This window comes from Durio zibethinus, chromosome 4 (genome assembly GCF_047325235.1).
Source record: "Durio zibethinus cultivar Kanyao isolate XHJ-2024 chromosome 4, ASM4732523v1, whole genome shotgun sequence".
Lineage (NCBI taxonomy): Eukaryota > Viridiplantae > Streptophyta > Magnoliopsida > Malvales > Malvaceae > Durio > Durio zibethinus.
In genome coordinates this window covers 13,024,780-13,096,178 of record NC_143165.1, presented here as the reverse complement: position 1 = coordinate 13,096,178, position 71,399 = coordinate 13,024,780, and the positions used below count along the sequence as shown (strand labels likewise).

The 71,399-nt window shown below is 29.2% G+C and overlaps 6 protein-coding genes, 2 long non-coding RNA genes and 1 pseudogene across 21 annotated transcripts; 2 read left to right on the top strand and 7 right to left on the bottom strand.

Annotated features, from left to right (window-relative positions):
- Positions 1-1,416: 1,416 nt before the first annotated feature.
- Positions 1,417-2,548, bottom strand: LOC149519186 (uncharacterized). Its single transcript, XR_016341936.1, has 2 exons — positions 2,153-2,548; positions 1,417-1,818 (listed from the first exon to the last, which is right to left on the bottom strand). It is a non-coding gene; the product is annotated as an uncharacterized LOC149519186 (long non-coding RNA).
- Positions 2,549-27,415: 24,867 nt separating this feature from the next.
- On the top strand, positions 27,416-30,930 carry LDL2 (LSD1-like2). The gene is made up of 3 exons (XM_022879259.2): positions 27,416-27,560; positions 27,948-29,607; positions 29,745-30,930. The coding sequence occupies exons 2-3, from the start codon at positions 28,074-28,076 to the stop codon at positions 30,452-30,454; spliced, it is 2,244 nt and encodes a 747-aa protein (XP_022734994.1). The 5' UTR covers positions 27,416-27,560; positions 27,948-28,073; the 3' UTR covers positions 30,455-30,930.
- A 734-nt stretch (positions 30,931-31,664) lies between these two features.
- Positions 31,665-33,775, bottom strand: LOC111288648 (protein ULTRAPETALA 1-like). Its single transcript, XM_022879619.2, has 3 exons — positions 33,586-33,775; positions 32,396-32,720; positions 31,665-32,227 (listed from the first exon to the last, which is right to left on the bottom strand). The coding sequence occupies exons 1-3, from the start codon at positions 33,758-33,760 to the stop codon at positions 32,053-32,055; spliced, it is 675 nt and encodes a 224-aa protein (XP_022735354.2). The 5' UTR covers positions 33,761-33,775; the 3' UTR covers positions 31,665-32,052.
- A 7,102-nt stretch (positions 33,776-40,877) lies between these two features.
- Positions 40,878-44,625, bottom strand: LOC111288586 (putative disease resistance protein At1g61300). The gene is made up of 2 exons (XM_022879529.2): positions 44,332-44,625; positions 40,878-43,921 (listed from the first exon to the last, which is right to left on the bottom strand). The coding sequence occupies exon 2, from the start codon at positions 43,901-43,903 to the stop codon at positions 40,964-40,966; it is 2,940 nt and encodes a 979-aa protein (XP_022735264.1). The 5' UTR covers positions 43,904-43,921; positions 44,332-44,625; the 3' UTR covers positions 40,878-40,963.
- Positions 44,626-47,594: 2,969 nt separating this feature from the next.
- Positions 47,595-48,619, bottom strand: LOC111287887 (uncharacterized). Its single transcript, XM_022878573.2, has 2 exons — positions 48,387-48,619; positions 47,595-47,999 (listed from the first exon to the last, which is right to left on the bottom strand). The coding sequence occupies exons 1-2, from the start codon at positions 48,523-48,525 to the stop codon at positions 47,728-47,730; spliced, it is 411 nt and encodes a 136-aa protein (XP_022734308.2). The 5' UTR covers positions 48,526-48,619; the 3' UTR covers positions 47,595-47,727.
- A 728-nt stretch (positions 48,620-49,347) lies between these two features.
- LOC111287618 (monodehydroascorbate reductase, seedling isozyme pseudogene) lies at positions 49,348-52,670 on the bottom strand (annotated as a pseudogene). The gene is made up of 2 exons (XR_016341584.1): positions 51,966-52,670; positions 49,348-51,222 (listed from the first exon to the last, which is right to left on the bottom strand). The product of XR_016341584.1 is annotated as a monodehydroascorbate reductase, seedling isozyme pseudogene (transcript).
- A 146-nt stretch (positions 52,671-52,816) lies between these two features.
- On the bottom strand, positions 52,817-55,401 carry LOC149519185 (uncharacterized). Of its 2 annotated transcripts, XR_016341935.1 has the most exons (4): positions 55,378-55,401; positions 54,309-54,782; positions 53,214-53,951; positions 52,817-53,136 (listed from the first exon to the last, which is right to left on the bottom strand). It is a non-coding gene; the product is annotated as an uncharacterized LOC149519185 (long non-coding RNA). The 2 variants fall into 2 exon arrangements; XR_016341934.1 differs by having other exon boundaries at positions 52,817-53,951.
- Positions 55,402-55,923: 522 nt separating this feature from the next.
- Positions 55,924-60,793, top strand: LOC111288887 (ADP-ribosylation factor GTPase-activating protein AGD5-like). Of its 12 annotated transcripts, XM_089759696.1 has the most exons (10): positions 55,971-56,190; positions 57,200-57,262; positions 57,432-57,626; positions 58,085-58,139; positions 58,259-58,511; positions 58,940-59,167; positions 59,315-59,493; positions 59,703-59,905; positions 59,999-60,057; positions 60,330-60,793. In XM_089759696.1, the coding sequence occupies exons 8-10, from the start codon at positions 59,750-59,752 to the stop codon at positions 60,505-60,507; spliced, it is 393 nt and encodes a 130-aa protein (XP_089615822.1). In that variant the 5' UTR covers positions 55,971-56,190; positions 57,200-57,262; positions 57,432-57,626; positions 58,085-58,139; positions 58,259-58,511; positions 58,940-59,167; positions 59,315-59,493; positions 59,703-59,749; the 3' UTR covers positions 60,508-60,793. The 12 variants fall into 12 exon arrangements, with proteins under 12 accessions (XP_089615820.1, XP_089615821.1, XP_089615817.1 ...); XM_089759694.1 differs by lacking the exon at positions 57,200-57,262 and having other exon boundaries at positions 55,924-56,190; positions 58,259-58,457; positions 58,926-59,138; XM_089759695.1 differs by lacking the exon at positions 57,200-57,262 and having other exon boundaries at positions 55,924-56,190; positions 58,940-59,138.
- Positions 60,704-62,195, bottom strand: LOC111287173 (chlorophyll a-b binding protein 13, chloroplastic). Its single transcript, XM_022877480.2, has 3 exons — positions 61,751-62,195; positions 61,481-61,642; positions 60,704-61,390 (listed from the first exon to the last, which is right to left on the bottom strand). Exons 1-3 carry the CDS (start codon positions 61,868-61,870, stop codon positions 60,881-60,883), a joined length of 792 nt encoding a protein of 263 aa, XP_022733215.1. The 5' UTR covers positions 61,871-62,195; the 3' UTR covers positions 60,704-60,880.
- Positions 62,196-71,399: the final 9,204 nt, after the last annotated feature.

Below are 71,399 nucleotides of genomic sequence, written 5' to 3'. Positions count from 1 at the left end.
TTGCAATAGTTATATAATTTTATGGTTGTTTAAAGATAATAATTTATAAAATATTAGTAATATTTGTTTATTTTATAATAAAATATTAATAAATTATTTAATTAATAAATATATTTATTGATAGGTAAATTTATTTTTATGATATAAATTATGTTAAAAATATTTAAATTAGAAAATGAAATCAATCTATTAAATTCATAAATAAAAAAATTATATTATAGATAAAATATTAAAAGAATACAAATATACAAATTATTTTGAACTTGTTATAATGAATATTAGTTTGAAAATATAAAAATTTATAATATAAAATAATTACAATTTTAAGATGCAATATGATTTTAATTCACATATTAAATGAATAAAATTGACTATTGTTAATTTTATATATTATTTTACTTCGGTGGTAAAATTTTTTCATATTTTTATATAAGAATTAGATTATCTTCTAAGATAGTAATTTAATTACTATCGATAATCTAATATCACATCCACATAAAATCACCAAATGCTTACCAAATATAATAATTTAATTATCATATTGAATCATCATAATTTTTACAATGATCATCCTATACAAAACACTACCTAAAGATACGTGTCAATTTGATAATTCTATTTGTAAAATTTAAAAACGTCAAAGGTAATTTCTCATAATTAAATTTGAAAAAAATGTGATTTTAAATTTAATTATTGTACAAAATATAAGAAATTTGGGTTTGGGTTTCAACTCTTAATTGGATTTTTCCATATTTGGGCCAATTTTTATTGGGTCATTCCAGCCTCACTTAATAATGAAGCCCAACCCAACTTCACCATTCCCAATTCCCTACAATCCAATTTGCTAAAATTCAACGTTTTTTTTTTTTTTTAATTACACTTCTCCGGGTCTTCGCCTGAGCCAAAACCCTAACAGCACTTCCACTAACCACCTAAAATTCCCCAAATTGACAAAGTCAACTCGGCTCTCCCAAAAAGGTGAGTCACCACTCTTTCCTACCCTCCTCAACTCTCTCTTGCAATCCTTTTCGATTCCATTTTTTAGCTCAATTTTTTATGCAGCGTTCAAGGCTCTTAACTGTTTTGTTCATTTCTTTTTGTAATAATTGTTGTGTTATTTTTGTTGCACATGGTGAGAAAAGAAATGGGTTTTTGTTGTTAGAGTCGAATCTTTGCGAATTTTTCTGTTGAATAATGTCACTAATTTCAATTTAGTGGAAAGAAGATTGAATTTTTGGATAAAATACAGGTAGATTCTTGATGGGTTTTGCATGGAATTGTGAAAAGACCAAAAATTCCATTTAGTTTTTAGTTTGTTTTAGATGACATTCATTTAGTTCTTTGGAATTTGTTGGGACAAGCATTTGGGTTCATTTAGATGAAAAGCTATAGTTGTCTGTGACGGTCTACACCAACTTGCAAGATAATGTTTGCTTTGATCTATTGGACCTTAAGAACTGAGCTCTTTGAGAACTATCTTATGGCACATATTTACTAAACAAAGTTGTAGTAGTAGTCTTCAAAATACAAATCATGGCGACTGCAACTTCATGATCATGATCTGGTTATTGCTTTGGGGCAACTTTATTATTAGCTATGAAATTCCCATTGTAATTTCGCATATGGGAATAGATCCTCCATAGCTTTTCGACGACCTTCATGGTGTAGTTGCAGCAGTCCAGCAGTGCCTATAAGTGGGTATGCAAGGCGGTGGGGGATAGCCAACTATGGCAAGCAATCCACGCCCACGCATAGCCACAGGTTTCCTAGGATCAAGTGCTCCACCATGCACAAATGGGCTATTACTGGAAACGGAGCCTGCAAATTTAACAGCCATATGCCATGTCCATGTTCTTAAAATCATTCATATAAATAAATTCAATGTAATTAGTTAAAGCAAAGTGCTGAGAATTTAAAAAAAAAAATCACAAATTCGAGATACAAAAAAGTGATTGTAGATGAAATTGAAATCTTAAACTTACTAGATGCCATATGTTAAAGATAATTGAATTAATTAATTGAACTAATCTCGAATTTAACATGTTATAAGATTTAATTATATATATATGGTTCAAATAAAATCTGAAAATATCTCCAATTTTATTATGAGAAAAATATATATAAAGTTATCTTAAAGTTTAGTTGCTAGTACCTTTCTCAACCAGCTCTCGAGCCAAGGTGGAAGTGGGAACAAAGAGAGAGGAAGCTAAGAGAAAGCATACTAGGAGAAATAATGCTTTCATTTTGGATTATCACAAGGCAGGTTGAGTTGAAAACCTCCTCTCTCGACTGCTACTTATAGGCAAATTTCAAGCCTGTTGTGGAAAAAAAAAAAAGACTGATGGCATTATATTCAACGATTGTTTAATAATATTTCTAAATTATTGGGGCAAACTGAGGAAATTTCCAGGAAAATGACTGCATTAACGTTTGGGACCAATTTTTTCACACAAAAGAATCAATTTCTGGTACGTGATATGACTTTTGTAAGACTTTTGAATCACAACAATTAATATTTCGTAAATTGAGTGTGAGTCTTTAAATTTGTCTTTTTTATCAATATTTTTTGGCTTGAAAAAATTAAAAAGATTTTGGAGAGAGACTTAATGGAGTGAAGAAAATTCAAAATAGTTGTTTTTATTCTATATCATTTATCATTTATCTATATATAAAAGTGTGAACTCTAAAATTGTTAATAATAATCAATTAAATATTTTTATAAATTTTTAAATTAATAAATTTGTCCTTAAATATATAATTTTTATTAATTTATTTAAATTGAATTTAAATCAACTAGAATTAAAAATAGAATTTATGAGAAATTAAACTACTTAAAATTTTAAAATTTTAATTTTAAAAGTGTTAATAGTGATTGATTAAAATATTTTTAGTAATTTTTTTTATGAATTTTAATTTAAATCAAATTTTTTATCATTAGACTCTTTTTTGTATAACTAAACTAAAAAAATACTAAAGGTGATTGACTAAATCCTTAATAAAATTTTAATTTTAAAAATATTAAAAGTGATTGATTAAATTAGTAATTTTTATAAGTTTTAATTTAAATGATTTTATTTTTATTATTAAACTTTTTTTTTATAAGTAAAATAATTTTTCACATAAAATGAAAATACAAATAGAATAATATCAAAATTTAATATAGATAGGAATAAAAATAACTATATGAAGTTTGCCTTTTTAGTTGTTATAAAAATAATTGTATTGATTATTTGATCATTAATAACATAAATAAATATTTTTAGTCCATTGAAATAATTTTTTAATATATAATTCTTACACTTTAATATAACTTTTATAATTAATTTTTTTTATATTTTTTCCTTTAGAGTTTTATAATTGTTATTCTCATGAACAAAAAGAAACATCAAATCAAATATAAATCAATTGTACCTCATCCACCAACAATTAGTACTATGGGATTCGTTGAACGATTTAATTAGAGTTTTCATATGTAAAATTAAATAATTTAAGAGATGATAGAATTACCAGTAACTTAAGATTAGGTTCTGTCAAATTATCATAAAAATTATTCACATTGATTAAAACAATAATTGATTTAATTTTCTCTAAACTTTTATCTTAATATGCTTATATATGATTAATTTATATATGAAGATTATTTAATCTTTCTAAAATTTGTTAAATTGCTCACTTTTGTTGTCATCTTAGTGGTTGAACGACCTAACGTAATTATTTTAAATAAAAAATTATTAAGTGAAGTAAAATTAATTATTTTTGGTTAATTTTTTTAAATATGTCTATGCTAAACTTACATTTATTTAAGAAAATTTATTTGTTTATGTTGAAAATAAAACCATTATGAATTGTACAGGTATTACATAACAAGTTTGTTATTCTTAAAATTGAAATTTTCTTAATAAAACATGACAAGTACTAAGATTAAGAATTTATTTTATTTTATTTTTTTAAATGATGTGTTTTAATATTTTTATATAATAAAAATTTATGTAGAATAAAATTGTTTAAATAAAATAAAAATTAAGCTTTCAATTAATAGAATGTACAATTACATTCAATTGATGGAAATATAAATGAAAGATTATCCAAAGTAGAAAAATGAGACAAAAAATTGATCGGTTATGCATAATTTCATCTTTTTCATATGATAAAGAAGATTAGTACTATAGGATGTTCAATGACAAATATATAAATGTATTGGTTTCAAATTTCTTTAGAATTTACATGAAACTTTTTTATTTGGAAAAAATATTGTATACTCTTCATTTTCTCCTTTATGTCAATTGAAAAATATTCATTGTTATATAAAATTTTTTTTAAGGTTTTCATATTAGATAATATTTGTTCAAAAGAATTGAAATTCATCGAATTAATTATCACTATTATATTTAATATAAAAATATTATTATAAATTATAATTCAACTAAATTTAAGTGTGATTTAAAGGTATTAATCAATAAAATTCATTTGATAATTTTATATTTAATTGTGTATTTAATATTTCAATCATTTTGATTTTTGATTTTCATAATTTTGAGTTGGATTTTAGATTTAAAATTAGCGACCAATTTGATTGAGTCAAGTTTTATCATTTACTTTCACTACAAGAAAAGAATCATTTAGTGGCAATTTTTACTAAATTCTTTTATAGCAACGTTTATGTTTGAAAACACCACTAAAAGCATACTTTTTGCGGTGTTTGTTGATCTAAATGCCATTAAAATTTATTAAATATAAAATATAATTTTCTTTAAAAGAAACGCACCGTTTTAAAAAAAATTTTAGTGGCATTTCTATTAAAAATGCCGTTAAATGCATTGATTTTTATAAATTTTATGATGTTTATATTGAAAATGCAATTAAATAGTTTCTTTAAACACTCCAAGCACCTAAAAGTAAGAAGTTAGTGGTGTTTTTAAATAAAAATATTGCTAAAAGCAAGAAGTTAATGGTATTTTTAAGTACAAATGCCACTAAAGGCAACAAGTTAGTGGTGTTTCTTTAATAAATGCCGTTAAATTTTCCCTAAATTTCAAATACCATACCTTTTTGACCCCTTTTTTACCATTTCTCCTTTTTTTTTTTTCTTTTACACTTTTTTACCATTTCCACTCGTTATAGGTTGATTTCTTTGCATTTTTTGTCTAATTTTCTGCAAAGTTTCAATCATTTTTTAGTTAATTTTCATATTATTTTCTTCCGTTTCTATAAAATTCTAGTTAGCTTACTTGCATTTTGGGTCAATTTTTTAAAATTCCCAAGAATTCCAAATGGGTCATTCCTTTTTTACCACTTATTCTAATCTGGTTCAAGCTCTGTTGATAAGCATGTTATTATCTCTTAAAATGCCTTATGGATGCTTATAATAAGCATTTCACTATTGCAAAATCCTCATAACTCTTGGAAGTAAATTGGGAACTAAGAAAAGTTAAGTTCACCAACCTATTCTGTTCGCAGGAGTTTCTACGATGTTGAAGAAAACTTTTTTCATCTTTCCTTAGTGTTTAGCATTTAGGGTATGTTTATTCTTCTTTTCTATCTTTCAGTGTCAGTTTTGATACTGTTGACTTGTAATTTATGATCATTAGCTTTCTCTTTTGTAGTAATGTCAAATGAAAAAACTATCTTATTTTTTAGTTTTTTTTATGGTTTTTTGGGTTTGTCTCTAAAATTTTCAACCATAATATAGAAATTTTCATGTGGGTCCCTTAGTCAATAAGCTGTCTTATTTTTCTTATTTCTCTTTCATGGTGCCCATACTTTGTTTAAAAAACAACTTGACAATTTGAGTAGAGAATAGATCAGTTCTGGGAGTTTCAAGAGCAATCCAATAGCTGGGTTGAAGTGAAACTTCCATTTGATCTTATATTTTGTGTTAATAATAATTGTACTAAAGTGGGTTTGATTCATCAATCAATAAAGAACAAAGAAAAGCAGTTAGAAAATAAAAAATGTTAAATACATATTTGACCCTTGAACTATAAAATTTTTGTCACATTGATACTTAAAGAATTTTTTTGTCACATTGGCACCTAAACTTTTAAATCGTTATCACGTTGGTACTTTGAACTAACGTCATTAGTCAACTTTGCTGATGTAGCATCAACATCCAATATCTTTTTAACACATGTAAAAAAGTCCTGTCAATGCCACATTATCATTGTTGCGTCAGCATAAAAAAATTTCAAAAAAAATTAAAAAATAAAAAAAAACTTTAAAGAATTCTAAAAAATATTAAAATTTTTTTAAAATTTTAAAAACTTAAAATATTCAAAACAATTCTAAAAAATTTTCAAATTTTGGAAAAAAATTATAAAATATTTAAAAATTTTAAAGAAATTTCAAAAAAATTAAAACAATTAAAACAATTCTTAAAAAATATAATTTTTAAAAAAATTCTAAAAATTTTGAAAACTTAAAAAAATTGAAAAGAAATTCTAAAAAAAATTTAAAATATATTAAAAATTTCTAAAAGTATTTTTAGAAATTTTAAATTTTTTAAAATTTTTTTAAAATTTTTAAAAATTTTTTGAACTTTTTAGAATTTTAAAATTTTAAAATTTTTTTAATTTTCTAAAATTTTTTGAAATTATTTTAGAATTTTAGAATTTTGGAAAATTTGTTAGGATTTTAAAAAAAATTTTAGAATTTTTAAAGATTTTTTTGAATTTTTTTATAATTTTAAAAAAAATTTCAAATTTTTTGGAATTTTTAAAAAAATTTTAGATTTTTTTCATTTTTCATTTAAATTTTTTGATTTTTTTGGAATTTTATAAAAATTTTAAAAATTATTTTAGAATTTTTCTATTTGTAAAAAAATTTGTTTGAATTCCTTTTTTTAAATTTTTTAGAATTTTTCTAAAATTTTCCTAGTAATTATAATGTGGCATTGACTGGATATTTTGACCCGTGTTACCATTTTATTAGATGTTCATGTGGCAACAATAAAATTAATTAATAGCATTAGTTCGAGGTACCAACATGATAATAATTTGAAAGTTTAGGTACCAATGTAACAAAATTTTCTTTAGGTACCATTGTGACAAAAACTTTAAAAATTAGGAGCAAATATGTATTTAACCCAAATGAAAAAGATGTTTCTAACTAAAAGAATACCTTAAAAATAAGGGATGATATGGGAAAACCAAGGGAAAACCCTTATACAATTTTTCCTTTAAGAAAAAGAATTTCCTTATCTAAAATGTTGGATATATTCATATGAAAAAAAAAGGTAATCATTCTAGTAGAAATTTTTAGCTACAATGTAGAAATTTTCTACTGTATTTTTGAAAACTTTTTAGCTTGTTTGCAATAAGAAATATTAAATCTCAAGTTCTCAATGCATCATAACAAGAGTAGAAAGAGAAATAGACTTGACCATGGAAAAGGAAAAGATAATGTAATTAACATCTAATTTTATTACATGAATTGATTTGCATTTAAGTTAGGAAATAAACTCATATTTGCAAGAACTATAGCCTGCAAGTAAATATATGGAAGAAAGGTTATTGTGAAGAAAACACACAAAATAATAATAATAATAATAATAATAACCCTAAAAAGATCAATTAGTGATAGATTTAGAATTTTTTTGTACATGTATAAACTAAATTAATATAACTTATTTTCTTGCAATTTCTATTAATTTTGGTAGGATTTGCAACAACATACTAAAATTCAATAATTGTCTGTGCTCCAAATCTAAGTGCTCATCAATTTTATACATTTTAAAATTTTAGTTAATGTACTAAAACAATTTGAATGTTATTGTATTAAACTTTGTGTTACATGTATACTAAAACAAATTATATATTTAGATATTTAAATATTTATAATATTTAGTTTAAGAATTTAAAATCATTTTTTATGAACTTAAAAAATTTATCTATTTTTAGTTAATTATAGTAGTAAATATTAAAAAAAATAAATAAATTTCCTAATTTAGTAGTGTTTGTGCTTAGAAATGCCACTAAATTTTAGAAATTAGCGGTGTTAAATACCACTAAATTTAGCAGCAATTTTGCACACAAACATTGCTAAATGAGAAATTTAGCTTCATTTTTTCACACAAATACCGTTAAATTTATTAGCGTTTTTGGAAAAATGCTATAATGGCATTTTTGGAAAATGCCGTTGAATTACTGGCGTTTCTTTTTAAAACACTGTCATTTTCCTTGACACAGGTATAATAACACTTTTAGTAACATTTTTGGCAAATCCCCGCAAATCATATAACAATGTTTATACATAAAAAAAAAAATGCCTCTAAAGACATATTCCCTTATAGTGTTTTATTCATAGTGTACTCAATTATTCATTTATGCAACTGAGTAAATTTAATTCAATAATTGATATATGTATCTCTTTATTTAAAAAGCTGAATTCAAATCGTCCTAAATTCAAATAAAAAAAGTATACTAAATTAGTTATAATTGTAATTTTATTTTAGAAGTATTTTTAAAATTAATTAACTAATTTAACCGCAAAGACAATAAAAATAAAACGTTAAAGATTAAGAAAAAAATTATTTAAATAAGGAACTTTTAAATTGTTACAAAAGATGAATGAGAAATATTATATTTTGATTGGGTTACTATTTCAATTTGAATTTTGATAATGTTCAATTACTTTGGGTTTTAAATAATTTCTAAGTTGTGGATTTTTAAAATCAATTCAAATTAGTTCATTTTTATAATTATGTGTATTATATTATTTTTTATTAAATTAAAATTTAAAACAAGTAAAAATTTTATTTATACTCAATTTGAGTTTTAAATTGTTTTAAGTTTAATTGATTAATCTATATTATTTAGTTATACTTTTATGACACTGATATAAAATTCCAAAATAGAATGGGAATACAACACAATGAAAATTTAAATGCAAAAATATGAAGATACTAATAATAATTAAAGAAGAAAATCCTTATGTCTAAGTCTTGTAGAGATTAAAGGATAAATCTTCTTTTGAGGATTTTGAAATTTGTATTATAAAACTATTAATCTAGATCAACAAGTTTATAATTGTTTGTTTATTAATTAAGTTGCTATTACATGGATTAAGGGAAATATTTCAAACATATCATTTGAAAGTGATATCATAGTTCATGCTCATTTAAAAAGACAACATAGAGTTAAATATTATTTGAGATGTTATTAAACATTATTTGAGATGTTATTATCTTTTATATTGTTTTTTACTCTTTTCAAATAGAGAAGTTTATTGACATCAAAATTTTAAAAAAATCAATTTTTTGTTTAGTAGAAATAACTTTTTATGAAGAATGCGAAGGTAATTACTGTGAATTTTTTGTTTTTTAAAATTATGGTTTGTTTAATTTTTATAAATTTTATTTAATAAATTTGTTTTTATTACTTTTATCACGTATATAGCAAAATTTTTATCCAAAATTATATATTTAAAGATAAAAAACAAGGCAAATTTTATTACTTCTATTGATGATAGAACACTTCAAAATTTTTAGTCTTTTATATGTAATTATACTTCACTAACATATGCAAAAACTTATAAACTAATAATTCAATCAAATCATTAATAAATTTTTTTTAATATGTATTATTTTATCATGAACTAAAAAATTTGAAGATAATCTTAGAAATGTTGACTTAATGTATTTTCTATATTTTTATTTAATTTAGTTTTAATACTTACATTAGTATAAAAAATATGATTTTAATTTATTATTACGTATTAAGCTACTGATAATAAATTAAAAACATTTACTGATACTTTTCAAATCATTTACACTTAGAACTTTTTTTCCTTTCTTTCTTTACCTTACGAATTATATTATCTAGCATATATTGTGATTATTTTATTTTTGGATATATATAAATTAAAGATAACATGGTAGTGAATAATTAATACCTTAATAATTAATCATTGAAAACTTAAATGTAATCGATATTACTTAATAATAATAATCGACAACTTAATAGTAAACTAATAATAATTTAATAGTAAATGAATAATAATTTAATAGTCAATAGTTGATAATTTTTTAATGAATAAGTAATTATACAATAATAAATACATAATACTTTAATGGTAAATTAATTATAATATAATTATAAATGCAAAATAATATAGTATTAAAGTAAGGATAACTTAACAAAAAATAAGTGATAACTTGGTAGTTAATTATTAATAACTTAGTAATAAATTAATGATAACTTAATAATAAATTAGTGATAATTTAATGATAAATCAATTTTAATTTAATAGTGATTAACTGATAGTAGTTATTCATTGAAAACTTAAAAGCAAATCAGTATAAGTATATAATAATAATGATAACTTTTATATTTCATGTTTTATAGTTATAAATACATAACAATACAATAGTAAATAAATGATAAGGTAATAAAAAATAAGTAATAATTTAGTAGTTAATAATTGATAACTTATTAAGAAATTAATAATAACTTAATAGTAAATTAATGATAATTTAATAGTAAATCTATTTCAATATAATAGTAATTAATTGATAAATTTAATAGTGAATAACAAATAATTTAATAGTAAGTCAATGATAATTTTAAGTTAATTATTAAAAATTTAAATGTAAAATAATATAACTTAGCAGTAGTTAATCAGTAATAACATGATAGTTAATCAATTATAACTTGATAATAAATTATAGATAATTTGATATAAATAAATAATAATTTGATAATGAATCATGGTTAATTTTATAATAAATCTGTAATAATTTTGTAGTAAATAATAAAAAACTAAGTAGTGAATCAATAATAAAATGATAGTAAAAACATAATAACATAATAGTAAATTATTAATAATTTAGATGTAAATTATTAATAATTTAGTAATAAATTACTCATAATTTAGTTGTAAATAAATAATAATTAGTAGCAAATTAGTTAATTATTGATAATTTTATAGTAAATTATCAATAAATTAATAGTAAATCAGTTATAAATTTATAATAAATAATCAATAACTTAGTAATAAATCATTAATAATTTAATAGTAAATTAGTTATAATTTAGTAATAAACTATTCATAAATTAATAACAAATAAATACTAATTTAGTATTAAAGTATTAATAATTTAACAATATATCATTGATAATCTAATAATAAATCATTAATAATATAATAATAAATCAAAAATAATTTAATTACCAGCCAGTGATATATAAAAGATATCCAATGTGGTAGGAGGCAACAAAAAATTCTGTGACTAAAGTTTTCTGCAGTTTTTAATTAAAAATCAAATTAAATATGATATTTTACTATTAATTTACCCACTTCTTTTCTTTTTTTTTTTTTACGAAGTATTTGTCTTTTCCCAAGAAAGAAAACGGCTTCAAAATAATTGTCACCTATGCAACAGAACACTATTCAAGGAGCGTTTAACCAACATCTTTTAGCATTAGATTAGATAAAGAATATTGAACATTCATTCTCTTAAACTAAATTTGAATGAAATAATAATATTAATTTTGAATAAAATAATAATAATATTATTATATAAAAAAATTATTTTATATTAGAATTGAACTCACGTTTTTTTATAGGAATTTATTTTAAAATATATGATCACATAAATTTTATCAATAATTATGAAAAATATACCACAAGTTATTAAAATATTACTAAAATTATATCAAAAGATTACTAAAATTTTATTAAGAATTACTAAAATTGTATCAATAGTTACCAAAATTATATCATAATTTACCAAAATTATATTAGAAGTTATCAAAATTTTATCAAAAGTTATCCAAATCAAAATTAGATTACTAATATTTATCATTATTATCATAATACAAAAAACTATTTATTAAAATAAGTTTTTAGATATAAAAATTATACATATGACATGCACGTACAAAAAACTAATAAATACATAAATATATAAGAAAAATTATCTATACATTTGAAGGTAGAGTTTTAAACTCTAAAAGCAAAGTTAGAAAGTTAATGTGTATTTTATTATGTTGTATTTATGAAAATTAATAAATTAATTAAATATTAAATATTAAATAAATATATAACAATTGTCTAACTTATTTTTATACGAATGAGGTCATAATTTGAGTATAAGAGAATGAGTTGTAAGTGCTAGAATTTGAACTCCATATATACTGGTTAGATGACATATTTTAATGATAATTATATGAACTAATTAAATTAAATTAAATTATGAATTCAACAATCATGTAAGTTTAAAAAGAAAATCTATAAAGAGAAAATGCATTCGTCAATTTTATAATAAATAATATGAAAAAATCTTGTTAAACAAACCTGCATTTGATTTTTTGAAAGGTAAATCTAATTTACAAATACTTTGGTTATTTTTTTAATTTTTAATTTATCCTTAAATGTTTTTATTTTATTATTTATTGTGAAAAAAGTATTATACTTACAAACTCTTTCAAATATGTAATATTTTAATATCAATTTCAATGATATTACAATTGGTCAAAAAATCAGTCGGCACTTTAGTTATTAATTACTATAGAATGGAAGATATAATATTAACAGACGTTTTTATTGACCATTTTAAGGTCCTGTAGACCTAGTTGAAACAAAACCATTGAAAGGGAAAGATTATGAAATTGTGGAGTGTACTAAAAAGTGATGCCTCTTTCAACGGAACAACATGGTTCGGTCTTTTAATAATAAGAGGTCCCTGTACTCATTCATGTATATATATATATGTATGTATATATGTATGTATGTATGTATGTATGTATATCTGTCTGGACAGTTTTCAACTTAAATGAGGACAAAAGCTTTTAATTATATATTTTTTTAATCATTAATTTTAATAAATTCAAAAGACAAAATTATTATTTATTTTAACTAATTTTTCTCCCTTAACACTTTTCCTTCTTCCTTCCGTGGCAAACCTGAAGCATGGCCAACCACCACCTTCAGCACTTAGGGCGACCATGCGGGCCACACCAAGCAGAGTTAGCAACCCTAGCAAATTGATCATATTGGAAAAAAAAAAAAAGAAAGTGAAAAAGAGAAAAAAAAAAAACTTAATTTCATTCTTTAAATTTATTAAAATTAATAATTAAAAAAATGTAAAAAGGTGGAAATTTTTTTAATAAACTTGATCTTTTTCATATATATATATATATATATATATATGTAAAACTCCCTTAACACTCTTCCTTCCTCTTTCCTCCATGGGAAACCAGAAGCACCGCCAGCCACCATCTCCGGCACTTCGAGCGACCACGGGGGCGGCACCAAGCGGAGGTAGCAGCTCCAGCAAATTGATCAGGTTGATGGGTTTTGGCTGATACCCATCTCAAGGTCAGTTTTGAATTTGCATTAAATTCTGTGCTTGTGATAATGGTGAGTTATGCATCAATTCCATTGCCTGTTTGTTACATAGCATCTATCATGCTCCATGTCTCTAAATTTCTTATTAATTTCTTCCTTACAAAATATCTGCCTTTCAAAAAAAAATCACCATTACTATGTAACATTAATATTTCTCTTACAATCACTATCATCATAATCACATCACTAATTACCATTCAATTTCACTTACAATTTCCATCACTAATCGCCTATGACTCTCGCTTGTGGTTGATTACCTTTGATTAATTGTCAATGCCTAGTTGTTGTTGTTTAAGATATTATTTCTGTTGAAAATGACAGAGATAGTATTTACTTTGAAAATGTTTGCCTTGCCCAATTTCTACACAATCATAGTTACCATATAGGTTTCCACGTGTTAAACATTGTGCCAAGATTGTTATTAATAGTCACTAGAAAAATAACCTGCCTACGCCCGGGTTGCAAAATTTTTTTATTTTGATAAAATATAAACATTGTAATTTAATAATAAATAAAAATAACTATTTTTTAATATTTTGTTGATTTTTTATTTTTGAAAAATATAATCTCTTGAAAAAAAATAAAAAAATTGATACTTTAAGTGTTGATTTCTATTTTAAATGAAAGAGACTACTTTAAAAAAAATTGTATAGATTAAATCCAAATCCAATAATACATACATGATAATCTAATTTATCATGCAACATTTAGTTATTATCAATATTGATTAATTATCAAATTCAAACTTATTTACCAATAAAATCAAAGGCCACTAATAGCATCACCCATTCAACTTAATTTTTTAAAGAAAAAAAAGCCCAATAATTTTACTATGGTAGGAAAGGCATTACAATAATTTTAGCTAAGATAGTAGGAGAGTATTTTCATAATTGTGGCTGTAGAGGCATTATAGTAACTTTGATCAGTTATGGTAGGGAGGTATTTAAGTAATTATGGTAGGGGGACATTATGACAATTTTAGTTGATTATAGAATGAGGACCCTGCAATCAATTTAATTGGACATGTGTTGTTTAATTGTCAAGTAATTAGAAGGGTATTACAATCATTTCTAAAGGAATTACTTTTACATTATTGTATAGATGTTAAAATTTAATATGTAATTATGAAGCAATTAAAAGAATATTTTTATAATTACGATAAGAGGGTAATATAGTAAATTTAATCAATTAAAAGCCCCATCATTTTATTAAAAGCAAATTATACTTAGATATTAGGCTAATGGGTGTCACTATAATCTTCCAAAATATATCAATGCTTAAGAACTAAAGTTTATACATGTGTACAACAACATACAAAGTAATTTAAGCATAACCCCAAAAAGCCAATTAATATTATTAGGGAGATGTATTTCTGGCAAGGCAAAATTTTAGCTCTAGATGTTACATTTTCTCCCTTCTCCTAATATTGTAAACATCTTCAAGCAATACTCAAGGCAACAACCCTTTATACACATTACATGCCCTCTTGAAAATTGCCATAAGAAAAAAAATATAGGTACACAACCATCATGATTACTATATGAATACAATTTGATACACCAATGCAATATCTCATTCTCTCACACACAAACATATTTGAAATGCATTATAAGATTAGAACATGCAACTACCCAACTAATTAGGTGAATATCCAACTAATAAAATTAAAACATGCAATTGTCTAAGTTGACTTAGTTTTACGCCAACTTGAAACTACCCAATCAATAAGGTGAATATTCAAGTCATTCCTTAGAAAAATTTTAGATCTTTAATTATAATCAAAGAAACACAAAGTGACTACTAATCTAATTACTCTTTTTTCATGAATTACTTATAAAATTCTCTTAACACCTAATTTTGTCCAGAGTCTTTTTTATATTAATGGGTCTCGAATTGATTTATTGGGTTTTAAAAGTCATTTTTTAAGCTTAAATTTAGAGGTCCAAAAGTGTTGTTTATTTTTATTTGGTAAAAGAAACATAAATTGTTATTTTTTTTAAAGATTGTGCTTTTATTTAGATTTGAAATTTAAAGATTGAGTTTGATTTTAGTAATTCTTGGAAATCAAGTTTTTACAATAAGGAAAAGAAATTTTGGTAGGATTTTGATAAATTTAGTTAGCATTAAAATTTTTCAAATTGAAAAAGGATTCAATCCCTATATAAATAGCTCAATTCTTAATCAGAAATTACCAACAATCAAAGAACCAACAATCAAAAAATCAAGAAGCAAACGAAAAAGCAATACAAAGTTTAAATTTTGAGGAAGAAGTTCTCAGTTAAAGGGAAAAAAAGAATCACCAAGCAAAAAAGGAGAGCACCATATACATAATATTAAAGTAAGTAGAGTCAACCAAAATTTTTCTTGGCAGTAAGTGTTATTTCAAGTTGGTCCAAAAGAATTGGTTAGGTACACTTTTTTTTATAGTGTTATATTTATTTGTTGTTTAATGTGCTTTGGGATAATATTTGTGATAATAAATTTTTTTATGAGATAATTTTGTTTTGCTTAGTTTTTTACTTATTTGTTTATATATATATTTATTCATTATTTATTATTTATTTAGATTTTACTTTTTTTTGCTTATTAATTTATTTATTGATGTAAATAAAAATTGAATTATATTTTTTAGAAAAGTATAAATGTATTGTTTTATGATTAGAAACTTGTAAATATGCTTGTATCATTTTTTTGTAATCAATAGTCTATAAATAAATGAAAGAAATTGAGATTTGATTTGATAAGATGTTTAATGAATCTGATAACAGATCCATTTCAAGTAAACAGCGAGTTTATCTTGAATATTTTTAAAGTGAAAATTTTTTCTTTTTTGGTAGAAACTTAGACTTTTTTTCAATATTTAAATATCAAAATTAATAAAAAACTATCTTTGATTACGGTTTAAACAAAATAATATATGATTAATTTGGTACTACTTTTGGATATTGTGAGGGTACTAAAACCTTTTATGTACATAGCCGACTCCTAAATTTAGTTTTGTTGATATAGATCATAGCCTATTCTTTTTAGAGACCCTTAGTTTAAATTTAAGATAACGTTAAAAGGAATAAAATCACATAGTTGGCCAATCACACCTAAAAAAAAAAATTGGTGACAACTCCATATTTTTTGTGTTTAATGGGTGGGTTTTTGAACTTGAATATTATGACAATTTAGTAACTCCACTGGAAATATTAAAGAGTTAAGGCATTAGTTAGTTGTGTGTTATCTTAAACCTTGCTTTGATGGTTTTATTATGTAATTATTTGTGATCTTTCATGTGCACTAACCTATTTGTTTATGATTCTTTATGTGTACTAATTTATTTGTTTCTTTTGTATATTTCAATTTTACATGTGTATCAACTTATTTGATTATTTAGGTTGGCATGTCCCTTTACATACATTATACATGCATTAATGCATAAGCTCTAGATCCGAGCCTTGTCCTTTATTAGGAATGAGCAAGTACCTATACGCTCATGAAGTGATAACCTTTATGTGAGCTAGCGAAAACTCTCATTCAAATTGAACCCTTTTCATTTAAGCTTTATAATGGTGGATAAGAATTGAAGTGCCCTACTAATCTATAATGAACAATAATGTAAGGAACAATTTGAGAGTTTTTAGATTGTCAAACCTTTGAACCCAACATATACAAATCCTAAGGATCCAAACCTAACTTAAAGCCATGCCCTCTTCTTTGTTAGAAACTTTTAAATAGGACACATAATGGGACATTTATTACTATTTTGCTTAATAAATTGTATTTTGTTCCTTGTATTTATTGTATTTACAAACTCTTTCTTTTATTGTATTTGCAGACATTTGCATAATTATATTTATTATAAGGAGTGATTGCCATAAAACAATTTTAACAAAAATAATATTAATTATATCAATGGAAAGCTTAGCAAAGTCCCTTATTAGTATGAAAAGAAAGTTTAAAAATTGAAGCTCATAAACAAAAAGCTTAAAAAGGGAAGTTCAAACACTCAAACAATAAAAGGATGAATGGAATAGTTTGTTCGTTGCATCAACAAAACACAGTTATCCATCACTTGTGAGCTAGCCCAGCTTTCGAAAAAAAATGAAAACTTGCAAGCAAAGGTGCAAAAAAGTAAAAAGGCATTCTCTGAAGTACAAAAGCAAATCCAAATGCTAAAAAAGGTTGTTGTTAAAACTGAAACACAAGTGGGGGCTATGACTGAGGAATGTGAGTAAGCAAAAGAGGTACATGAGAGAAAATATGACTAGTTGGACTATCTGCTTGACCAAATTATCATGGCTGCTTACTTACAAAGCTAAGAATATGGTAAAAAAGGTTAAAGAATGAATGATAAGAGTGCCACCAATGAGAACATATGGCTTAGGATTGTTACATACAAGGCCAATATCGACATATTAAAAATTTTTTTCCACAATAAACCTTAAACTTCTTATGGATGTAATTTTGGATTTGGTTGAACTAACTTGTAATTCAATAAAGATTGTTCTTGCTAACAATTGTTATGTGGTAAATCCTTTTTATTGCATTCATGCATTCATTCATTCTCATACAAAATTTAAAGATATGACGATTTTATAAATATCTCTTTAAATATGCACCTTAATTGTAATAAATTAAAATTTAAGGATAACTCAATCTTTGAACAATTTGAGGTGCTACAATACTTAATACCAAGCAAGAATCATGGAAAAATAAAATAATTTTTGCATCTAAAAGGTAGAAATGCATAAAAAGAACTGAAGGGACAATTGGAGACTATTACTGAGTTGCTAAAAAACATGAACAAGGGAAAAATGTGGTGGAAGAAGTGGTGTGTAAAATGAAATTGATCCATTATATCCTGGTTTTGACTTACACTTAGCATAGGTATTTAAAAATGCTCAATACCAAATACCATTTACTACAAACTACCCTTATGTGCATGCTAAAATGCTTTCAGCTGTTGTTTCCACTCACATTGCTCTTATTTTTTATGTCAAAACATCTGATCTAACCCAAGTTCTTAATCTAGATGATCCAAAAAAATAGTAAAAGCTAAAGATAAGCACTATAAAAACCAAATAAGGCCTTGAATCTCAAAAGATGGATCTCATAGAAGAGAAGCTTAAAGCTATTGAAAGGATAAATTTTTATGGATTAATCGATGCTATTAGACTATGCCTATTTCCTAATATGGTGATTCCACCAAAATTTAAGATGATCGAATTTAATAAATATGATAGAATTAAGTGCTCTATAACACATATGACAATATACTGCTGTAAAATGGGTACATATACACATAATAAAAAGTTGTTTATCCATTCTTCCAAGACAGTTTCACTAATTCAGCTGTTTGATGGTATGTGCAATTAGATAGGTCACGTGTCCGTAGCATGAGAGAATTAGCAAAGGTTTTTATTGTATGATACAAACATATTATAGATCTACCATCATACTGTATGACTCTCCAAAGCATGAAAAAAAAGGCCAATGAAAGCTTAAGGAATATGTCCAAAGGTGGAGGGATATTGCTACTCAAGTCCAACCTTTGTTGACTAAAAAGAAAACTACAATTTTGTTTGTCAATATTCTCAAAGCCACATACTATGAGAGAATGATTGGCAATGCCACCAAAAATTTTGTTGATACGGTGATTTCTAAGAAGATAATTGAGAATGCTCTCAAGAATGGGAAGCTTAAAAGTGTTGATACAATTAATGCAAAGAAATGGACAATACCAAATAGAAAAAAAGATATGCTTAAGCTGTAATTCATAAAGAGCAATAGATTGGCAACTTCACCCTAAATTATCTTTACTCAATGTACCAACTTTATTATCCAACCATAAATAACATCTTCCCAAGTCCTTATGCTTATCAATTAGTTATGTAGCCACCTAACTCTGCACCTACAAATCAGTAAGCTATTCAACCCAAAAATTGGTTTAAAAGAGAAAAAGTTCTCATAGATCCAATCTTTATAAAATACATTGAGTTACTCTATTAACTCATTAAGAGCCACTTCGTTGCACCAATTTATCTAAAACCTTTAAACCCTTTTTTATCTCAAGTGGTATGATACTAATGCTATATGTGACTATTATCCTAGAATCATTGACCATTTTACAAAAATTTGCACAACATTGAAAAATAAAGTGCAAAGTTTGGTCAAAATTGATTTGGTGAATTTTGATTGAAATGCAAGACCAAGTGTCATTAAGAAATCCTTTACCTAACTACATAAAGGCTTAATTTTGAGGAAGTTTTTATGAATGCTTGTCACTTTAGAAACTTTAAGAAATAATATAAGTCCTTAAATACTTGTGAACATCTGAGAGTCTTTTATGATTATTCTTTTATTTATCTTTCATCATTTCAATAAATGATAGATGCATTTTTATTACATTTCCTCTTTTATTCCATTGCCTTTATATATCTTCTCATATTTCACCCACTCCAATGTTCTAAATAATAAATGTTCAGACAATCATGACAATAATTTAGAATTCAAATTTGAAAACATAATTCATATTAGTAAAATTGATAAGTTGAGACTCTTAATCTATTAGGATTATTGAAGTAAAATGAGACAAATTTTATGAAATGAGTTAAAATTGGCAAGGAGTTTCATATGATTTTTTATGATTCATTCACAAGTTTGCTTTTAGTCAATAAATATTTTTTATTGAGAGTATTCATGTTTGAAATTAAAAGTGGTCATTTTTGTTCTACCTTTCACACTATAAGTAAAATTATTCATTTGCTACCTAACTGAGCCTATTGAATTTTTTTCAAAAAACCCTAACCAAGGATCACTCCACACTAGGGGGTGAAGTTTGAAAAAAGGCTTTTTCATAAAAAAGAAAATGAAGGTCCTTAATAACATCGGGGTAAATTTGTGTTGTGCTTAAATCTAATAAAAAATTCAAAATCAAAATGAAAAAAGAAAATATGAAGAAAAAAATGAAATGAAATGAAAAAAAAGGAATTGATGAAGAATGGGGTAAAAAGCTAAGGTGCACTACACGTTGATAAATGATCATTTGGTTCATAACCTTTCAAATACATTTTGGGTCACTTTATCTATTTCTTTCATAACCCTTCACCTTAGCCTATTCTATGTACTTTAAAAGTTCATTTTAATTGAATGTGATTGCTCGAATTGGAGAATTACAAATTAAATTAAGGCAAGACTAATAATGAAATTGTTTGGGACTTTGATTGAAATGCCACTAATACATCAAAAGAAAAAAGAAATGAGAAGAAAAAGATGAAAAAAAAGTGCAAAAAAAAGATAAAAAAGATAAAAAAAGAAAGAAAGAAAGAAAAAAGATAAAAATGAAAAAAAAATACTTATATTGAAAACCAGAAAGAGAGCTTTAAGTAAAAAAAATCATATATTTGAGATGAAAACTTAAAAAATAGCTTTAATTGAGGATCCCATAGGGTATGAATAATGCTTGGATTAATGAGTTCAAAGATCAAGAATATTAATGTAATGAGTTTTTAAAAAAGAATTTAGAATTGATTTGTTTAGAATTATCTGAATATTTATTATCTTAGATGTTGTGAACCCTTCCAAGCACTTATCTTGGTAATTTACTTTGAAAATTTTTTTTTACCTATTTACCCTTTGTCATACTTATTCTTATAATGAATATTTTTTCTTTGATTTTTTTTTTGTTTTTCATCATTTATTTTTCTTTTCTTATAATGAGTTAAGGAAATGTGATGGATTATATTTATCATCAAATTTGAATAATGATAAATGAATAAATGATTGATATGAAAGATCTTTACATTATTTTGAAAAAGTTGAAAATGATTGGGGCAAATTGAAAATTAAATGAGAATGATGAAAGAAGTTTAAATAATGTTGAACCTTGTGGTTTATAAATGACAAAGGAAGCATTCCAAATGCCATGATCAAATGATGAAATGAGTGAGAAGAAATTTTGGGTCATAAGTTGGTTGATACATTTGTTGGTCAGTTCTAAAGAAGATAAAAAAGAACATAATGAGAATTTGAAAATGAAAGAAAATATGAAGAAGAGTCTCGAGAACCTTTTACCTCAATTAGAGATACATGATATTGATTTTGCCACTTCATGCATTGCATTCATCATATTCCACGTATCATGCATGTTTGAAAAAAATAAGAAAGATCAAAGTTTTAATTTTGAAAATGAATTTAGGTATTTTGGAAAATATTTTCATTGTTTACATTCATTGTAATGCTTGGAAAGCAAAAAAGAGAAAATAGATGTTAAAATGATTTTGAGAAGAGACACTAGAAGATAATCAATGATGATCTAATTGAGATGAAAGAAATCACTTTAAGGTAAGAATTTTTTTAAAAAGTTTCAATGCCTCTATTAATGAAAAACTTTTTTCAAAAAAGAGAATGATCTATAAGACCTCAGGGTATGATCTTGAAAATTTCAACTTTTATTTTTCAAAAGTTTTGAAGCCTTGGTGGGGAGCACTTTAAATTTCTAAAGTTATAAAGCTTTGATGGGGGAGCATTTTAAAATTTCAAAGTTTCAAAGCCCTAATGAGATAGCATTTTAAATTTCCAAAGTTTCAAAGCTCTGATGGGGAAGCATTTTATTTTTCAAAAGTTTCAAAGCCTTCGGTGGATGAAGCATTTTATATTTCAAAAGTTTCAAAGCTTGTAGTGGGAAAAGCATTTTATTTTCCAAAAATTTTAAAGCCTCCAAAAGAGGAGCATTTAATTTTCAATGTTTCAAAACCTTTATTGAGAAGGAGTTTTTTTTTTATATTTTTCTTAACCTGAACAAAATGGATATCTTTTGTTTTTGTACAATTTTTATTTTACAAAAAATATGCAAAAAAAGACTACTGTAAACAATCAATTTTGACTAGGGTCTTTTTGATATTATTGGGTATTGAATTACATTATTGTGTTCTAAAAGTCTTTTTTTAATCTCAAATTTAAAAGCCCAAAAGTTTTTTTTTTAATTTCTATTTGGTAAAAAAAAACTTAAATTTAAAGATTGTGATTTTTTTTAAAGATTGTGATTTTATTTGGATTTGAAATTTAAAGATTGAGTTTGATATGAGTAATTCTTGGGAATTAAGATTTTACAAGAAGGAAAATAAATTTTGACAGAATCTTGATAAATTTAATTGGCATTAAAATTTTTTAAATTGGAAATGGATTCAATCCTTATATAAAGTGCCCAGTTCTCAGTAAGAAATTACTAACATCCAAAGAACCAACAATCAAATAATCAATAAGCAAAAGAAGAAGCAATACAAAATTTTGAATTTTGAGGAAGAAGTTCTCAGTTAGAAAGAGAAGAAAAATCATCGAGCAAAAAAAGAAATAGCCATATACATAATATTAGAGTTAAGAAAAATTTTTCTTGGTAGTAGACTTTATTTCAGGTTGGTCCAGAAGCATTGGTTAGGCACACTTTCTTTTATGGTGTTATATTTATTTGTTTTTAATGTGGTTTGCGGTAAAAATTGTGATATATTTTTTATGAGATAAATTTATTTGCTAGTTTTTTGTACTTATTTGTTTATTTTTATATTTATTTATTCATTATTCATTATTTATTTAGGTTTTATTTTTTCTTTTGCTTATTAATTTATTTAAATGATGTAAATAAAAATTGAATTATATTTTTTAGAAAAGTGAAAATATATTATGGTATGATTAGAAACTTGTATATATGCTTTTATCATTTTTTGTAATTAATATTTTATAAATAAATAAAAGGAATTGAGATTTAATTTGACAAGATATTTAATGAATCCGATGACTAAACTTTTTCAAGTAAATAACGAGTTTATCTTAAATACTCTTGATGTGAGAAATTTTTTTTTTTGTGAAAACATAATAACTTTTTTTCAATATTTAAATATTGAAATTAATAAAAAAAACATCATTGATTAAAGTTTAAACTATATAATATGTGATTAATTTGGTACTAATTTTAGGTGTTGTGGGGTTGCTAAAACCCTTTTCACATATAATTGAATCTTGAACTTAGTTCTATTGATATAGATCAGAACTTTTTTTTTTTAAAAACCCTTAGTTTAAACTTAGGATAATCTTAAAATAGATAAATTCACATATGTGACCAATCACAGCTAAATAAAAAAGATTAATGGTGACTATTTTTTTTGTATTTAATAGGTAGGTTTTCGAACATGAATATTATGACAATTTCTTCAACATGTTGAAAGCCTTTCTAGGGATCATAATTTCTTTCAATAAATAAATACTTCTCAATATTCTCTAGACTAACATATAATTTTTAAGTTTCATAAAGTATTGACCAACCAATTTTGGTCACACTAAATAAATGAATGTTGGTAAATAATAAAGTGCACAATAATTAAACACATACTTTTAAAAATTCATTAAGAATCGAAACTTGAAAATTGCAAATTTAGAAAACAAACATTAAAGCAATCGGTTAGTAAAAATGTGGTAGAAATATTCTATAATAGTTTTAAGTACCTCATGCCATATCTAGAAACATTGCCTTATTTCCTTAGTTTTTCATAATTTATAACAGGTCATCTATATATGCCTTTATCATAAATAGCAATATATTATATATATATATATATAGTGTGTCTAAATACAATTAGAAAGAGAATTTAAAGGCAACATCTATACTTTTACGATAAAGAAGAAAAAAAATTTAACCTAAATGGTTTGATATCAAATCCAACAATTCATACAAATTTTGTCAGTGGATCATTTTGATGCTTGATTGTAAATGTCAAATGATTGTTGATAAAATGTTTTTCTTCTTTACAAACAACAAAGCCAGCTTTATTTGAATTAGAAAAAAAAAAAAACTAAAAATTATTCTAAAATAATGCAGATCAATCTAGCAATTACCCTAACATACTATCCTCAACATAAATGCTTTATTGATACAATTACATTTTTTTGATCAAGCCTACTTATTGGAACAACCAATTAAAGGTTATCTATAATCTAGTTATTACCCTAAAAAGAAATGGAGCATTATAATTAAGATTTCTTGAATAAGAGCCTAGCATATTCATGCCATACTTATCATCAATCTTTTTGTTGAATATCTTATGTAGTTTTCTAATCAAGAATAAAGTAAAGAATCTTCTCATTCAATACCTTTTGTAGTTTTTTTTATCAAGAATACAATAAAGAGATAAAGACAAGGATCAACAGACATTACTATAAAATTTTAAAAGTAAACACTTACATTACAAAAAAAAAAAAGCCTAATTGATAAAAATATAAAAAAAATAAAGATACCCAAATAAAATTAAAAGAAAAAATATGAATTAAAAATGAAACAAAAAAGTGAAGTTGTAAGATGAAAAACCCTTTTGTCTCAACCATGATTTAAAAGCTACCAACTTTCATTTAGCAGCTAGATTGCGATAAGGCAAAAATCTAATCAAAGAACCAAAAGATACCTGTAAAATTGATGCAATAAAGTCAAAAGTCACGAAAAAGTACATGCTTGCAAATAGACATGGCAAAAGAAAAAGGTTCACTTACAATAAAACCTCTTGTGCTTTTTTTTGGTTTTACACAAATTTTGATTATCTGTTTCCAATAAAATATTTTTAATTAATTAAATATATATTTTTTTATTTATATGCTTTGGAGTCATTGTCAAGTGAGGGTAAAAAACATCATCTTGAGTAAATTATCTTGTTTTTCATTGAATTGAATTGGAAAAAGGCTTGCCATTGTAAGTAATGGCTCAATTGAGTCACCCACCTAAGCAGTCTCCTAATGTAGTTAATAAAGTTGTTTTGCCATTAACTAGTGTACCAAACATCCTAACATTTCCCCAGGTTAAACTATTCTAACGATCCCATTTAAGATTACTTTTCTCTTGAACTCGATTTTTTTCAAAGAAATTACCTACTTTCCCGAACTTAATCATATAGACAATATCAACAATTTGTAAACCAATTAAGAGCCCATTAAAATGCCTATTATTTCCTTGTTAACATAGAGATTTAATGGATTTTTCTTTGTTTTTCTATCTTATTTTAGTAACTAAAATAATCTATAATCAGAATCCAACAACTAAATAAAAAATGCAAATACATATAAAGTTCAAAATTTCAATATTTTATTCAATGAAACACTTGTAAAATAATATGCATACCTTCAAAATAATAGAGTGATTTGTACTCTTAAAGATGACAATGGCTTCCAATTGATTTGCAACCTTAAATTGAGCTTCATTGTCCAACTCTTCTGCCATTGTTACCAATCCAATGAACACAACCAAAACCTGTCACTCTATAAGGGAGCAAAAGATTAAAAAGAAAAAAGCTTTACATTATTTTCTCTCTTTTTCAATTCTAATTACAAATTAATCAACTAATGTCATGAAAATTTTAAAAAAAAAGTGAGAGAGAGATGAAATTATATACCCTAAGCTTTGGTAAAAAAAAAAGCAGTGGCATTTGAATTGGTTATAGTACATCTGACTCTATGTAAATCCTCTTTGAGTTGTTTTGAATCCAATTTTCAAATTTTTTTGTTTGTTTGTTAAGATTTCATTAAATGAAGAAACAATTAAAGAGAAATTAAAAAAAAGGAAAAGGGAATATGCAAGGTAAAATGTTACCTAATCGACGAGTTTAGAACCGAAAAGCTTTTGAAAGAGAAAATCAATCAAGAAGCAAAGGCATTGAGTGGAAGATTCTAAGGAATTAGCTTTTTGGTGGAGAAATTATTTTTCTAAATAGCCGTCGATGATGTCAAAGATGGGATTAGATTGAAAAGGAAATAACAAAGAGAAAATGAAAAAGGAAATAGAAGGAGCAAAGGATCCAAAAGGAAAATTTAAGAAATAAAATCCTTTCCTATTCATCTTTTTCTTGAATTCCTTTTCTTTTATGTCAAAAATATCCTTTTCCTCTCATAAAGTCAGCTTCTACAAAAAACTATCAATAATTTTCAAAAAATAAATAAATCAACAATACCTAGAAAACAAAATCTAATATTTCTAAATATATATATTTTCCAAATCACGACTTTTTTGTATATCCGCTTTGGTATGACCTGCCATCGATATAAGCTTTGTTACACCATACTATTTCATTGGCCCAACTACATGCGATGGCGAATCATTCAATCCCTTAGAGCTCACTATCTTTCTTTATATTATATATATCCTTTCATCGTAAAAAAAAAAATCCTAATTTTTTAATGGAAAAAAGTAAGAGCAATTTCAATTGAAAATCGAATGGCTCAACACCAAAAACTCTAAAATTGGAAGAATAACAAAAAAAAACTTCGATCGAGCAAGTTAAAGAATAGGTAAAAAAACCTTAAAAATTGAAAAATTAAAGGCAAAATAAAAAAACAAGAAAAGTTTTAAAATAAGAAAATAAAAAAAAAAACTTAAGGAATGAAAAAGAGGAGGAGATTGAAACTTTAAAAGGTCTAGAGATGGTAGTTGTAGAAGGGTTAGTCCATTGGCAATCTTTCTCCCTTTTGCCCCTTAATCGTTTTGTTTTTTTTTTTTTCTATTATTTCTTTCCTCCTTCTTTTTGTTTTCTCTTCCTTTTTATCGTCTGTCTTAAAAAATTCAAAAGTTTTAGTCTTTGCTCTGCTTAAATTTACCTTTTAATTTTTTTAAGACATTAATGACATATACAACAAATTAAAAAACAAAACAGTCATAGGATAGGTTTTCTTGTTAGTATAAATTTGTATTTTATTTATATTTTAAATATATTATAATCATTTAAATAAATTCAATACATTTTTAATTTTATATAAATAATTAAAAAACACCATATATTTCATTTTTTTAATTAATTTTTTTAATTTTTAAATATACTTTAAAGATATGTGTCACTTTTATAACTCTGTTTGTGAAATTTGAAAAAGCCAATGTATGAGATAATTTTTTATAATTAAATTTAAGAAAAAAATAAATTTAATTATTGTACAAAATATAAGAAATTTGGGTTTGGGTACTTCCAATTGAATTTTTTGATATCAAGGCCATGTATCAATGGGTCATTCCGGCCTGACTTAATAATGAAGGCCCAACACAATTTCACCGTTCCGATTCCCTCCAATCCAATTTTCTAAAATTCAACGTTTTTTTTTTAATTACAGTTCTCGAGGTCTTCGCCTGAAGCAAAACCCTAACAAGAACTTCCACTAACCGCCTAAAATTCCCCAAAATCACGAGTCAACTCGGCTCTCCCAAAAAGGTGAGTCACTACTCTTCCCTCCCCTCGTCAACTCTCTCTTGCAATCCCTTTTTCCGTCCATTTTTTAGCTCAACTTTTTATGCACACATTTGAGTGTTCAAGGCTCTAATTTTTATGCTCATTTCTTTTTGTAATAATTGTTGTGTTATTTTTATTGTATTTGGTGAGAAAAGAAATGGGTTTTTGTTGTTAGAGTCGAATCTTTGTGAATTTTACTGTTGAATAATGTCACTAATTTCAATTTAGTGAGAAAAAGATTGAATTTTTTGATAAAATACAAGTAGATTCTTGATCGGTTTTGCTTGGAATTGTGAAAAGACCAAAGAATACATTTAGTTTTTAGTTTGTTTTAGATGACAAATTCATTTAGTTCTTTGGGATTTGTAGGGACAAGGAAATGCCTTTATATTAGATTTTGTGTGAAATGAAAGTTGGTTTTGTGCTTTTGGTGGGATCCGTAGTTTTCATGGTTTTTGAAGGACTTTGAGAAGTTGGTTTTGTTAAGAAAGTGATATGGAGACGCCGGTTTCAGAAGGGTTGGTATCAAAGAGGTCGTTAAGGAAGAAGGCCGGTTTGAAGAATTACGATGAGAATTTGATGGATGAGTTTATAGAGAAGCATTTAGGTGGTTCATTTAGGAAAAAGAATAGAACAAAGGAGGAGTTGGAGAAAGAAACTGAAACTGAGGCTATGATGGCATTATCTTTGGGGTTCCCTATTGATGCGTTGCTTGAGGAGGAAATTAAAGCAGGGGTGGTAAGAGAATTAGGTGGAAAAGAGCAGAATGATTATATTGTTGTCAGGAATCATATTCTTGCTCGTTGGAGGAGCAATGTACGGGTTTGGTTATCTAAGGGACAGATAAAAGAAACCGTTAGTGGTGAATATGAACATTTGATGTCTGCAGCTTATGATTTTCTTCTGTATAATGGGTATATTAATTTTGGAGTTTCACCATCATTTTCCTCTTACATCCCAGAGGAGGCTGCTGAGGGTTCCGTGATTATAGTTGGAGCTGGACTTTCTGGCTTGGCTGCAGCAAGACAGCTTTTATCATTTGGTTTCAAGGTAGTTGTCTTGGAAGGGAGGAATAGACCTGGGGGAAGAGTTTATACTCAAAAGATGGGTAAGAAGGATAATCTTGCTGCTGTGGACCTTGGTGGCAGTGTAATCACTGGTATCCATGCCAATCCTCTCGGTGTTCTGGCTAGGCAACTTTCTATTCCACTTCATAAGGTCCGAGATAGTTGTCCCTTATACAAACCTGATGGGGCGCCTGTCAATAAGGAAATTGATTCCAGGATTGAAATGATCTTTAACAAGTTGCTTGACAAAGTTGTGGAACTCAGACAAATTATGGGTGGATTTGCAAATCATATTTCTCTGGGATCAGTTTTGGAAAAGCTCAGGCAGTTGTATGCCGCGGTTAGAAGTGCAGAGGAGAGGCAACTTTTGGAATGGCATCTTGCTAATTTGGAATATGCAAATGCAGGATGTCTTTCTGACTTGTCAGCTGCCTACTGGGACCAGGATGATCCTTATGAGATGGGTGGAGACCATTGCTTTCTTGCTGGAGGGAATTGGAGATTAATAAATGCTTTATGTGATGGAATTCCCATAATCTATGGGAAAACAGTTGATGCTATTAGATATGGGAATGAAGGGGTCGAGGTTGTTGCTGGTGATCAAGCATTCCAAGCAGATATGGTTCTTTGCACTGTGCCTCTTGGAGTCTTGAAGAGAAAGACCATTAGATTTGAACCAGAGTTACCTCAGAGAAAGCTAGCAGCAATTGAGAGATTGGGTTTTGGGCTCCTGAATAAAGTTGCCATGGTTTTCCCCCATGTTTTTTGGGGAGAAGACCTAGACACATTTGGATGTCTCAATGATACCAGTAATAATCGTGGGGAGTTCTTTTTATTCTACAGCTACCATACTGTTTCCGGAGGTCCAGTGTTGATTGCGCTGGTGGCTGGTGAAGCTGCACAAACATTTGAACGCACAGATCCTTCACTCTTGCTCCATCGTGTACTAAGCAAACTTAGAGGTTCTTATATTTTTCCAAGAATTTGTAACAAATGTCAACAGATTATATATTCTCTTGCTCTTTGCATGCTTGTGCTCTGTTATTTTCTGTCTCTTCATTTGGAAAGCAGCCAAATAATTTATTCTTTTTCCCCACAGGTATATATGGTCCAAAGGGTGTAGATGTGCCTGACCCTATACAATCAATTTGTACAAGATGGGGAAATGATCCCCTTTCATATGGTTCATACTCTCATGTTAGGGTACAGTCCTCTGGTTGTGATTATGACATACTTGCAGAAAGTGTGCGGAACAGATTGTTCTTTGCTGGTGAAGCCACAACTAGGCAATACCCGGCCACCATGCATGGTGCCTATTTGAGTGGTCTAAGGGAAGCTTCACGCATTCTCCGTGCTACAAGGGGTCACCAAAATAATTTGAGGAGGTCTGTGCAGCGGAATCTTGGAGCAAGCAGCGAAGTATTGGTGGATCTGTTCAAGAGGCCTGATCTAGCAGTTGGGAAGTTCTCATTTGTATTCAATCCACTAACAGAAGACCCTAAATCGTTGGGGCTCTTGAGAATTACTTTTGATAATTGCAAAGATGATACGAGAAAGGTTTTGGAAAGAAGCTGTGAACCCCTATTAAATCAACCCTTGCAGCTGTACACAACATTATCCCGTGAGCAGGCACATGAGCTACAGTTGGTGACTGGAGATGAAGAAAGTAAGTTGGTATATTTGATAAATAATATCGGATCAAAGCTTATGGGAGCTAATGCCCTTGGAAACATATATAACTCGTTGGTTACTAGCATATCTAATGCAAGAAGAGGTAGGGGCAGGAATCGCATGTCTGCTCCACTGTGAAACACAGTCTAGACAGGCTATTTGTGTCATTGCACTAAAGTTTTGTGTACTTTTTGTTAGAATTAAATCCAGTGCTGCATACTAGTGCTCCATGAGAGGAAGGCTGGAAGGATAGTATGTCTTCTCTGGTTTATGGTTGTGTACATAATCAAGCCAGGTAGGTTTATTCATTGACTTCAATAGTAATGATGTTGTCCGAGTTAGAAGAAGTCCTCAATTCTTTCTTAGCTGAAGCGCATTTTTGTATCTTTGGATGAGCAAATTGAAGGCTAATTCGGGGACCTTTTGGTCCATCATGTAGCTGTAGCAGTTTCCAGTTGGAAATTCTTAATGTACTAGGGAGCATAGTAAAGAGATTGAAAATGTCATGTATTTCTATAAGCTGCTCCATGTTAAAACTTGTATTTGGTATTTTTTTTTTTTGGCCAGTGTTGTAGTTGTATCTTGCATGTTGTCTATAGTAAAATTTTCTCCTACGTGTGCATGATTCTATTCTCTCTCTCTCTCTCTCTCTCTTTGTAGTTTTTTTTACTGTTTGGGTTCAAATCCGTTAAGAAGCTGTAATTCATTGAAAAGTTTTGGAAAGGTAATTTCTTGTGAACTTGTTTAATTTTGATGTTCATGATCATGCATTTTTGTCGTACTATTGTTTGATTTTTTTCTTTGCTGTTCTCTAATAAACATTGGAGGAACCAATATGAAGACTTTTTGAGTTTGATTGATGCTAATTTGATGGTTGGATATGGTGCTAACCACATATCTATAATGGAAAGCTTAAGAAAGATGTCATGTGTCTTAATTTGTTCAATTTCAGTTGTCTGTGCCTGCTCAATTGTATGTCATGAATGGATCATTGGGGTTCTATGTCTTCCAAAGAAAGGGTTTTGGCTTTAAAACTGCTAATTTATGATGCTTTTCAAATAGTCTAATCCTCGTTTATCTAATCGTCTCTATCATAAATTTAGATTGTATTATCAAATTTTATTTCAATTAAGTGGAGATATCTGCATGTTGTTGTGGGTTGCAAATTTTTTTGTTATGTCATTTTTATTTATGAAATTTTTTATCTCAAAATTTACTTAATTAAAAAAAAATAAAAGATAAGTAAAAATACTTAATACCAATGTTAAGTGAATATCTCAATTGTTCTTATTCTTGCAAAATTTATTTAATAGAAAATTTTAAAAATAAAAATTAACATTTAATTTAGTTAGTTCATGCAATTATACTTAGATAGTATCCGGCTAGCATGGCAAGAAAACAGATAAAGAAACAAGCTGTAAAAAATATGCAAGAAAAAAAAAAAAAAAACACAGAAACAAGTTGCATAAATGAGAACTACTTCATTAGTAACAAAAACTGAAAATGTGCCAACTGATAGCATTTCTCACTATCAAAGAAAACCTTTAGTCCAGTTGCCTGCTAAGAATTATTGGAAAGGAAAGAAATAGAACAGCCAAGTTCTTACAATCCTGCAACAAACATTATTTTAACATAACTTCAGTTCAGAGAAGTCTAATCGATCATATTTTTCCTTTTCTTGCTGGTGAAATGAGAGTTGGAGCATTGTAGCACAGATAGGAAGTGTAGTTCCTAGCTCAAGGTTCAGCATTTTGCATGAAATCAACGCAAGTGCGACACTTGCAATCCCCAAAGCGACACTTGAGGCACCCGAAACACACACAAGTTGTGCAACCTTTGCAGGTCGGAGATCGAGGACAGCCTCTGCAGTTTTTCCTACTTGCTCGCTCTTCAGCATCTTTGCAGGTGATGCTGAAAGAAAATGAACCAACAAATGCAAAGCTATCAGGAATTTATCTATCTGGAAATGGATTATGCGATGTGTTGATGTGTTTTAATGTTTCTTCAAGACGAAACCCTAACATAAAAAATAAACATGAAAGCGATAGGTTTAAAATCACTACTGATGTTGAAACTTACTTGTCATATGGCCAGTTATCACACCTCCACCTTCTTGCATTTAAAGCATCATGGTAAATTCTGCATTCCTCTGCAGTCCGGAGACGAAACCTGCGTTCTTTGTTGCATCTTGAACAACAAATGAACTCATCACGATGAACAAGGCGTTTAGACTGCATGGTGCTAAGCCCATTTGCTCCATTTGATGCATGTTTGTAATATTTCAGGAGAACAGTTCTCCATAAAGGAACCTTCTTATTTTTCATGAACACCCAAATGTGTTTCTTCCATTTCCTGGTTCCTTCCCTTCCAGAGTGCTTTTCGAAATCATTGGGAGTCAGTCTCTCTGGTTATCAAGAATTCCCTTATCATTTGGTTAGAAAAATGGTATGGAAGAGCTGCAACTTCAACTACACAAGTACTATTTTTTTTTCTTTACAAAGGAAGTTGCAGCATACTGATATATTGAGAAGGCTGAGTTGCAGGTGCTAAAATTTAAATCCTGGACCTACTGATATCACTTCTTAAAGGTGATTGTGTGATCTAATCGAGCTGAACTTGGGATTCTATAAGTACTAAATTTATGCACAAGAGTGATGAAACTAGAAGAGATATTGAGCTTTCGATAGACTTTGTTGAGTTATTGACATAGTTAGATTTCCAGCATTGATAATCTTGATGAAACCAGGACAAAATTGATTACCAGAGGCAAGACAACTTACTCGAACTATAACTTGAAGCTTTCATTAACTCTTGATTTTCCAATTATCAATCAGGCTAAAGTGATTAACTTGCCTTAATGACTATATAGAACATAATAAAAGAAAGAAAGAAAGAAAAAAAAAGAGAATTGGCATTGCTAGTTTAGTAATTGGAAACAATTCCATAAACAGCTCTATGATTTTGAAAATTTTAATTTTATGAAATGGATGGAAAGTTTTAAAATTGAAGGTGAAAATAAATTAAAAGGTTATGTTATTACATAAATGAACATGTCATGAAAATAAAATTCATAAAGAATTCGATAAATTTATATTTTGAATACTAATATCTTTTCTCTTCTATTAGGTTGTAATTTTTTTTTTTAAATATAAAGTTCATAGAATTATAAAGAACCACAAACAAAGTTGCATTCACAAACAAAATCAAAATAAAGAATTGTATGATTCAATAATATATAAATTAGGAAAGAAAAAAAAATAGTAATTTACCTCCATCACAAGTCGATGTGCATTCGCAGGATATCAGAAATTGGCCATTGGTAAAAACCCTAAGCTTCCCAATGGTATCACCATATTTCTTGCTTGTGCAGCCACACTTAACCTCAATGAAATCAGAACCTCTTTTGAAGCTATCCATCCCTTTGAACTCTTCTTCAGTGAACATCTTTGACAACCTAAAAAAAACAAAACAAAACAAAAACCCTAACACCAGAGACAATATTGAAAATACAATAAAAACAGCCCCAAAAAACCAAGCATATTAGAAAGCAAACAAAAGGGTATGTTTATATATATATATATATATATATATATATATATGTGTGTGTGTATGTGTGTGTGTGTCCTAAATTATTCAACCTTATATGAAGACATGCAATTAATGTCTGGAGAGGGTATCAAATCTCTGCTGGTTATGTAAAAAAAACCGAAACCAACTCATCAAAGACATGTCAACAAGCATGCAAGAGAGCCAAAACGTGGAAAAGAAGGAAGAGAGAGAGATGGGGAGTTTGCCAAAAGAAGATTGATAAATGTTAAGAGTTTCTTAGATTTTGGTTTGGAATAAAATCTTTTAAGATTAAATTAAAAGATTATAGGATATAATTAACTTTTTTTTTCTTATTTTTTATATAAAAAGAGCGTTACGATTTAATTTTATAATTATGTTCAAATTTCACTCTTTAACCTTCTAACTAAGTTCAAATATTTTTTAATTTTATCAAGATTTTTTTTGTTTTAATCTTTTTAAATAATTAAAAGAATGATGCATATCTCATTTTATCGATTAATTTTTTTAATATATTTTAAGGGAATATTTCAAAGTATATCAAATGTGAGAAACACAATAAGGGTTAAGAAACCAATTTTCCATTGAGAAATAAACTAGGACTGTTTATTATTACTATATAGTAATTTTCCTTTTTCATTGGGTACATCAATCAAACAGTATTTTTTTTTTATGATTAACAAAGATAAGGGGAAAAATTTAATTACTCATAAAATGGGATAATAAAATAAGAATATTTAATTGAGATGGATGGTAAGAAAAAAAAAAGTCAAGAGTTTGATATAAGAAATAAAAAAAAAAAGTTAGGAAAAAAATTAGATGAAAAACCTTAACGTTTTAGGGAAATTATAAATGGATCCTTGAAATTCTCATTCTTATAAATCAAACCCCAAACATTTATATTTCTAATTCTTTCAAAAAAAATTATATTTGTAACAATATTGTCCTTAACCTAAAAAAATTGAGAAGAAATGTGGGGAATTTTAATTTATTTTCAATATATCAAGAAATGATTAAAAGGACAACTTATTATGTCATCAAAATTAACCTATAGCATCATACATAGTACTTATTTGTTAAATTATTTCTTAAAACAAAGTTAAACCAATAGCACCAAAACATCTTACCTTTTTGTCTAAAATGAAAATAAATACCATTATTTAACAAATAAACCAATAGATATTTTCATTTCTTTAAGATTTAGTCCACTTCACTTGAACAAATAATAATGTTCATTCAATTTGATTAAAAAGGCCTTTTTATTTAATATGAAAAATAGCTTGTAGGTTTTTTAAGGGTTTTTTTAAAAATATAAATAATATATAACAAAGGTTATTATATATCTAAAAAAAAATACATCATAATTTCTAATTACATGATGGTAAAGGGGATTTGATAGATCTTTCTAAACCTTGTGTTCTAGTTATTCATCTTAATTTTAATCATCTTAATCATCAATAATTTAAATTGTTTCTCATTTTGGCAAATGTAATATAAGAATGGATGATCAAATAATTGCAACTCAAATATCACCTATGTTTTCTCTTTGCAAATAGGAAAATTGTAACTAAATTGTTTCTCATATTGACATATTTGATGTTCACTTAAAAAAAAAAAAGTGAAATATCTAGATAAAAAATAAGAAGTTGTTTATGCACCAATAATTTAATTTTTAAAATTCATGCAAATGGTGAATAAGAAAACCTTGCCCCAAAGATTTTAACAAATCAAAAACAAACTTGATTTAAGCAAATGTAAGAAATTAATATTTACAATAAAACAACAACATTTATGATAATCTCAAAAAATTTTAATTATATTATAACTCTGAATAACCTATGCAATCAAAATTGAAAAAAAGTGAGAAATTTACCTTGATTTAATCTTTGATAAGCAAAATCTCATTTCGGAGGTTTCTATGTTTTGTAAAAATTACTCACTTTGTAAAATTTATCTCCACAACAGAATTATACAGTAGGTGAGTTAAATTTATAAGCAGTAAAACTAGTGATATCTCTTTCAAAAAATAAAATCTAATCTGTCAAATCAATCTATTCTGATTTGAATAATCTACTCAAAATGGCCCAAATACAATCTCATTACTTAGTTGTCTTAATATGGAATCTAAAAATTAAGAAAATAAGTAGGTAAAAAATGACGTCACTCATTACTTATTACGGACAAAATGTATCTTAGCACGTGTTCATATGCTATTTGTCAAGGTTTATAGATGAAAGGTGATTTACCTCTCGTTATGGAGTTCAAAATCTAACATGTTTCAATTGTTTCAAAAAAGCTTAAATATGTTATCATTGATCATTCCATTTTGCTTTATATTGTATGCTGTTAAACTCTAATGGTGAATAGTAAGTGATGAGGAATGTGAATGTTTGAAATTAAAAAAAAATTATAATAAATCTCATTAAAAAAAACAATTATTTAATATGGTTATTAATGCTACTTAATAATTTTTAAAAGATATTGTTTCTTTTCGTAAAGAGGAAAAATAAAAAATTTGTGAAGTAATTGTATAAGCAAATATATCAATTTTACTCATATCTAATGAAAATTTTGAGTTTTTATTCAAATGAAAATTGGGTTAAGTATAATTTTAAATTTTTATTAGGTATGAGAATAGAAATGGATAATATAATATTTGTCTCGTACTTATAGCCTACATATATATATTTATATATATTTAGTAAATAGATTTTTTATTAAATAATATAAATTATTATTTTAGATTAATTAAAATTAATATATTTTTATTGAAAAATATATATTAATATATATATTTATAAAAAAATTACCTAAATATATAACATAGAAATAAAAAAGTTAAAAAAAAAATTTTTTTATTTTTTATTTTTTAAAAATAAACTCTTGGTATAGAATTTATCCATACTTATTAAATACTTGTAAGGATGTGAATGGAGATAGATTTAAAATACCCGTTGATACAAAAATATATATAATATAAAAAACTAAAAATGAAGAATGCTTTACCTTTCCTATACCCCACCTATTGACATCCGTATGTACAAGAAAATTATGTAATTAAAGAATTTTTATCTTCAAAATGGATTATTAATTTGGTTTTTTTTTTTATAAATTAATATTGTGAATGACTTTTTAATTGCAGTGAAATTTTTAATATAGTATTTTAATTTTAAAAAATTTTAATATAGTACTTGAATAATAAATTTGTTAATTAATATATATTCACTCTCAACTTAACTAGCTCTAAATGGATGTGGCAAATAAACAACTCTTTTAAGTATCACATTAATTGATAATTTTATTATTCAAATATTGTAACTGTAAACAGTTGAAGTTCTTTGCTTGATTGATGGGAAAGGAAGAAACTTTGTTGAGGTTTGGTTTTCCTAAGAAACTGTAAGAAAGAAAATTTTGGTTTTGTTAAGATTTAATTGTCGGGCCAAGTTGATGGTTTTTTGGTTGTTTGCTAAGGAATTTGAAGGAACTCTATTTACTGATTTAAACTGAAACATTTAATTCAAGAAACAATGTAAAGAGCATTCAAGGTTGAATCTTTTGATTCTGAGTCTGGTTTAGTATATAATGTGGAGAATTCAACTGCTTTTACTTGGCAATCAAACATAGCTTGTACCTTGTTGGTTGCTAATAGGATTCATATTCAAGTATTTATAAAGTTGAAGTGATAGCACAAATTCCTAGTTTTGATTTCTGTAAGACTATGTAGCCTAGCATTTGTATCAAGATTTGAAAGCTTGATTGGAAATATCACACTTTGCATTGATGTGAATTCCCTATCATTTGCTAAAAGCACTAAATTTTTCATGGACTTTGAAGTGCCAGCAGCCCTAGTTCGAGTTTTGATTGCTGCAGAACTGTAGAATTGGTAGTGTTAACACCTAGAGTTGCTTTATTTATCTCTACGGCAGGTTGCAAAAGCTGCGGATTCTCTGTACTTGGAATTCAGAGCTGTGGATAATTTGGTAGCTTGCAATTCCTCCTTTGTTCTTAAAGCTTTTCAAAATTCTCGGGTTGGATCTCATTTAAGTACACATTTTATCTGAAGCGGCTGGTCATCTGCCCTGGCTTCATTTTTGTGTTACATGTTCCCTGCATTTGAGAAACCAGATTTTTCTTAAATATGTTATTAGACATATCTTTGAGGCATATCTTTATGCCATTGTACACACACTTGTGCGCATACAATTGTAGATCCATGTATGCATATGCATGGCAATTATAATGTGCATATCTATCTCTACAAGCAATTGTCCAATTATTTAATCTGTTAATAATGCCGGAGGGCATGGTGCTTTTGTTCATATGCTTATTTCGTAACAAGCACTTTGCTAGGTGCACTGGCTATGGTTATGATGAAGCTGGGGGAGGTGAAGAACTGGACCAAGCATTTGCAAAGATTGTTGGGGCGAGTCAACGATAGTTTGTTCTGAGGTTTGCTATTTGTTACCTTCGTTTTCTGGGATATTATGAATTCTTAATAGTTATTTCTAATTCTTGTTAATCCTCTTGGGTGTATGCTCTTACGCCACCATTTCTTCTTAGGTACTCATGCTATCACTTGTGCACTTTTTGCAGGCCACGGGATGAGGTAAGCTATCTTGGCTGATTTTTACTGCACTATATTGGTAGTTATACGCTGTTCAATAGCTACTTTTCAACCAGAATATGGTCTGGATTAATTTGATTGTCAGCTTTTGGCAGTGGCTGTTGCTCCTTATGACACCTTAGAGGAAGTTATTGGAAAGAGGGATTCTCATGGACCGGGCTCTCTGAAAGATTTTGGAGTGATGTATCAGGAACTTCCTGTATGTTGCTAAAAACCAAACAGAGTAAGTTTCAGCTCCTGGTTGTTGATATCTTCTTAGATTGATGTTCTTACAGCCTGCTCAAGATGGACTCGACTGCATTGCACTTTCAGGTGCTTTGAGACCTCATACAAAATGTGCACTCGTGCAAAGGTCATGTGGTTATTCATGCCGTCCGAGTTTAAGGTAAATGAGATAGGGAGGGCAATAAAGATCATGCGGTCTGAGTTTAAGTGTAAATGAGATAGGGGGGGCAATAAAGATAATCAAAGTAATCTGTTTATATTCAGAAAAAATGATGGAAACTCTATTGAAGTTTTGTCACGGAAGTGACTTCATTGCAGAAACAAAATCCCTGAGGTTCCACGCTTGCATTTGTTCTCATCTGCCTTGCATGGTTTTTGCTTGGCTTAATCACTGAAATCTTGGTTACATGAGGTGACAACTAGAACCTTGACAAATTCAAGTTGCAAATTACATGTTTTCTTATTATAAATATTCAGATAAATTTGACTCACTGATAAGATCTATTATTATTGCTTTGCATGGAGTATTAATACTAGTTCATTGATGTATTTATTTATTATTCACTTCAGTCTGAAAGGAGAAAAAAAGGAGAAAGATAAATAGAAAAAGGAGTTATGGGGTATTGCCTTGAAATTTCTTTGTACATTGATGCCTTGTTTAGTTACAACCATTTCTCTGTTTCTTATTAGTTCAGAACTCATAATATTTTTACCTAGTTAATGTTCCTTCTCGATTCTCATTTGTATGAACAGATGTGTTAGAATCTTTTCTTTATTTCTTTTCTCCAGAAATATGTATCATTACAATCTCTGCCTTAGTTATGCCTATTTATATATCTTACACTATCAAACCGGAGATGACTGCAGTAAAGAGGATTCACGAATCATCATACAGTAGATGAAGATCAAGAATGTTACATTGCAAATGTTCCATCAATTTTGATAAAACATGTGGCATAACTCTGTATTTTCTTGTTTTTTTTTTACACCGGTAAAAGGCGAATGAATAGTTCGATTCATGTTACCACAGAGCTAGCTCTAGCATAACTCTGTATATAATCTATTTTCATCTAGTATCTTTTTCTTCTTCTTCCATTCTCTTGTTTAAACCATGAATGTTTAAACCTGCTGGGAAATCAGCCAATAAAACAAACTTTAGCAAACGTTCATCTTTGACTCGTTGATGATTGGATGTTAATTTCTTCTGATGCTGATCACAAATAATTTTGCATGTTAAAGTTTCCTGGACTTTCTTTTGAGAAGAAATGTATTAGCTCACCTAGACCAGGTGAAGGTAAAGTAAACATTTTTTAGCCATATTCTTTGGAATCTTACTAAATATAACTTCATTCCTGGTCATTTTAATCCACGAGATGCATGTAAAAATTACTGATTTTTCCTTTTTTTACAGTAACAGTTTTTTCTTATAACATCTGCAACTAACAAGGAGCCAAAGGGAGCAACTTCAGAATCTGAGGAAGCAGCAAAACTTCATTGACTTCTCATATTTGCAGTTTCAAAAACCTTGACAGCTTAACCGGCATGGCAATGTTCTCAGAGATACTAAAAACCAAGGATGTAGAAGAACTTTTATTGATCCCTTTAAATTCCATGGGTGTTCTTCCTTTTAAGGATGGTGAAATTTTCAATATGCATGTAATCGATGATGCTGGAGAAGCTTGGAGTTTTCCATGCTTCATTGAGCAAAGTAAGAGCAGAGAATCATCTGCCATTTCTGTTGGTTGGGTTGAATTTGTTCACTGTAAAGGTGTTAGAGTTGGTGATAGGGTTCTTCTTTGTCAGAAATCCATGGATGACAATCGGATGGGGACGCAGTTAAAAATTGAAGTGAAAACTAAGATTGCCTGGTGCGGATGTGTGGTCTCATGTCATGTAGGATAGGACAGGCTGCTATCTTTATATATGTTTTCCTTTCTCTTACACAATATTTGGTTAGGAAAGGGAAGGGAGTCAAGCTCGAGCATAAAAAATGAAGCTTAGCCAAGCTTCTAGTCTCGAGTTGTTAATTTAAACTGTGGTCAAGCTTGAAAATGTATGATTCAACTCAACTCGTTTACACCTCCTAATCATGGAGGAGGCATTATTGTTAGTAATTGGTAAAGCATACTGGACTAAATCTAAGGATGAATGAAATGCTTAATCTAAAGCCACATTGTACATTCAGCTAAAATTTACAAAACAGATGAGAAACAAAGAGTGGAGCTTTTCAATCAAAAGCTCTTATAGGAAACAAAGGGAGAAAGGACATCCTTAGCATTAGGATCGTCCCATTCCACAGATTCCCACCATTCTCTAGGCCATATTGAGATTTCTTTGAGGGTGCGAGGGGGAGATGGCAGCCTATTTTCAAGAAAGGGAAGAAACAAAGGGATCATCCTCTTCAGTTTGGGACATCCTGATATCCAAAGGTACTGAATAGAATCTGCTTGAATCATAACTTCAATCCTACAAAAGCTTTTCAATTCTGGCAAGCAAATCAGCCACAATTCTCTTAATTTGGGAAGAACAACTGTTGTTGGTATGTTGGCACCATTTCCTTCTGCTGCTATTATTTCCTCTATTTCTTTACAGTCTCTAACTTCAATTTCCTCCAAGTTTTGAAGGCCTTGCAACAGCTCAAGTGTAAACAACTTCTTCATCTTCAAACATTTTACCAAAATAAATACTTTGAGGGAAGAGAAGATGGCTGGCCGCGTACGAGGTCGGGATGCAGATGATACTGCTACCCCTACTCTCACAAGTTCAAGCAAGTTGCATAATTCCTTGAGGAATAGCAACTCAATGTTATGAAGCGAGTTGTAAGATGATAATGACATGTCAAGCACACACTCCATCCCTTCACATGCACTAATATAACACCTCTTCAACTCATTTGCTTGATGGAACAAAGAGATATTGCTCAAGCTTGTGAGATCGTGGCACTTCTTTATATTCAGAGAGTGAAGGTTATTTGGAAGTGATACCTGATCTTCTTTCCCTATCTCACAATTTATGCAATTTATCTCATTATAAAATTCAGGTTTCTCAAAATACTTGACCGAATTGAAAGTGACTTCAAGGGGCCAATCTGATCCCACTCCAAGCACGTAATTGATAGGCCATTGTCGATCTGGTATAGACTTGGCATAATTCTGAAAGCCTTGGAAGTCAAGAAATAGACCTGCAAAAGTCTCCAGGTTCCTCAATTTGGCTACTTCCTCTCCTTTTACACACAATGTGGTTGACAAGTATTGGAGATGAGAAAGCTTAAGCAGTAATCCTTTTGGTAGCTCCTTTAGACTCTCTGAATATAAACCAAGATATGTCAGGTTTACTAACATTTCTATTCCATGGGGGACCTCTTTGATAGCTGTATTAAAAAGGTCCAACTTTCTCAATGCTCTAAGCTTTGCCAATGAAGGCACTTGTCTAAGCTTGTCACAACCTCTAAGAACAAGTGAAACAAGGTTTCCCAAATTGGAGATGCAATTGGGGAGTTCAGAAATACCAGTATATGAAAGATCTAAAACTTTTAGCCGGGGCATGTGCTCAAAGAAAGATTCTGAAATCCTCTTCACTTCACCATTTTCTTGCAACAACAAAGTTGATAAAAAGTAACATTCTGGTGATATGCCATCAGGAATTTCTGATATTGAATTATGCATCAGAGAAATCTTCTCAAGATCATCTGTCCATTCATTCTCACCAGGTAGCTCCTTCAATTGCATTCCAGCTTTCACCATGAATCGAGGGCTAATGCTTTTTATAGACAATGCCATGTCTCTCAAAACATCATGCATCTTGACTCCTTCCTCAGGAAACAAACTCCGGGTTTGACACTTTTCCAATAGGCAATGCTTTTCAAGCTTGTTTAGAATACTATGGCCCCAATCATACATTATCTGTCTACTCTCACATTCATCAATGAGCTTCTCATCTATCCACTTTTCTATCAATTCTCTTCTTTTGATTGCATGATCTTCAGGATACAATGCACAATAAAGGAAGCAATTTTGGATTTTTGGATCTCCCAAACGTTCATAACTAAACATCAAACACTCGAATATTTCAGTCTCCAATCCTCTCACACTGTTCAAACGTCCGCATAACTGGTTTAGTGCATTCCTCCACTCTCGGACATCATCCACCCCTTTCATGCTACCAGCTATTGTAACAATGGCAAGCGGCAAACCTCCACAATGCTGAACAATATGCTCGACAATTTCTTTTAAAGTAGGAATTTCTACGACACTACGTCCTACTTGATTTAAGAACAAGTTCAAGGACTCTTCTTCTGAAAGAGGTTGCATTTTGATCACCTGACAACCCATAGATAAACAAACATCAATCAATCTGCTAGTGATTACCAATTTGCTTCCATTATGTAATGTTGGCTCAGGGATTCCCACATCCAATAAGGAAAACCGTTTCCAAACATCATCTAGGATCAGCACATATCTCTTTGCTTTCAAGATATCCATCAGTTCAGTTGCTCGTTCCAATTCATTTTGAGGTAGACACTGACTCAAAGCTCGTGCAATATCTTCTTGTAACTTGACTACATTGGGTTCTTTGGATACAGTGACCCAAATCACTTTATCGAACCCGTCAGTCTCCTTCAACAGTTGATTGTTGATATGTTTCATAATGGTAGTTTTCCCTATGCCACCCATTCCACATACTGCGATCATTCCAACCTCATTGCCCATCAAGTATCTCCAAATTTGTTCTTTCACATAAGTTTCACCTTCTAAACTTGTTGTTTGAAATGTCACCCCGTTGGCAGGAGGCTTATCAATTGCCACACCCTCAGGGAAATTGCCTTGTTGGTAAATTTCCTTCACTTCTTTGATTTTTTTACAAACTATTTTTCCTAGGCGACCCCGGCAGAAGTATGACACGAAGTGTATCTTCTGCTCAATCTTCTGATATTCAGTGTTCATCCTTTCTACATCATCAAGCCATTTCTCCACTTCTTTCCTTACCACTTTCCTGCAACGAACCTCTGCTTCCTGTCTCGATTCTATATCTTGCTTCCTAACATTTAGATCATCCAATCTTCTTCTAAGTTCATTCACATTTTCTTCAAGCTTTAGGTGATTGTTCAAGTATCTGCAGGTTGGAACCCCTATGCACTTTATCATTTCAAAGATAGGCTCCAGAAGCTCCATATGTAAGCTAATTAATTCCTGCCATGCAAATTAAACTAATGTATATGAAAAATGCTCACTTGACTTGTTATATTCTAGTATAATTGTAACAAAGACAAACAATCAATAAATTGGCAAAGGTTAATGAAAAAAAACTCTCTTTCAATCAAATTTTGTTAAATTCACAATACTTTATATATAAGCATCTGATATTTTGATTACATATGTCCATATGTTCATGTCTTTTTTACAAAGAAGGTCGCAGTCTAAGAATATAAGAAGGGGTTTGAGGTGCTAGGAATTGAATCTCAAAGGTGACTATATGAACTAACCGAGCTAAGCTCCAGATTATATTTTTATTTCCTTTTAAAATTAGATCAAATTCAAAGTAAAATTCACTTGTGTAACATGTCCAAAGATGAAATAAAGATTAAGAGCAGATAGTTTACCTTCTTGTAGCTGGGCTGATACTGAAGATGTTGGTTAAAATTAGGGAAAAATGAGACAGAAGCAAAGCCAAGAAGGTAGATACCAGAAGATCTCCTTACCTAATACTAAATCTTATGAATTATGGAGCAAAAGAAATCAATGGTGGACAAGTCAATGCAAGCGATTGCAGAGTTTCTCTGGCAACTTCATGCTATGAAAGAAGGAAACATAGAGGGAAGAAAAAAAAATGAGAGACTGTTATACATAGGGAAGAAAAAAATGACATTTGGATTAGAATATATGTATGGTACTGAAAAATCAATGCTGGAAATCATTTTAAGTAAAGAAATCAATGCTTGAAATTGATCTTAAAATTTTTTATTCTAATTATGTAAAAGTGTTTGATCTTTGACTTCTCGAGCTTTTCGACATTGACAAAGCAAGTCTTGTTGGGAAGACACGTCAAACTAAAAGGGTGTGAAAAGAATCCGTATGTAAATGATGCAAATGCTGACTTTTTCTTACAATTTAAACAGATTTATTTAACAGCATTTTTTATTATAGAGCATGCATGTGAATAAAAACTTAGAGGCCAAGCTTTAAATAAAAGTAATATGTGTCATAATTTCAAGATTGTTAAGATAAAAATAATATACAGTTAGATTAGATTAGATTAGATTGTTATTTTTAAAATTTTTACGGAAATCCAACTATTGAATGAAAAAAAAAGTAATTTATTTTTTTAATTATTCATACATTAATTTTTTTAAGCTTATTCCTCTTATTGAAAATTTTTTGAAAAGATTTTTTTTATAGAAAAAAAAAGTTGATAGATGTTATTACTCTGTTAAAAAAAAAAGGAGTTTGATGGAAACTGTTATTCTTTATTTGAAAATAAAAAAGAGCTGGGATAGGCCATTACTTTGATAAGAAAGAGTTGCTCTTGAAGAAAATGAGAAGACAAAAAAAGGTTATTAAGACAGAGGAGAAGAAGGAAAAGAAAGATAGAGAAGCTCTTATCATCACCTGTAACTAGGGACGGCAATCAAGCCCGTCTCCGACGGGTTTCGGTTCGACTCGATCTCATAGAGTTAGATTTTTTTTTTAATTTCAGGTTTCGGGTTGGGGTCGGGTCAGGTAAATTTAGGTAATAATCGGGGTCGGGTCGGATTCAGGTATGCTTAAAACCTGATCTTACCCGACCCGATATTATTAAAAAATTATTTTTTAATTAATTAATTAATTATTTATTTACATATATATTTATATAATGATATTTTTAAATATTTATATTTAAAAAATAATATTTTATATTTTAAAAAATAATATTTTATTAATTTCGGGTCGGGGTCGGGTATTAAAATAATTCGGGTTGAGGTCGGGATCGGGTTTGATGAGCATAAAATCGGGTCGGGTTGGGGTGAGCAAAACCCGCCCCGAACCCGACCCGATGCCATCCCTACCTGTAACACTTACACTAAAAAAGGCAATTATCTTTCTTCTTTCTACTTAGTTAAAATTTTTCATGTATTAGTTACCTAAGTTGATAAAGTGAAATATTATCTATTTTTCATTTTTGTTTTTCCAGATTGTTGGATCAGTTTTTGGATTAGTTTTTACCCATTGGGATATTTTAACACATGCTATAAGAGAATTTGTTAGGTTTGTTGATGTTGTTGATGAAAATAATTTCACTTGCCAAGAGGTTAGATTAAATTCGTAAATTTTTTTTAATTGATTTTTATTCATTGATCTTGATTTTTGATAGAATTGTTAATTTTGGGTAATGGTTGATTTAATTTTATTTTAATGATAGTAACAATGATAGTTTTGTAGAGCTCTTGATTAGTTGAAAGTTAATTAATGCTTAATGCATGCTTGCTTAGGTTATAATTTAATGCAAGTCTATATTTTAATCATTTACTTTAATTGATTTTTATTGTCTACTTTTTGTTTTTTATATGAATATTTTTCATATTTGAAGTTAAATGTTAAGGAACTTACTTAATTTAATTCATCTATATATTTGGATAATTTTTTTGAAGGAAGTTGGTTAAGTTGATAAAATAAAGTATTATCAATTTTTCGTTTTTATAAATTTAAGTTTGATTTGATTTAAAACTTTCATTTTTAGGGTTTCCTTATAGATGTTTCATATTTTTATATAGAATTCTATTATTGTTTTCTCTCTTGGTTTGCTCTTATTAAATAGTAGATGTGCATTATATATTTGGATTGCGAAGGTAATTTTATATAATTGTTTAAAATATTTTTATTGTCAATGCAAAGCTTCAAAGTCGATATTTATTAATTTTTTTAATTTTTTTTATCTTCGTCTATTCAAATATTTTTTCATAAATGATGTCTTAGATGATAAATTTTTACCAAAGTTTTTGTTTATTTGAGTTAAATTAAAAAATATTGATATAAAATTTTAGATACGTTGTATGGTTGAATATGTATAATATTGTTTGACAATCAATCAAAAACTTAAAAAGTTTTGATCTAAAAATAAAATGATAAGTACAATGCTAAAGTTTCTCATGGTATTGCATGCTAATAAAAAGTTTAAAATAATAAAATTTAAAAAAAAAATGTAAAAAGAGATATTGGCACATTCTTTGTTGCATGCATGAAAGAGGGATCGGACTCACATTTTGTCAAAAATGAGTGGGGTTATAATAATCTTTGAAAGGATCAGTTGATGTAATTTTAATCTTGGTGAGAGATTGAGTTGGAGAGCGTATCAAACCTATCACAAGGAAGACAAATTAAGTGTATTAAAAAAAAAAAAAAGTGAAGATAGAAAAAGATGACGAGAGAGAAGCAAAGAGAGTGTCGAGTAGAGAATTTTGCCGGGTTAATTTATTTTTCTTTTTTATGTCTCATAAATGGTATCGTGACTAAGTAAATACGTGATTGTTTTATTTTGAAATTATGTGTGAATTTTAATTGACGTGACCTATAAAATATAACATGATCAAAGATTAACTTGCCTTGCATTTTGTCAAAAATTTAGTAAAGAATTAATATAGAAACTCATTGGACTTGCATTTTCATGAGAAATAGTCAAATACCAAATATTGTGTGACATAAATTTTTATTGCAGATTTGCTTGAAATATATAGTCTGCTAAAATTCACTAAGTTTTTTTAAAAAAATTGCAGTTTCCAAGAACTAGCTAGACTCACTAGTTCTACATCCTGGAGAAATTCCACAGCACTGGACTTTAGCTTGAAGAAACAGTGAAATTTCAGCTAAAAAATCACATATTTCCAGTAAATTTTACCAAAGGGGAGAGGGATTGGAATTTGCAATTAATCACAAAAAAAAAAGGGAAAATTTCAACAGAATTAAAAGATATTGTCTCTGTTTCAGAAAAAGCATGAGCTGAAACAGCACAATTTCCTAGTAGTTTACAGACGAGAACGAATGAAAATTCTTTTCCTGTTAGGATCCTGAAGCTCCATTTCCTTTATCCCTTGAGGTATCTTCTTCTTCTTCTTAGGCTCTGATCCTCTATCAGCTTTGCCTGCTACTGTCTTGCTTTGTTGCTTAACCTCGTTCATGTCTTCCATCTTTGCCAATTGCCTCTCCTGCTCAATCAGCTTGACATCTTCCAGCTTCAATCTGGTTGGCTGATCTTCAAACTTTTCCTGCAAAAAAGTCCCGTACAGTTTCTTCCCACCTGCAATAATCAAACCAAAGAACCAACACAAATGATAGTAATAAAGAAAATTTGGAACAAAATCATTCGCATATGAAAAATTGGTGACTGAAGCGATTCAGGATTTTTTAATTAAACGAACAAATCACGAACATAATAAAGTTCATTCATGTTCGATTCGAGAACATATATTTACTCAAAACAAAAACATGGTTCAGTTTTTTTTTAGCTCAATTTGGAATGTTGAACGATCAAATTGACAAGGGTTGGGCTCTGTTATGCTAAAAAAATGAAACCCAGAAAATATAATTGTGATCTTAAGCAAAAAATGAACAAAACAAGACAAAGCAAGCTGTAATTGATGTAAAATTCTAGAGAATAGATGAGGATAAAGAGAAAGAAACGAACCAGTGAAGCCTTTGTGGGAGACGTTGATGGCGGACTCAACCGCAAATTTGGCGAGGTTCATCAGGAAACTTCCAATCGTGTGGCGGCGAATAGAGTTCAACACGTTATGAGATACGTCAGTTTTGATGGTATCAGCCATGAATATGATGGAAAACTGCAAAGAGACACAGAGGAAACAGGACTCGGATAAATCAGAACCGAAGCTATTTGGCCTAGTCAATGCACGTTTTAAAACTTAAAAGCCTTATTTTATTTTATTTTTGGTCAATATATTTCATTTTTTTATGAATATTCTAAACCTTTGTTTTGTTTTATATTGTTCTTTTTTTTTTTAACATCCAATTGCATTTTGATATTAATAAGTATAAAATATATTAAAATCATTTTTTTAAATGTAAAAATGAAGGAAAGGAAAATGAGACGTAAAGAGCAGGTTTTTAGGTACAGCTATGTAATAAAAAAAAATCTTATTTAATTTATTCTAACTATGTAATTTTGCTTGATGGTTGACTACTGCCTGTTAGAAACTGAAAAAAACAGGGTAATATTGTTGTAAGAAGTTTATGTAAAATTAAAATTAATCATCAAAGTATGGTTTATAAAGCATGAATATCAAGTAAACAAACCCATAGAGCCAAAAATTGTTTAACGTGAATTCAAAACTTAATTTAATTGATTCATGTAATCATTTTTATGAAACAACATCTAATAAAGATATAAGATTTGAATTTCAATACTTATAATTTTTTTTTATCCTCAAATTATGACTTTCTATGTATAAAAAAAATTTTGCTAATGTGTTTTACCATTTATTGTGGTCTTAAAGATGATTGCATAAGCTAATTAGATTAATTTTCGGATTCTTTGCAATCTTTCCTGTTTGAAATGATTGGTTTTTCATGCTTAGCTAAAGAATGCAATCCCTTTCTATCATGAAATCAAGTATGAGCAAGAGTGTGGAACAAATAACACAACTGATGAAGTTGAATTCAGGGAAATCAGGTTTGGGAACATTGCAAATCAATCCAAGAGCACAATATTAAACAAACCAAGTGCAAATACAAGCCATGAACTGTAAATAGGTGAGTAACAGGTACAAAAACAAACACATACAATTACAAGCACAAACCGTTGAATTTGTCCCATTTTAAATCTTACTGGCAAAGGAAAGACCTTCCTTTTTAAGTTGATCCAAGTTCTCAACTGGAGGTTGGAGTCTAGAAACTTTTGCAATAGACTTGTTTTCTTCAGGTGTCCCACCTTCCAGGAAAGCTCCTACCACCTTTCCATCTTTGATCCAGTAGGACCCAAACTTTGGCTTTGGTGATAATGGATTGTTGTCTCCAAAAAACACAGTGTCACCAACATTATCCCCATAGAACTGCCATGAGAGGTCAAAGGAACGAGAGTAAAAGAATGGAAGGTAATCGTATTCTTCGATCTCTTTCCCGGTTTCATTTGCCTTGATTGCCTTGACAGCCTGCTCAGCTGATTTGCGGGCATGATCAACATGTTCAACTCTTCTCATCTCATTGTATAGTTTGATTGGGAAAGTAGCCACATCTCCTACAGCATATACACCAGGCATGCTTGTCCTGAAGAATCCATCAGTTTTGATTCCGCCTTTCTCCTCTTCAACCTGTCCTTTGAATAATGCTGTCAGGGGCCTTGCTCCAATACCAACAACAACAATGTCAGCTTCAACTACCCTGCCATCCTTGAGTTTCACTCCCTTCACCTCTCCATTTGAATTAGCATTGAAGCCAACTGCCACTGTTCCCTTGATAATTTTGATCCCTTTGTTTGCATAATAACTTTCATAGAATGCGGCTAAAACTGCGGTGAAAAGCCTAGGCATACACCAAGTCTCAGGATAAACCATGGTGACATCAAAATTGTTGATTCTCATAGCTGCTCCAACTTCAAGACCAATGTATCCTCCTCCAATAATCACAGCTTTTCCATTCTTCTTTGTTTTAATTGATTCTGTAAGCTTATCGGCATCTTCAAGTTCTCTCAGGTAGAAGATGTTCTTGGCATCAGCTCCTTCTACCTTGAAATCTGTCAACCTTACTACTGTTGAACCGGTTGCAATTATCAAAGTCTGATACTTAAAGGTCTCTCCCCTGGAACTTATCAGAGTCTTCGAACCAAGATTTATTTTCACTATTTCTGTACCAAGGATCAATTGTATTCCTTTTTCTTTATACCATCCTGGAAGTAATCTCTCTCCCCCACTTCCGACACAGACATGGAACTCGGGCAGTCTTGTAGCTCCCTTCGGATTCAGGTATCCCTTGCTCAGTGCAGGACGTTCATAAGGAGCCACAGCCTCTTTGGAAACAATCGCCAATTCTCCCGGCACAAGGCCTTGCCGATCAAACTCCCTTGCTGCATATCCTGCTGCAACTCCACCACCAACAATTATGTACTTGAAATACTTCACCAAGCCAAGAAATGTTTTACCTTTCTTCACAAATGCCTTGAGTTCCACAATCTTTTCCTCAACAGGTTTTCCTAGGAACGCCCGAGACAGAAATCTCTTTTCTTCTGCCTTTTTTTCAATGAATTCAGTTTCAGTTTTGATCCTCTGAACATCCTCTAACCAGTTTTTTACTTCTTCTGTTTGCATTGCCCCAGCTTGACACTCTGCACTTATTCTTAGTTCAATATCTTCCTTTAGACTATTCAACTCATTCAACAGTTTTTTCATAATCTTCATATTTTCATCAAGATTTCTTTTACAATTCAAACATCTTTCAATTGGGGCAAATAGAATCTTTGCAGTTTCAAAAACAAAGAAGAATGAAGCCATAGGCGAGTATCTGAAGAATACCTGAAATGACAAGAAGGCAAATAGTATCTCAGAATGTAGATTCTGAACTAAACAAAGTAAAAATTTACTAAAATTAACAAACTGTTACCTGTAGTTTTTTCTTAATATTCAAAGTTAATGAAAAGGATTATAAGTTTCTCAGATATAGAAAATTAGATTTAAAAGATTTTGATAATGGAAGAGACAAGTTACATCCATATCTGTCTGTACAAATGATTCTGCATTATATACATGCATTTTAAACATTTAATGTAACTCAATCTGTTAGTTCAGGCAGTCACCTTAAAGAGGTGGCTTCTAGCAGGTTTAGGTTCAAATTCCTGAGTCTGCAACCATTTCTTCTATCCCTAGGTTGCGACCTCTTTTGTACCGTTCAACTTAAAAAATTTGAATTCTATTCTATATCATCTTCATGTGATCTAATTTTCTATCCTTTTACTTTTAATGATAATCTGACGTTTGGGAATCAAGAAAATCTACTAAACATCATTGTGTTGTGGTTAATAAACAATTGCTGCAGACAAACTTAAAATAAAGGTTTTCAGAAAATTAGCCTGAATTTGGAGGGTCATGCAAATTCTAAAGACACAGAAAAGAAGTTAACTAAAACATAAAACAAATAGACTAGAACTGATCTCCATGGATAGGATACAATAAACCAATCTAAACAAATGCAAGTGTGAGCAATTTCAACTCGGATTAGCTGCTGTTTTCAAGCAATAATTTATAAGAAGGGTAATTACCTGCCGTTTGTGGTTGACACAGCAAATTGCTTGAAAAGTAAAACACCAGAAAAGCCAAGAAGATAACAAACTGCTATCGTGAATGGGAGCAGAAATGAAAAGGTGTATGAAGATTCCTGCTAAAAGCTTTGCTTCTTTTGTAAGAAAAGTGAAAAATCATGGAGGTAAGGTATCGGATGCAAGATGAGTGGAAAAAGAAAAGCACTGCAATTAGAAAACCAAAAGGATTCGATGAGGTTGAAACTGTTAGTTGTTTAAAGCACAATGCTTTTTCATAACACTAGGGAAAGACAGCCTTTACGTTTACAATACCAGCAGGCAAAGTACTTGTAACATATATGAGTAGCAGTATTGTTATACAACAATTAACAGGAATAGATTCTGCTTTGAGTGTTATAAAGAACACAGAACAAAGGGCATGATGAATCAGGCATTTTCGTTAACATCATCTATCATCAGAATAATAAGTTAAGATGATTTTACAATCAAAATTGAGTATCACATTCCCAACGGATGGTTTTGGCTCAAATGGCAAAGATAGTGTGCTTGGGTTCGAATCAGTTGGAAGACTGTTATAAGGTAATTTCAAATGAATTTACTAGGCTTGACGTAAATAAACTTGCCTAAACCAGTCCAGGGAGAGGATTTACTGGACAAAAGTCCAGGAACTCCTTGCCGCTCATCAAGATTCCGGCCAAAATTTTCAAGGATATCAGAACATGTGTAAACCCTTCCCCAAAGGATCCCTTCCTATGCTCAAAACTATTATAAGACAATTTTTTTGTATATCCTTTAATTCTTATCAAATTTACGTCATAATCACAAGTACATAATTGGAATCATGTTTTATGTTTCCACTAGCAAGAAAGAAGCATCATTGATTAGCTCTTTGCTGTGATAATCCAGAAAAAAAAAAGGTTAAATATCCATTGATTTATCACTATCTATATTCGGGAAATGAGATAGGAGTTGAGGAAGAAAAGGGAATCTGGAAATGTTGCTTTAATATATCCTTTCTGATATTTATTTAATTTTTTATCAGGACATTCACAACTATTATCATTCTGACAGAGTTCACAAACATATCAGAAACAAGAAATATTCATACAATGACCAATGATGTATCGATCTTACTGGATATTCCTTCAGATAGGGTTCTTCCTGCATCAGCCTGCAAGAACTTTTAAATCATCCCACAAATGGCTACAGATGAAGAAGAACCTTCAACCGAGAAGACTTGACTCTTACCTTCTGGTTGTTGACGCTTCATTTCGACAGCCTGCTCTTTGATCGCTGCTTGCTCACACTGAACACCAACTTCTTTCTCCAGTCTGCTCACTGTGGCTTGCAATTTCTTCAAATCTTGTTCCTGTTGCTTGGACTTCTCATTCTTTGACTTCTTGTAATCTTGTTATCACTTATCGAACCCTATGCATTCAACAGTGCTTCTGACATCTCTTAGCTTTTAGCAGAACTGCTAAAAGCAAATGGTTCAAGTATGGGAGTTCGGAAATTTGCAGCTGCTTGTTTTTGCACCAGAAAGAAGAAACACCGGAAAACTACCTGTCTGGCCAAGAAGGGACCTTCTCACCAGAGCCCTCATCAAGCCAAAAGAAGAAGATTCCAACAACAAAGAGCCTAAAATCTTACTGACTCAACATAGTATCTGAAGTAATTAACTAAGATGAAAATCATAACACAAACACAAGTTTATGACCAAAGATTTTCGATATGGTTAGTATATATAACCCACACACAAGGTTTCAGTTTTACCCAGATGGTTACTGAACAAAAACTAGAAAAGAAAGCCCATCTCTCTAACCAAACATTCCAAAAGGCATGTCATTAGATGGCTACAAGACACAAGCATTACTCATTAGACTATCAGATATTCATTCTCTACATTAAACAATATACAACAGTTGGACCGTGTTTATCTGAAGACAGAGATCCTTGGTTAGACACTTTGCCATGATGTTAATTAACCTGCAAGAGAAATATTTAACAGTTTTAAAAGAAATTAACAAAAATTTCACAGATATAAAAGACTACAAGGAAGGAACAAATGCATTTAACAACCGTTGGCATGAGTATTAGTTCACTATACCTAATGCAGTGGAAGGATTAGTTGGTAGCTTACGACAAGTTATGATGTGCATAACTAGAATTTCAGCAAGTTATGATACATTATAAGATGTATGAGCACTAAATGATGTGGATTAATCGGGAGCTTATTTCAATCCCATCAAGAATTCTACATAAGCTAGTACTAACCATCTTACAACATAAAGCACAAAAATCACCCTTATGGCCAAAGACAATATCAAGAGATCAAAAGTTTACCATTGTCTAGATGAGCCAGTTCATAGAGACGGCCCAGCAAATAGCAACTTCAACTCCTTTTATTATTGTGAAGCAGTTCTAGCATAAACAAAGAAGGCAATAAGCATCAAATTCCTCTCTCTACTAATCTCTCATGCAACTTCCCAAGCCAACTTTATTTATTAAGCATCCATACAAACATAAATCAAGCCAGCAATATCATGATTACATGAATGGACAAAAGTTGAAGAATTTTGTTAAGAACTCGCAAGCGTTGTGTAACATAAGAACTAGTCGCAGGAAGCCGGTTCATTCTTTTCATTTCTTCTTGGACTGTCGTGGTCTTCTCTTCATACCCTAGTTGCTTCCATCGAACTCTAGGGTTAGTACCTCCACTTTCCTCCATAGTTTGATCTAAAACACCGCAATTTCCCTTAAATTGTTGGAAACATCCCATCATGACAGTACAAAAACTAAACAAACAAACCATCAAGCCTGAAAAAACAAAATTTGGGTTATAACTAGACCAAATAATTTGTGTATCCATTTGTATTTGTTTCTAGTTAATATATGTAAAACATTAAAATTACTATGATACGATTCATGTCAACATACCACACAAGAAATATAATTTTTTTTATTTTTATCAAATTCATATGTAATTTTTATCAATTTTAAACCATATCATCTTTTGTTATATCATTTTTCATATATTATATCTAAAATTATCACGCCTAGTTATAACATAGACTTCCAATTCTCTTCAAAAGTCATGGAATATATTGAAAGTAATTAGTTTATGCGAATTATACTAGCAAATATTCATCTGGGTCATTAAATTAAGCCAATAAAAAATTTTACAGAATCCAACTACATACATGCCCGTATGATTTCTACTTTAATATCAAAAAAATAAATAAATAAACCGAAATTTTATTGGAAAAATTATAAAACCAAATTCATGTCAGATACTTAATAATTAGTCATAAATGCAATGTATAAATGATAGTTTTTTTACTTTATTATCCAAAAAAGAGTTGAAATTACATCAAACATGAAAAAAAAATTAGCGAGAGAAAGGGAAACTTACAGTTACAGAGGTTGTCTCAAAGAGCTCCGTAATTATAATTCTGTGAAAATAATTAGAGTTTATAATAATTCGATTTGAATAAAATTGGATTTGATATTTTTAATTATTATATAATATTATAAAATTATAAAATTTAATTTAATTTTGAATCAAATTTTTATTCTTCGAACTAAATCAAACATAATTTTATTAGTTTGGTTTATTTTAATTTATTGATTTTTAATTTTTAATTTTATTAATTGTATATATTATTTTAATATATTTAAGTAAAATTTGATATAAAATTATTATTTTTATTTTTTAAAAATTAAAAAAAAATATAATTTAAAATTTAAAAATTTTAATTTATCTAAAATTCGATCGAATTTAATATAAATATTTAATATTCAATCTTAATTTGAATTAAATAAAAAAATCAAATTAAACCAAATCAAATATTACTATTTCAAATTGATTTTTAAATTTCTTAAATTTTTTCTTACCCTTAAAAATAATACCCTATCCTTCTATATAAAACGCAGCGTTTTGCGGAACTAAAATTGTTGCAAGACTCGTTTTTCAATTTCTCTCTCTTTTTTTTTTTTTTTTGAGTTGCATAAAATCAGAGCGAGAGAGAAAGAACGGAAGGAGAGAGCGGGAAAGAAGATAGGAAGAGAGGTGCGAGAAGACGAAATTGGCGTTGTCTTTCTTTAAAAATTACCCTTTCTTCTTCTTGTTCTTCTTCGCGTCAATATCTTGCCGTAGATTTTTTTTTTCTCAAACATGAACGAGAAGGTCAACCTTTCCATGGAGCTCAATACGAAACACAGAAAGGTGATCCTAAATTTACCTTTTTGACCTTCTTGTCCTGTTTCCGATTCTATTCCATTTTCGTGGCTGCCTTGTGCTTCGACTTTGAATTGATTTGATCTGTGTTTGTTATATAAATTTTTTTGTTGCTTTTCGCCTGATTTTAAATTTGTTGGTACTTGATTTGAATTCCCCGTTTTTAAGGGATTTGATGGAATCGAATGTCAAATTAAGGCTTTTTTATAGGAGTGAATGGTGATTATGTTAAAATTATTATCGGATTAAGATCGTTTTAGATAGATCAAGTTAGTAAAATTCATTGAGATTAATGGAATTTCCTCAGCTAAAAATTGTATTTTGAATAGCATCATATATTATATTATATTCCTATTATGGGAGATCTAAGCTCAGTTTTCCTCAATCAGTTTTGTTTATAGGCTTCGAGTTTTTTGCCTAATTATGTTATGCTTTTCCTTTTAATGTAGAGCATGAAAGGTTTAGACGTAAGTAATAAGAAATGATATGAAGGTTAAAGAAGTAGACGATAAGTGGTGCAAGAAGATTCAAAATTACGACCTAACGTGATTCTTTTTTTGGCCTTTCATATAGTTGACCCTAGAGTTATGAGGTATAAGGCTTAGTTTGTTGTTGTTGTATGTTTTCCTTTTAATATCCTTTTCAGGTTTGCAGTTTGATGTAAGTGATGTCTGCTGCTGGTTGTGATTGATTTATTCATATAAGTAAAACTTTTGAAAGGTCGATTTTTGGACATAGGAGCAATTTTACACAAACTTCTTTTACGGCATTAAGGCATTGGAATTAGTTTTTGGAGGGTGTTAAATCCCTTCATATTCTGTGTATATATATATGTTCTCCTGATTTATTAGGTTATCGTCTGTTTACGTTAATCTATATAATATGATAGACTCATATGATCAATGGTTTTAGTTATGCCATATTTCATCAATTTTGATGTTCAACCAGTCGGTTATCTGAATTAAAGTTCTTATTCATTCACCTCACGCATATGCAGATTCTTGAAGGTCTTCTTAAATTGCTGGAGAATAGGGAATGTGCTGACTGCAAAGCCAAGCATGTAACAAGAAAAATCAAGATAGATGATGTGGATATAATAATAGAAAATGAACGAGTACCTAAAATAGAAATGCTTGATACAGTGGAATATTTATAGATTTTGGCATGAATCAGTGATGATATCATTCATTCTTATCATTGGTGCTAATAATTGCTTCATTTTGCTGCAGAGGTCCAAGATGGGCAAGTGTGAATTTAGGTATCTTTATATGCATGCAATGTTCTGGGATTCACAGAAGTCTTGGGGTTCACATATCAAAGTTTCTTTTCTTATCTCTGGAATGCATACTTTATCTCTTCCTGATTCAGAAAGTTCATTGAGTTGCTGACACTGTCTCAACTTCTGTACTTCATTCGCTTATGCGGTATGGTTTGTCACAACTTTGATTGGATTGGTGCCCTTGCAGTCTAGGAAACAAAATTTTGTGCCCTGAAATGGTCTTTACATATTTTCTTGTGTTCAATTTTTTATGATAATGTCTTAAGACTTAAAAGGATTAGAGAGGTTAGGGATTTACTGGTTGAAGTGACAAGCTTTTTTTTGTGGTAACTGACTAATTCTGGAGCTTTTTTGCAATAGGCATAAAGACACTTTTGGCCTTTGAATTGTCTTCATTCTCCAATTTATCTAGGTGATCCTGTAGTCATTCAAATTGTCTCCAATGCCAACAGTTATCCTAGAAAACTTTTATCTTATAGTTCCTAAACATGTTTTTCCGTTCTGCAATGTTACCCATCCCTTATTAAATGTTGTTTTATGGTTAGTAGAATACAATTTATTTTTCCCAAATGTATGCATGCATCTTACTGGCTCTTGCTGCAGGTTCGATCTGCTACGTTGGATGCATGGCTCCCTGAGCAGGTAGCTTTTATTCAATGTAAGTATGTCACGCACAGTTATCTGTAATCCACTGTTGATTTTTTTTTAATTTAGTTATAGTGCAGAGTTTTTTTTCTTTTTTGGTATTATTCTGATTGTTGTTGTATATTCTTACAGGTATAAGGAAGAGAGATGGGTTCCTAGAGATGGAAAATCCAAATCACCACCTAGAGGATGGAATGAAAGGGCTCCTTCATGTTGGCAGAGACCTTTGGAAAAACGTGGTCATGGGCACATTAGTAATTCTGAGAATTTATTTGAGGAAAAGAGGAATATTCAAGCATCTAGCAGAAAAGAAAATCTTCCTACAACAAGAGTTAGTCTTCCTGTTCCTCCTAAGGGCCCTGATCAGATATAAGTTCTTTTGCTGGTTAAGTGCTTTTTCTAACTCTGTCTAGAAAACCACTGTTATTCATTTTTTCCTCTTAGTGTATTTTATGTGAACAAACTGAGAGCTATTATCGTTGGAATGAAAAAAGTATGAGAAAAATTCCAGAATAACTCTTAATGTATTTTATGTGAACAAACTGAGAGCTATTGGTGTTGGAATGAAAAAGTATGAGAAAAATGCCAGAGGAAAAGATAGCTTCTCGCTTGCTAAAGTTGCAAATAAATAGTATCAATTAGAACTAAGATCTTGAATCAGTTTTGTGCATGGTTCAACTTGCTTTCTTGCTTCTGTCTCTATTGTATTTCTTTCAAATAGTTTACTTCTCTTATTTATATGTTCTCAAAGAAATTTAATTTGATAACGCATAATGTGCTGATCTAACAAGTTACACAGTTACACCCATCCAGAAGCCTGAACCAGTTGTACAGAAAACAGAACCAGTTGTTGCACCAGCTGAGGCAACAAAGCCGGCTGTAGAGATTCCTCCCATTGCCACACCCCCTAAATTCGATTATGCTACTGACCTTTTCAACATGCTGTCTGTGGATGATGATACAAGTGAAAATGGTTCAAGGGCAGCTTCTACTGATGATAATAATTGGACAGGTTTCCGGTGTATCTCCTAAAATTTCCCTGTAATTTTTGTTTATTGGCATCATCTTGCATTTTACTTTATTATCTTATCAACATGCTTTCTGCCATGTGCCAACCACCTGGGAATTGAGAGTTATGGCTGTAGCATTTTATTATTGCCATTGATTTGGACACATGATAATTTGCAGCTGCTGGAGAAGCTCCCATGACTGACAAAACCGATCCACCAAAAGCTGCTTAAAGTAATACCCAGTCTGCTACTGGAATTGAGGATTTATTTAATGATTGGCCTCCATTAACAACAAACCAAGTCCCAGAGAAGCCCCAAAAAGACTTGAAAAATGATATTATGAGCCTTTTTGAAAAGGTATATCTTCGACATCATTTACTTGCATCTTAGGAACCCTTGGTGTAAAACTTATATCATTTACTGGTTGGTGCTAATCATATTATTCCTTACGTTATCACATGTTTCTTGATAAACTTCAATATGTGATTGTGCATGATATTTTTTCTTACATTGTTGATATCATGCTTTCCATCGGTTACAGTCCAATATGATGTTGCCTTTTGCAGTGCATCAACAACAACTAGCTCTGCCAGTACAGCAACAGTCCCTTCTCATGGCTGCAGCAGTTAAATCTGCTCCTGGAAATACTCAAAAGCCTCCATCCAACGGCACAAGTATACCCACTCAAACTTGGCTAAACATTGGCTGTCAAATCCCTGGAATGATGATGCCGGTTGCTGGGCAGGCTGATCTGCAGAAACTTACGCAGGTAGACTCCATAGTATAGTTGCAATAGTAGTGCTTTTAAACAAATATATCTAGAAAGTTTCTCATATTTGCACTTGTTTTACTGCTTCATTAGATGATGAAAATGGGACAGACACAACAAGTGGGAAACTCCGTTGCATATCCATCATCCAGGTAGATATTTAACATTCTTGGTTTTGTCAAAGTTCATTTCCGATTCTGTCGATGCTTTTCTCCTGTAATACTACCTACTTTGCCATGAGTTTTAGGCTAGTTCTGTGATATACTTAATCTCCGGCTGGTTTTAAATGCACTGTAAAGTTTCTAAATGAATTCTGAGAATCCTGTGCCACTGATGTATTCTGATAAATAACTATTCAATAGATTACAAATTTCAACCGTAAGTTACTTCATGCTCCTAATTTCTGCTGTCTCTTTTCTTGCAGCTTCTATGCACTGGGGCAAGTTACTCCAGCAAATGGTCTTGCGACTACTGGAGCAAGCCTACCTCAATCAGCTACCTCAGTTCCATTGGGGAATTCTTCACCATCGGGAAAGGCTTATGATTTTTCGTCATTGACATGGGATGTTCGCAAAACACTGATTTGGTGGGTTCAGGGTTGATGAACTGAAGATTGCTGGTTTTGTCATACCATACCGAAATAGTTATTTTACAGGAAATTAGAGCTTTGGAAGAGATTTTTGGGGGCTTGTAAACAATTTGTAGATGCAGCTTCAGTTCTTTTTCTCCATATTTGGGTGATGTCTTCATTTGTAGGAGTAGATTTATGCCAAGCGTTTAACTAAAGATGAGTTTAGATTGAGCAATTCATCTACATCAAGCCCTGCACCGCACTTGATCGTGAATTACATTGAATTTCAATGATACAGGGTTTGAATTGTCAGAAGATTTTCAAAATCTACAAGTACATAGATACATCTCCATTCTAATCCACACAAGCAAATTACGGAACAAGTTTGATCTATGGCAATTAATTTACGATCCAGGCACAAATTTAGTAGCATAGACCCAAGCATTGTTGGCAACAGGGTTGTCAAGGTGGTCCAAGAGGTTCTCCAGGGGGCCTTTTCCTGTGACAATGGCTTGAACAAAGAAACCAAACATAGAAAACATGGCTAGCCTGCCATTCTTGATTTCTTTCACCTTGAGTTCAGCAAATGTGACAGGGTCATCAGCAAGGCCAAGAGGGTCAAAGTATCGGCCACCAGGGTAAAGGTCATTGCCTTCTCCGACACCAGGGAGACCGTTGATGCGGAATCCTTCAACGAGTCCCATAAGGACGACCTGGAATCCGAGGACTGCGAGAATGCTTTGAGCATGAACAAGGTTGGGGTTGCCTAAGTAGTCCAAGCCACCTTCTGAGAAAATTTGAGCTCCAGCCTTGAACCACACTGGTTCCTTGAAGTTGACTCTAACCCATTTCTCAAGGACTTCTGGTGTGATGCAGCCTAGTGCTCCCAACATTGCCCATCTTCCATGGATCACCTAAATGTTGTTTGATAACAAAGATTAAGGCTAAAAGATTTCTTATTTCTTATAAAACCATGGCGGTGGATCTTGAGAGTTGGAGCTTACCTCAAGAGCCCTGTTCCTGGCAAAGGCCTCAGGGTCAGCTGACAAACCAGCAGTATCCCATCCATAGTCACCAGGGAACTCTCCAGTCAAGTACGATGGAGTCTGAGCTGAAAAGGGTCCCAAGTACTTCACTCTGTTTGGTCCATACCACAATTCATTGCTCTACACATTGCACCCCAAAAGCAAAAACCAATAAACAAATTAAAACTACTCAATCCCAGGAGGAAATTCTAAGCAAAGAAAAAAAAAAAAAAAGAAGAAGAACTTTACCATTGTGAATTTGGCAGTGCCCGTAGGTACATCTCTGAGAGGGTTAGCATTTGAGGTTCTGTTTTGGCCAAGAAATGGGGATGGCCTAAGGACAGTTCCAGAGCTAAGCATTGAAGCCATTGTCTCTCAGAGTCAAAGGCTGTGTTTTTTTTTGTTTTGTTGAGTTAATTTCAACTGGAAAATGGATGGAAAAGGAACTGAAAGTTTTATATATGGAGAAGAGAAGAAGAATATGAAAGAATCAAAGAAATGGGTGGTTGAGAAAAGAAGAGGTAAGGAATTGTGGTGGGGACTTGAGGGTTTAAAAATCAGCCAATCAAATGGTTGCAATGGATTTGAAGGATCTTAAACTCGTATCCTTCTATCCACATATATTATCCTCTTCTTCTTCGAATATTCCATCTCTTGTGCTTTAAGACAATAAATAAGTTTGCATGGAACTTTTACTTTGAAATTTTCAATGGCTTTATTGCATGGAAGATCGAGATTAGAAATCTAGTCAAATTGAGTCATTCCATATAATAAAAAACTTAAATTTTAATTTGATTAAAAATTTATGATTGGAAATTTAATTAGAATTTGATCAAATTCAAATTAAATTTGAGTTTAGTTCAAAATAAAAATTAAATTATTTGAATTTATTTAATTAAATTAATTCATCATTAAAAAAAATTTTATTATCATATTTGATTATAAATTTAATTATTTATATTCAAACTTAAATTTAGATTCAAATTTGTAGATATAAATATTAAATAATAATTTTTTAATTAAAATAATAAAAATACATATATTAAAATATAAAATTCAATTAAATTCATAAATTATTCAAATATAATAATAAAAAACTCGAATTTGATTTATTCAATAAATCAAACTACTTTAATTTGATTCAATAATAATTAAATTAAATTTAAATTTCATACTATTCAAATTCAAATAAATTATAATATGATTTTCAAGTTAATAAAGATTTTACTTCAAAAGCAAGTTTTTCTTCGTCATCGACGATTCTTGAAGAAATCAAGGGCTCTTCAATGGGCTTTCAAATCCATGCCAAAGTCATATCCTTTTATAAAATTAAATAAAAATATGTTGGGCCTAAATTTTGTATAGGCCCATTTTTGGGCTTAAATTTTGTATTGTAAAGATTGGGCTTAAATGGGTCTAAATACTCTACTTTCCTCGGTCCATGTTACTTACCTTATAAAGTATTTATTTGAGAATATTAAATCTAAATAAATTATTAACAAATTTCTCTTTTTTCAAAATCAAAAAATAATGTTATGAACACAATAAATCATTGAAGAGGAATGGTAAAAATTTTGAAAATATAATGATACAAATAATCCAAACAAAAGCTTTTTGATATCATAATACAGATCTATTTAACAATATAATCAAAAAAAATTTTAATATATTATAAAATCGTTTTATGATTAATAAGTTGAAAGATTTAATCATAAAATATATTTGTGACGACTCATCATATTGTCGAATGAAACAACAGCTCGGGAATATTTTTCTTATCATACTAAACCCTCAAATATTATTAACTTTTAAAAAAAATATAGTATTTAATATAATAGGATAAGTTCGTGACTCTAAATGAATAAATTTTAAATCTTAAAATATAAATTACCCACATGCTGTCATTATATATATCAATCATGTTCAGGTTCAAATCATTTAACACAACATATAATTGAATGTGTTTTGACTTATAAAGGTTTTTAAATTTGTATTATTATTGGTTGAGGTGTCAATTTCAAAGGGCAGATATGAAAATTTTTGGTTTTGAAATGAAGGCAAGTTTTCACTTTGGCAATGGTTTGTTTGTTGCAGTGAGTCCACAAGAAGGCAAGATTACTTGCTCTTCAAATTATTAAATTAACAGAAAAAATGTACCAAATTTATCGTGTTGCCTGGCCTTGTAAATTACTTACTTGGGATGTCTTCCATAGTCGTTAATATCGTATTGTATAATATTTCGTTTTTTTTTTTTAAAGATGATATATATATATATATATTTTTGATATTATAATGTTTTAATATATTATTTCAAAATTTTAATTTAATATAAATATATTTATAAATATATATAAAGATTTATACATAATAATACTATTAATAATATACAAAATAAAAAATTAATATTTTCAAAAACCAAATAAATAAGTTTAAAAGGATAACAAGTAATATCATCAATGTATCATAATATATTTAAATACTTAATATGATTATATGATATTTAAATAAATATTTTTTAGTATAAAAATATTTTAAGATAAAAATAAAAATATTAAAAAATTTAATTTTAGTTTTAACATTCTTAAACTTTATAGAAAAGGTATAATTGCTTTCTTAAAATAGATTAAAATGTTTATAAATTTTGATTTGAAAAAATAGAGTGTAAAAAAATAAGTTGTAATAAAAAAAAATTAACCTTTAAAAATTATTTTATTCATTAATTTTATTTTTATTAAATTAAAATTAATTAAATAATAAATTATAAAATATAAAATATATTTTACACTCATTAAAAATAATCGAAAATAATCGTCATTATCCAATCCTAAATCCAATAAAAAACTAATTTTAAATATATTCTATTTGGATATAATTAAACTATATCAACCTATACAATCCATGCGGAAACGAAATGATACCTTCTCCAGTATTTCCTTTCAACTTTGTCGAAATGTGAATCATCTGCAGTCATTAGTCTAAATCACACTCTTCATTTTTTTTTTTTTTTTTTACTTCCTTTTCCTAGGTTTTGACTCATCATTGAATAGCCTTTTTTTTTATGGCTAATTTCATTGATTAGATTTTTTTTTCTTTTTAATATGTGTTTTGCTTGGTCATTTTCAATACCTTAGAACTTCATTTTAAAATGGGCTCAAAATAAATTATAATAAAACAAAAAGAGAATCATTTGAAATCTAAGATAAAATTACAACCCTTATTCGAATCCATATGGAGTTATCATTCACTTTTTTTTCGAATTCTTTTGTGAATTTAAGTTATAATTCACTTTTTTTTTTTACATCAATGGTATAATTGTTAATGTTTTCGTGTTTTGTTTGAATCTATTTTTTTTTCAAATAATTTTAAAGATATATTTTTCTATGTCAACCTAATGCTTTTCATAAAAATCTAACTTTTATTTTATATATATATATATTTGTACATAGTAATTGAGTGTAAAACAATTATAAAAAGAGATTAAACCTTAATTTTGAAGTTCTTAAGGGAATACTCACGAGTTAAAGATTAAGATTCTAGATTTCAAAAGTCCCATATTTAAATCTTGAAATAATATTTATAGAATGGGAAAGGGTTACTTCTCATTATATATTCAGTTGTTAATGTTATCGTGTTTTGTTTGAATTTAATATCTTTCTTAAAATGATTTTAAAGAATATGTATTCTTTCATATCAACTTGATATGCTCATAAAAATTAAACTTTTATTATATATTTTTGTCCATAGAGGTTGATTACAAAACAATTATATAGAGAGATTAAACCCTAATTTTAAAGTTTTTATGAAGATTTAGCACTCAATTTTATCTGAATCAATTTGAATTTATTCGATTTTTATGTTTAATTTGCATGTTCTTATTTAAATTAGTTTAAACATTAAATTAAATCAAATTTAATTTGTTAGTACTTGTTTTAGATTAATCATTTTTAATTTTATTTTTCATTTCATTTTATATGAGTTAATATCCAATCCAATCCAATCTAATTTGGGTCAATTAGGTCATAGGGCTTAAAAATAACAAAGTTCATGATCAAAATTTCAAAGCCCAATTTTAAGAACTCAAATTTAACAATGGAGGCTCAAACTTCAATTTTTAGCCTAATTAAACTTTTAAGTCCAATTTCATTTTCCAATAAATGCATATTCACAATTATTAAAATAAAAAAATGTAAGGCATAACTAAATGAAGAAACATACCCAAATTAGCCTTAGAAACTTAGGTCGAAAACAACTTACGTAATGGGGTCCATATCAATAGCTAGCCCAAAGGGGATCCATGATGGTTGTGCTTTCTCCGGGTCGGGTTAATTTTGACCCTTGACCAAGATTAGGTCTTGACAAGCTTTGCAAACCTATTGTTACTTGAATAAATTTTGGCTTAGCAAATACATATATATATATATATATAGAGAGAGAGAGAGAGAGAGAGATTAAACCCTAATTTTAAAGTTCCTAAGGGAACATTCACAAGTTAAAGATTAAGATTTAAATTTCGAAATTTTCCAATTTAAATCTTGAAATGAAATTTATAAAAGGGGGAAGGGCTACTTCTCATTATATAACTTGATATCATATTTATAAAAAAATAAATATTTTAAACTTAACTCACATGTCGAGATATTATAATTTAATTATATATATAGACACTCACACACGAGTGTAGGCACACATACATGATTTTATGTGTGTGTAAGTTTGTCTCAAATTGGGTATAATTTTGCTTTCACTTCTACTATATATGGTCTCAAATTCATAATTTTACTTCCTTAACATATTTAAATTATTTACTTTATTAAAGCTTGGCTAAGCCTAAATTAATCGACAAATATTACTACTAGAAAATGGACTATAAAACCACAGACATTTATAATGGAAAACGCTATTTTTCCTAGCAAAACTACAATGATTTTTTTTTTTTGAACATTAAAAGAGTTATATATATTATTACTGGAAAAAAGCTACAGCTATGCTACAAAGTCATTGTTTCTATGAACACCCATTTTGGCCAATGAATTTGCAAAATGATTAGCCTTTCTATAGATATGGACAAATGCCGCTTTACTCACTCTAGAATAGAAATCATACAACTTGTTAAGATCGTTATATTTTCAAGGACTGATGCTAACTTTGTTGATTCAAGCTGCAACAACATGCGAATCACTTTCTGTAATAAGTTCAGGAATGAAGTCAATATTTTCATTGACCACAATTTAGAGAGCTTCAATTAACGCCAAGAGTTCTACTAAGTTGAAATCTTTGACACCAATATTCTTTGAGAACATAAGCTACATTTCACCTTTGCTGTTGCGAATAACACCTCCAATTCCTACGAACCCAAGTTTTCCAATGGCAGATCCATCAATGTTGATTTTCCAGAGACCACTCGATGAGGGAGTCCAATGAGTGAAACTACAATGATTTATATGGGTATGATTTATATGATACCCTTGAGAAAAACATAAAAAGAAGGAAAACTACAATGATATGATCATGGTACTTTGCCAATAATTTATTTGCTAATAAGAAAGAGGTTTAGAATTTTGAAATTTTAAGTTTAAGTCTCGTCGTATGTGATTTTAATTTGATATTATGTTAAATTTATTTAGTTAGGTGCTAATTTGTTTACTGATTTATTTTTTTTTATAAAGAATATATCAATCTAAGGATAAAAAAGAGATTTCAGATAATTAATGTGATTTGAATTCTAAACTTATTAGATACCATCTCTTAAAAGTGATTGCACACATCAATGGGTTAAGTCTTGAATTCATTTATTAATTTTTTAAATTTAATTAAATAATTTAAATATAAGATACTTGATTACAATTGTAATTGCCTTTATATTTGTAATTTCATAAAAAACTTATTAGAGCATAGGATACTGAAAAAAATTAATTATCAAAATTTGATATCTTATCCAAAAGGTAGAATCTCAAAAAATTGTTCATTAAATTTTTATCTAAAATCTTTAATTGGAGATACCTTGTGGGATTTGTTTTCTTTCAATGGTTAAGGAATTGTACAAAAAAAATTAACAGCCTTCCTTTTAAGGATTTTGTGGAAACTGAGAATACCACCAAATTCTTGAAAGGGATTTCCAAAGTATTTCTAGGAAAATTCTAAAGTCAAAAACAACCAAATGCAAAATATTGGGTAACTATAAACTTTGAAGGAAACTCTAATATTCAATCTTTTAATATACACTACAAGAAAATAGAATATTAGTGGCATTTTCGTAGTGGTGTTTATAAGTTAAATGCCACCAGCTTCCATGTTTTTATAAAACTTAAGGCATTTATTATCAAAATGCCATTAAATATTCAAATAGTGACGTTGTTACTTATAAACGCCACCTAAGACTTTATATTAGCGGCGTTTCTCGACTAAAATGTCTTGAATAATCATATTTTAAAATTTTGAATAATACTAAAAACGTTTTTGACAAAAAATACTTTGAATAATCTCCTTAAAAAATTGATAGAAAATTACTGAATGTGTTTTTGATTGACAACGCCTTTAATAATCCCCTCACAAAAAAATATATACGATTATTGAAGGCGTTTTTTTTTTATAAGAAATGCCTTTAATAATTTCACCAAAAGCAAGGACATAGGCTTATTGAAGTCTTTTTTGGTAAAAAAATGCCTTCAATAAATATCATATCAAAATTTTAAGATCGTACGTATGTTAACCATAAGTGGTAGATTCAATCTCTCCTTTTAACCTTTTTTGGGTTTTTGTAAAAATTATTTGTAATTGATTATTCTAGGCGTTTTTTTTTTTAGCAAAAACGCCTTCACCAATTGCTTTAAAAATTTTTGGAGAGAATATTGAAGGTGTTTTCCATAAAGAAATGCCCTTAATAATCCACAGAAAAAATATGAAACCGATTTTTGAAGGCATTTTTTGTTAAACTCGCTTTCTATAATCCAATTAATAAATTTTTAGTTAGGATTATTAAATGTGAATTTTGTTAAAAACGCTTTCAATAATCCATAGACAAAAGTTGAAACGGATTCTTGAAAATGTTTTTGGCTCAAAACGCCTTTAATATTCCAGACGATAAATTTGAATGGTTGGATTATTAAAAGCGATTTTTTTCAAAAATGCCTTCAATAACATTTTGTTATGGATTATTCAAGGCATTGCCAGTAGGAAAATGTCATTAATAATCTATTCCATTAATTTTTAGTTGGTATTATTGAAGGTGATTTTTTTTAAAACGCCTTCAATAATCCATATAAAAAAGTTGAAACGGATTCTTGAAGATGTTTTTTACCCAAAATGCCTTTAATATTCCACATAATAAAATTTAAGGTGGGATTATTGAAGATAGTTTTGGTAAAAAACACTTTTAATAACATTTTGTTAGGGATTATTTAAGGTGTTTTCTTGCTAAATATACCCTTAATAATCTATAGGAATAATACGGAACAAATTCTTGAAGGCATTTTTAGGTGAAAGCACATTCAATAATCCAATAAATAAATTTTTAACAAAAATTATTGAAGGCGATTTTTTTAAAAAATGCATTCAATAATCCATACACAATATTTGGTATAATTCTTGAAGTAATTTTTTTTCCAAAACGCCTTTAATATTCCACACAATATATTTTTAGGTGGGATTATTGAAGGCAATTTTAGTTAAAAATGCCTTCAATAACATTTTGTTAGGGATGATTCAAGGCATTTTTTTGGTAAAAACACATTCATTAATCCTGTCGTAACGGTTTCGTGTTCGCCCGACGAATTTGGAAACAAAATAAAAAAATTAACGGAGTCGCCACCAATCTTTTTTGGCTAGGTGCGATTGACCACTTACTAAAACATATCCTTTTAATAAAAATTTTAAAATTAATTAAAATTTATTAAAAAGATAATTTTATGATTTGTGAAACAGTCTAGGTTTGGGAGTCGGTTATGCGTGGGGAAGGATTAGCACCCCCACAGCGCCCGTTAAAAAACGGTACCAATTAACATGTTATCCCTTGATTTTGATAAAAGTAGTCCAATTTTCAGTGTTAGAAAAATAATTTCCTTGATTTTTATTTATTAGAAAAAAAATTTAAGAAAAATAAATTAAAACCTTTTTATTGAAATAATTCTTAAAATGTTCCAGTATGTTGGTAACATTAGAAGAACTTTTTTTCACCTAGAGATTTCTTAGGCCTCGCTTCTCGGAATACCTTAGAATCTCATCCTCAGAGGCTCAAATTTACTTTTCGTGAAAAAAATATCATGCATGCAATGCGAAATGTTACCATGTTGATGCACACATTATTTTCCCTTTGTTAGAAATTTTATTAATATTTTATTAATATTCTTATTTAAAAATTTGAAGAAAAATGAAAATTTCATTATATTGAAGATTTTTTTATAAATATTCCAATACACTGGTAATATTTTACAAAAAATCTTCTCACATAGAGATTTCTTAAAGCATCTCTACTCAGAATACTTTTAGAATCCCATCATCGGATAAAATTTCTTTTCTTCTTATTTTTATTACTTATATTTTTTATATATTAATCAATTTTTATTTATTACTTTTTTTAAAAAAAAATTTTTTATTGTATTGAAAATTTTTTATAAATACTCCAGTACACTAGTAGTATTTAAAAAAAATCTTCTCACCTAAAGATTTCATAGGCATCACTACTCAGAATACCTTCGTATCTCATCGTCAGATAAAAATTTCCTTTTCCTACATTTTTATTAGTTTAGTATTATTATTAATTTTATTTTTATATAATTGTTTTTAAAGTTTATTTTAAAAATTAACATAATTACATAAAAAATTTTAACCACAATTTCATCATTTAATCTAACAAATATAGATATTTTAATATGCATAAATATTAATAAAATAATATATAAAAAATAAAAAAAATTCAAAAAAATTTTTTTTTAACCTGAACCGGATCGGTCAACGGTCCGGTCAACGTGCGGTTCTATTCGACGATTCGATTCGGTCTGGGCAGTTTAGTACCGGTTTGGTTCGGTCTAGGTGGTTCGATTCTGATCCAGTCAGACGGGTTAGAGGCTGATAGAGAAGCGGATCGTCGGGTCTGGTGCGCAGACCCCGGGTCGGGTCTTGGGTTGACGCGCAGATCCTCCTTGGCCTAAACGACGTTGTTTTAGGCCTTTAATGAAACGACGTCGTTTTGGTTCTGACGATTTATATAAAAGAGCAAAATTTTTTTTCTCAGTCATTTTTTCCTCCTCCGAAAAAAAATATCCTTCTTCTTCTATTTTTTTTTCAGGCTGACCTAGGGCCGGTGGCTATCCGTCGTGATGGCCGCCGTGGTCTTCGCCGGTGCGAGCTCCGGTCGCCGTCATCAATTGTTAAAAATTTTTAGAAAAAACTTTCACGAACTTCTCTCAAGCCCTTGAGCGCAGATCTGACCTCCTTTTCACCAAAAAGAGTCTCCACTTCCTTAAATCTGTTTTCAAAGTTTCAGTGAGGTTATTATTTTTTTTGTGTATTCTGACTCTTTTTCTTTTTATGAAACTGACCCCTTTTTATTTATTTATTTATTTTTGTGCAGGAAGCTATAGGCGCTGGGTTCCTCCCTAAATGAGGACTATGTATTTTTCTTGTTTTTTTTTTTGCCTTTTGTTTTTACAGCGTCTCCTTCCTTCTCTTCGTTTTCTTTGGCTTCGTTAGGAGCTCTATTTATAGAGCTCTAGCCATGTGTGTTTGGGGGGAAGGTCATAGGGTTTGACACGGGTGTAAGCACGAGCCCCATGCCTCTTTTATTAGTTTTGGCCATATCCGGTAGTTTTATCAACGGAATGAGTAATTAAAGGGGTGGAGTGTAGGGTATAGTGATCAGAAGAGTGGGGTGTAAGGTCTGGTGGGTCTGGTGGCATGGGTG

Coding starts and splice junctions, on each gene's coding strand:
- LDL2 (XM_022879259.2), top strand. CDS start 28,074: ATGGAGACGCCGGTTTCAGAAGGGTTGGTATCAAAGAGGTCGTTAAGG. Junction 29,608..29,744: donor TGTACTAAGCAAACTTAGAG/GTTCTTATATTT, acceptor TTTTCCCCACAG/GTATATATGGTCCAAAGGGT.
- LOC111288648 (XM_022879619.2), bottom strand. CDS start 33,760: ATGTTCACTGAAGAAGAGTTCAAAGGGATGGATAGCTTCAAAAGAGGT. Junction 32,721..33,585: donor CACATCGACTTGTGATGGAG/GTAAATTACTAT, acceptor CTTGATAACCAG/AGAGACTGACTCCCAATGAT. Junction 32,228..32,395: donor GATAACTGGCCATATGACAA/GTAAGTTTCAAC, acceptor ATTTTCTTTCAG/CATCACCTGCAAAGATGCTG.
- LOC111288586 (XM_022879529.2), bottom strand. CDS start 43,903: ATGGAGCTTCTGGAGCCTATCTTTGAAATGATAAAGTGCATAGGGGTT.
- LOC111287887 (XM_022878573.2), bottom strand. CDS start 48,525: ATGGCTGATACCATCAAAACTGACGTATCTCATAACGTGTTGAACTCT. Junction 48,000..48,386: donor CTCCCACAAAGGCTTCACTG/GTTCGTTTCTTT, acceptor TGATTATTGCAG/GTGGGAAGAAACTGTACGGG.
- LOC111288887 (XM_089759685.1), top strand. Junction 58,458..58,939: donor AAAATCTTCCTACAACAAGA/GTTAGTCTTCCT, acceptor ACACCCATCCAG/AAGCCTGAACCAGTTGTACA. Junction 59,148..59,314: donor TAATTGGACAGGTTTCCGGT/GTATCTCCTAAA, acceptor GATAATTTGCAG/CTGCTGGAGAAGCTCCCATG.
- LOC111287173 (XM_022877480.2), bottom strand. CDS start 61,870: ATGGCTTCAATGCTTAGCTCTGGAACTGTCCTTAGGCCATCCCCATTT. Junction 61,643..61,750: donor GCACTGCCAAATTCACAATG/GTAAAGTTCTTC, acceptor TGCAATGTGTAG/AGCAATGAATTGTGGTATGG. Junction 61,391..61,480: donor CCAGGAACAGGGCTCTTGAG/GTAAGCTCCAAC, acceptor AACAACATTTAG/GTGATCCATGGAAGATGGGC.